This window comes from Oryctolagus cuniculus, chromosome 20 (assembly GCF_964237555.1).
Source record: "Oryctolagus cuniculus chromosome 20, mOryCun1.1, whole genome shotgun sequence".
Lineage (NCBI taxonomy): Eukaryota > Metazoa > Chordata > Mammalia > Lagomorpha > Leporidae > Oryctolagus > Oryctolagus cuniculus.
Genome location: NC_091451.1, coordinates 27,952,509 through 28,024,597, shown reverse-complemented (window position 1 = coordinate 28,024,597; position 72,089 = coordinate 27,952,509). Strand labels below are relative to the sequence as shown.

The following is a 72,089-nucleotide window of genomic DNA, read 5'->3' as shown; positions in this document are numbered from 1 at the left end:
AGGAGAGGAGAGAGGAAATGAACTATAAATACTCTAACTGTATTTTGCATATAGAACATTCTTTTTTAAGGAAATAATTAAGTTTATTATACAACTTTACTATTTTAAACTGGATACTACACACATTAACACATAGGAAAATGGAAAAAAATAAAACCCACAGGAAAACTCACACACAGAAGTATGAAGACAAAAAATATTTACAGAACTAATAACAAAGTATGTATCATTGCAATAATTTTTTTCAGAGATCTATTTATTTGTTTGAAACAGAGTGACAGAGAGAGAAGAAGAGAAAGAGAGAGATCTTCTGTTCACTGGTTCACTCCCCAAATGGCCACAATGGTCAGGGATGGGAAAGGATAAAGCCAGAAGCCAGAAAATCATCTTGGGTCATCCATGTGGGTGGCAGGGGCCCAAGTACATCAGCCATCCATGGCTGCTTTCCTAGGCACACTAGCAGGGAGCTGGATCAGAAATGGAACAGCCAAGTAAGGAACTGGTGCTCCAATATGAGATGTTGGTGTCACAAGCAGCAGCTTATCTCACTGCACAACAATACCAGCCCCCATTATCGTATTTATGTAAAAACTACTTGGATTATAGAACAAAGTCCAAAGCTTTGCAATGTATACACATTAATATTTATATTAATAAAAATAGGAATCTAGTCATGCTCCAGGCTGCCTGATGCTAATCTTCTTGAATTTATGCCACACTATGTGCTATCTACTCGATATTTTGGACAGGCTAGACTTGGTGCTATCTTGAGCATTCTGTATTAATGTTTCATTTGGTTTCCCTGGGACCCTCCCATAGTCAGTCACTTCATATTCTTTAGCACTTCATTCAAGATCTTGTTTTCAAAGAAGGATTTTTCTCACCGATATTTTCAAAGAAATAAGTGAGAGAAAATAAAAGAATATATAACTGTATGTACAGCTCTGTGTACATATCTGTCTATACATAGTCATGTACACAGGATTTTCTAGATTATGAAACAAGAACTTAAATAATTACTACCTTCAAAGGAAAGGAATCTGAACAGATGAAAGGCCATGATCAGAGCAGGATTTTCCATTTTCTACTTTTTAAGACTGAATATTTGAACCATATATGTATTTATGTGTTTTAAGACCATTATTTTAATATGATAAAGCACTGTAATAAGAAATAAAGAAAGGGCACAAAACAGAAAAGAAAGTGAGAAGACTCAATTTTAATGTCTCCTATGAATTAAAAGCAGTAGAAGTAATTCACCCTCAAGTGGAAGATAGAGATGCAGACAACCCTAAAATTAACAATCAACATTATCTCTGCACAAGGGCGCAATCAACTTTGTATAACTGAACCATATAGGGCAAGAAAGACGATGTGGGGAAAGATGAGACCAGATGAACACAGCAGCTGGATATATTGTGTTAGTATTCTTACATCTCACTCTGGAATCAACAAAAAAATCAATGTAAGGTTCTAAGTTAAGCATTCAAGTTATCATTAAGTATCAGAACTTGGCTCAATTTTACATGTCATTAATATCACCTATAACATCATATTATGAAATACTTAGATCAATTAAAAAAGTCTGTTAGGGGCAAGCATTGGCATGATAGCTAATACACCACTTGGGGCATCAACAACCCGTATCAGAGTACCTAGGTTCAAGATGCATCTCCACTTTTGATTCTAGCTCCCCTTCCCTGGGAGGCAGCAGGTGCCAGCTCAAATGCTCTCTTCCCTGCCACCCATCTTGGAGACATAGAATGTGTCCCAGTCTCCTGGCTTCATGCTGACCCAAACCTGAATATTGTAAGCATTTGAGAAGTGAATCATTAAATCAAAGACCTGTCTGTTTGTGTGTGTCATCATTCTCTATCTTTCAAACACATAAACATGTAAAAATAAAAAAACTGTGATAGTTTTGGCAAGAATGTGAAGAAATTTGGACTTGTAAACTACTGATAAAACTGTAAATTGGTTCAGTCTCTTAAGTTAGCAAAACGTCAGTACCTACTTGTGTTGAAAGCAGGCATTTCATACATATCAGTAACTCTTTGTCCAAGTTTATACCCAAAGGAAACCTCCAGCAAAAGCGCAAGGGGGTGTGTACAGAAAGTTACTGCAATGTGTCTGTAGTAACAGCCATTGGGAAGCACTGTCTCCTTCAACTAAGAGTGTGCTCTACTTGGATGTGGTTTGTATCCCAAGGGTTCATGTGTTGTAAGCTTTGTCCTTAGCAAGGTGATGCAATTTTAAGAGCTGGAACCAAATAGAAAGATAATTAAGCCAATGGATGGGATTAATGCTGGTCTTGCACAGAGTTAATTCTCCTAAATTGTTAAAGAGGAAGCCTGATCTCTGAATCTTTCACTGACTTCCTGTCTCATTAAGTGATATCTTCCAAATATTATCTTGCCATTGTGATTTCATTCACTCTGGGACCTCACAAGAGGCCAAACCAATGGGCCAATAACTCTTGGACTTTTTCAGCCTCCAAAACTATGAGCTAAATTAGCCTCTTTTCTCCACAAAGTAACCAGTGTTGGGTGTTCTGTTATAGCAACCGAAAAATGACCAATACAGGGACATAATTATATTTTCCAAAATGTTATTAACAGTAATAACGGATAAGTTAAAAATGACATCATAGCACAAATAATAAGAATTTTGTAACTAAATCAATCTAGGAAAGTAGACTCCAGATGTCCTAAATCACTTTCTATGTTGCTGTAACAAATCATCACAAATTCAATGGCTTAAAACAACAAAAATTTATCTTATAGTTCTAAGGTCAGAAAAAAGGGTCTCAGTTGCCTAAAAGATGCTGATGGGATTATGTTCCTTCTGGAGGTTCCAGGAGAAAACTGGTGTTTGTGTGTGTGTGTGTGTGTGCGTGTATGTGTATGTGTGTGTGATTTCTAGTTTGCAAATCACCAACATTCTTTGACTAACAGCCCCTTCTTCCTTTTTCAGTGCCATTACTATCTGGTCAAATCTTTCTTAAATCAGGGCAGGCATTTGGTTGAGTGGCTAAACCCTCAGTTAGGACAGATAATCCCATAGTGGAGTGAATAGGTTGGTTTCCAGTTTCAGCTCCTGACTCCAGCTTCCTGCTAAATGCAGACCCTGGGAGGAAGTGGTGATGACCCAGACAGCTGGTTCCTGTCACTCACACAGGAGATCTGATTTCAGTTCCCAAACTGGTTTCTTGCCTTCCCCCCAGCTGCTGTAGAAATTTGGAGAACTACCAGATGGGAGCTCTCTCTACCTCTCTCTCTCTCCCAACTCCATCTTTTCATTGTCTCTCTGCTTCTGAAATAAATATATTTGTCACTTCTCACATCACATGATTCTGGCACTAATTCTTTTGCCCTCATGTCTCATTTCTCAAGGACCTCTGTGATTACACTGCATGCATACGGATAAACCAGATAATATCCTTCTCTTAAGATCATGAATTCCAACTGCAACTTTTGTTCCTTCTTGCTGTGTCACATAGTATATCCACAAGTTATATATCCAGCATGTTGACATTTGGAGAGGGTTACATAATTACTCCTGGCAACTAATGCTCTATTTATATTGATTCATCATTGAGATAAGATCTGCTCAGCAGATGACAGTGAAATGCTCATTTATTTAGATATTACACAAAGTACCTCTGGAAAACGGGGAGCACAAAGTCTACAGCAGTCTCACCATCACCATCTATTAGTTATTTGGAAGTCAAGGTTCATAGCACTTAACTAGGCTCAGTGAAGATTCAAAATAACTTTTGTAGGAACTCACAACCTAACTGGACATGGGGTTAACCAATGTCAAAATAATATTCATAGACCAGTGTGCAATTCACATTGATTTGTGCAGATCAGATTGACCAAAATAGCACGAAAGGTCTTTCTTTCCTGAGTTTTCATGCAATTTAAGTCTAATTGCTAAAATCAAGTGTGTGAAGAAATCAATGGATACTGTTGATTTTCTAGGCTCCTGCCACCCTGAGATGGTTTTGAATGTTGCTGTTCTATTAAACTAAACAAGAATAGAATACTGGACACTCATTTCCATTTAGAATGTCTGTTTAAATACTGATATGACCTCTGAGTACGTAAAAATGTCTTTAAAATTGCACATGTAGCAGAGCTAACAGCTAATGTCTCTTTTTGCAAATTTTCTTCCCCAGAATCAGAGAAGAAGAAAAAAGCTGGAAATCAGACAACAATAAAGTGAGGCAAAACAAAGACATTTTAGCGTTCTAATTAGGAAAGTATCCAAGTCCCTGAATTCTGCTGAGAGAATTAGCACCACACACACACTCACGTCAAAGCGTTTCATGGTATTTCTAAAATAAGATAGACAATAGCCCTGTTAATACATGAGATCACTGAAAGTCATTCTCTTTTTGAGCAGGTAATTAAAGGTGCAGAAAGAATAATATAAATAACTTCAAAATTTCACCATAAACACACAATGGATATCCCTTTAAATGCATTTGGCGGTTTGCCTCCCACCACAAGGAGTTGAAAATCCAAAGCGCAGGAAGAAATTACTGATTTACTCATTGATACACGGCCTTTGTTTCAGTGACAGCTCATTTGACCCATTTCATTTCTCTAAATTGCGTTCTCATTTCCTGAAGACAGCAACATTGTCAATAGTGTGTTTACCACATTATGTTTTTCAAAACGCTGAACCTGTACATTTTACATTACATTTCTGCTGGAAAGAAAGTATTCCTTGAGAGGGATGGTGGATATGTTTGGACAACCTTAAGACCCAAGGTGAGTCCCGGTTCCACTATTTACTAGATGTATGACCCTGGAGAGTTCATTTACCTTCTAAGACTGAGCTTCCAGTATCTATTCAAACATGTATTTAAACTACATTTTCAAAGGATGCTTCCTGTTATAAAGTACTTGTATTCTTTTAAGTTATCATTGAGGTTGCTTAGATCTAATGATAGATAGACACACACACACACACACACACACAACAGAAAGGCAGCTTTGCTAATTGCAACAAGATTGATCCATCCATGCATAAACATTTTGAACATGTAACATTTTGTCATGCAATAGCAAATAGAAGTCATGTTAGCAACATGGTAGAATAAAAGAGCCCTAGCTCATGTCTTCCCACGGAAACAATAATTTCACAGCCATCCGCAGACAAAAGTATATTTATGAGAGTTTTGGAAACTACCTTGAGGTTCAAACTATGATAGAGCCCAAGAATCAGAAGGGCTGCTTTGAGAAGGCCAGCACATGCCTGGGTGAAAGTCTCATTGGACACAGCCTGAGGGGCAAAATGGAAAAAATCCGGCTTAGCTGTGGGTTTGTCTCTGAACCCACCTGGTTGTGGTCCTGTCAACAGTTTCATCTGTCAAGGGACCCAGGAAAAAACTAGGTCAATTCATGCCCATGGTAAATTGCCAATTGTAGGCCTAACAGATCCTGAGGCAGCCCCAGCCCCACTCTACCACAACCCCAAGGCACTACTGCATTCCACCAGCAGCCCTACTGCAGGAACCTAGAAGAATACGTTCCATCTGTGACTCTGATGGCAACTACACACGCTGAAGTGTCTCATGATCCAGCTCCAGCCCCATACTATCATGGTCAGAGAGGAGTCCAGCCTATTCAGGTAAAAAGTGGAACATACACACACCTACTCTCCCAGTAAAATGACCACCAACATCACCCTTGTCCGAAGACAGTGAAGCAGGCCATAGTCCCACTCTGCCAGGGTCCAGGGCATGTCCAGTCTGCCCAGAGACCAGGTAGGGAATATGCCTATCATGGGCCCAGCTACAAGCACGTTCATACCAGATCCAACTGTAGCTGCTGAAGCAGCCTAGTGGTGTTGCTCCTGGCCTATCCCATCAGAGTCCAGAGGAGGCTACTGATTTTTCCCCAGGGATTCAGTCAGAGTCACACTAACTCAAACCCTTGCTAACAGGTCCACAATCTGTGAACTTGACTAGAGACCCAGAAGTGGCTTCATGACCCAGCTTCAGCTCTGATGTACTGAATCCCAGAGGTAGGTCCATTACCTAGGAACATGGAAGTAACCATACCAACCTGTATCCCTGTAAATGACAGGCTCACCAAACAAAGACCCAAGTGCAGAACTTGAAGGAAAAGCATGACTCCACTCCAACTGTGTTCTGCTAATCCTGGAGGCAGTATCATGTATCCAAGAACCCATCAGAAGAAGGTAAATACATTCATATTCATAAATATTCCTCAAGGGTTTGAGTTAGGTAAACATGTGCAAAAATTAGGCTTCAATGGTGGCAGGAGGTGATAGTTCTTTCAAATGTGCAGACAGGATGCTAGGTTACATGGATCACAAGAAATCAGGCAAAAATGACACAACAAAATGAAATCAACAATACTCAATAACCAACCCTAAATAACTGGATATGTAATTTTTTTTTGGTGGTAGTGGGGCTTTATTTTTTTTTTAACTTTTATTTAGCAAATATAAATTTCCAAAGTACAGCTTATGGATCATGGGGGCTTTTTCCCCCCATAACTTCCCTCCTGCCTACAACCCTTCCAACTCCCGCTCCCTCTCCCATTCCATTCACATCAAGATTCATTTTCAATTCTTTTTAAATACAGAAGATCAATTTAATATATATTAAGATTTCAATAGTTTGCACCCACACAGAACATAAAGTGTAAAATACTGTTTCAGTACTAGTTATAGCATTAATTCACATTGAACAACACATTAAGGACAGAGATCCTACATGAGGAGTAAGTGCACAGTGACTCCTGTTGTTGACTTAACAATTTGACACTCTCGTTTATGTTGTCAGTAATCTTCCTAGGCTCTTGTCATGAGCTGCCAAGGCTAAGGAAGCCTTTTGAGTTCGCCAACTCTGATCTTACTTAGACAAGGTCATAGTCAAAGTGGAGTTTCACTCCTCCCTTCAGAGAAAGGTACCTCCTTCTTTGATGGCCTGTTCTTTCTACTGGGATCTCACTCGCAGAGACCTTACATTTAGTGGTTTTTTTTGTTTTTTGGTTTTTTTTTGTTTTGTTTTGTTTTTTAACTTTTATTTAATGCATATAAATTTCCAAAGCATGACTTATGGATTACAATGGCTTCCCCCCCATACCGTCCCTCCCACCCACAACCCTCCCCTTTCCCACTCCCTCTCCCCTTCCATTCACATCAAGATTCATTTTTGATTATCTTAATATACAGAAGATCAGCTTAGTATACATCAAGTATGGATTTCAACAGTTTGCTCCCACACAGAAACATAAAGTGAAAAATAATAGATGATTTTTTTTAAATGATGATGAAATCAGAGCAGACCTATTGTCATGTTTAATCCCAGTGAGAGTCAAGTTGGGAATTGATAATTACTTTTCTTTTTTTTTTTTTTACAGAGGATCAGTTTAGTATGCATTAAGTAAGGATTTTAACAGTTTGCACCCCCATAGAAACACAAAGTGAAATATATTGTTTGAGTACTCGTTATAGCATTAAATCTCAATGCACAGAACATTAAGGATAGAGATCCTACATGAGGAGTAAGTGCACAGTGACTCCTGTTGTTGACTTTACCAATTGACACTCCTGTCTATGGCATCAGTAATCTCCCTATGCTCCAGTCATGAGTTTCCAAGGCTATGGAAGCCCTCTGAGTTCTCCGACTCTTATCTTGTTTAGACAAGGTCATAGTCAAAGTGGAGGTTCTCTCCTCCCTTCAGAGAAAGGTACCTCCTTCTTTGATGACCTGTTCTTTCCACTGGGATCTCACTCGCAGAGATCTTTTGCCAGAGTGTCTTGGCTTTCCATGCCTGAAATACTCTCATGAGCTTTTCAGCCAGCTCCGAATGCCTTTAGGGCTGATTCTGAGGCCAGAGTGCTATTTAGGACATCTGCCATTCTATGAGTCTGCTGAGTATCTCACTTCCCATGTTGGATCACTCTCCCCTTTATTTACTCCATCGGTTAGCATTAGCAGGTACTAGACTTGTCTATGTGCTCCCTTTGACTCCCAGTCCCTCCACCATGACCAACTGTAAACTGAAACTGATCACCTGGAACAGTGAGATGGCATTGGTACATGCCACCTCGACGGGATTGAATTGGAATCCCCTGGTATGCTTCCAACTCCACCACTTGGGGCAAGTCAGCCTGAGCATGTCCCAAATTATACATCTCTTCCCTCTCCCATTCCCACCACCATGTTCAACAGGGATCACATTTCAGTTAATTTTCAACACTTAAGAATAACTGTGCATCAATTACAGATCTAAACCAGTCCTATTAAGTAGAACAGATAAAAAAACTACTAAGAGGGATAATGTATTAAGTTGTTCATTAACAGTCAGGGCTATGCTGATCAAGAGAAATTATGGGATATGTACTCTTTAGAATACTATACCGCAGTAAGAAACAACGAAATCCAGTCATTTGCAACAAAATGGAGGAATCTGGAACACATCATGCTGAGTGAAATAAGCCAGTCCCAAAGGGACAAATACCATATGTTCTCCCTGATCAGTGACGACTGACTGAACACCAAGAGGGAAACCTGTTGGAGTGAGGTGGACACTATGGGAAATGGTGGCTTGTTTTTTGTTTTTTGCCAGAGTGTCTTGGCTTTCCATGCCTGAAATACTCTCATGGGCTCTTCAGGCAGATCCGAATGCCTTAAGGGCTGATTATGAGGCCAGAGTGCTGTTTAGGACATCTCCCATTCTATGAGTCTTCTGTGTATGCTGCTTCCCATGTTGGATCGTTCTCTCCCTTTTTTATTTTATCAGTTAGTATTAGCAGACACTAGTCTTGTTTATGTGATCCCTTTGACTCTTAGACCTATCAGTATTATCAATTGTGAACTGAAATTGATATTTAAAATTTCTTGATAAAGATTTCGCAATAATCAAATACAAAAGGACACAGATAAACGATTCAGTGAAATCAAGAAAGCAAGACATGAGCAAAAAGAGAAGCTTAATAAAGAAACAGAAATTATTTTAAAAATAAAGCATGTATTTAAAAAATACAATAACTAACTGAAAAAAACAAGAGACCTTCAACAGCTGACTTGTTCATACAGAAGAAGGAATCAGTAAATATGAATGCAGTTAGAAGAACAAAATTAGCCAGAAGAACAAAATGAAACAAAATGAAAAATGGATAAAGGCACACAATTTATAATATACATATAAACCAATAGATGCATTAGAAGGAGAAGAAAATGAATAAATTATTTAAAGAAATAATGGCTGAAAAGTTCCCAGATCTAGGGAGTACATGAGATTTCTTGATTCATGAAGCACTCAAATTTCCAAATTTATTGAATACAAAGAAATATATGCTAAGATACATCATGATTAAGTTGTCAAAAGTCACAGAGAATTTAGAAAGCAGCAAAAGAGGAGCAACTTGTCACATACATTATATGTCCCCATAAGTTTATCATTGGATTTCTCAGCAGAAACATTGCAAGCCAGGAGAAAGTGGGATAACACATTCAAAGTATTGAAAGAAAGAAAAAAACTATCCACCAAGAATACCTTATCCAGAAACTCTATTTTTTAAGAATGAAGGAGAGATAAAAACTCTCAGATGAACAAAAACTGAAGTATTCCATCACTTCAAGGCTTACCTTACAACACATGGTAAAAGGAATTCTTCGAGTTGAAATGAAAATATACTAAATAGCAACAAAAGACCATGTGAAAATACAAATCTGATTTCCATAGGTAAACACAAAGATAAACAAAAATCATTATAACTCTGTAAAGGTGAAATATCAACCATTATTAATGAATGCATACAGTCTGAGATAAAATGAGTACAAATAAACTATAACCACAAAAGTTTGTTAATGGAAAAATAATATAAAAAGTAATAATTAACATCAATTATACAAAGTATAGAAAGTTGACAAGTAAATTGTGGAGAATATTAATTTAATTAATTTTTATCAGTTTAAGTCAGATTGCAATAAATATAAAATATTAAATGAGAAGCTAGGGTAATCACAAAGAAAAAATGAGCACTAGATACACAAAAGACAAAGAGAAAAGAATCAAAGCACACCTTAAAAAGTAAATAAACTACAAGGACAGCAAGAGAATTAGAGAAGAATAAGAGCATGATAAAGAAGACAGGAAACAATAAAGTGGCAAGCCTAAGTCATTTCCTATTAAAAATTACCTTAAATGTAAAATGAGTTAACCTCACAAATCAAGGCTCTGAGTTGTTGAATATATAAAAAACAAGACCGAAGTCTGTATACGTTGTATATAGGTATTCCATTTAGATTTTTTTCGACAGAGTTAGACAGTGAGAGAGAGAGAGAGAGAGGCAGAGAGAAAGGTCTTCCTTCCATTGGTTCACCCCCCAAAATGGCCGCTACCACCGGCGTGTTGTGCCGATCCGAAGCCAGGAGCCAGGTGCTTCCTCCTGGTCTCCCATGTGAGTGCAGGGCCCAAGCACTTGGGCTATCCTCCACTGCCTTCCCGGGCCACAGCAGAGAGCTATACTGGAAGAGGAGCAACTGGGACAGAATCCGGAGCCCCAACCGGGACTAGAACCTGGGGTACCAGCACAGCAGGTGGAGGATTAGCCTAGTGAGCTGCGGCACCGGCCTTCCATTTAGATTTAAGGACATCAATAGGCTGAAATTTAGTGATTGTTTGGAAAAGGATACTGCATATAAATGAAAACCAAAATAAATGAGTGGTGGATATACTGACATTAGAAAAATAGACTTTAAGGCAAAACTGTCATAAAAGACAAAAACCAATAATTACATAATGATACAAGGAACAATTCTACCAGAATATATAACTATAAATATATATGTGACCAACATTAAGATACCTAGGCAAACATTGACATATCTGAAGGAAAAAATAATAGCACAATAACTGTTGAACAATTCTCTATAATTGATAATCATCTGTACAAAAGTTACTAATGCCAAGGAAACAGCCAAATTTACCAACACTACTGACTAAATGGACCTGAAAGACAGAATTTCTCACATAACAGCACAAGAAAATGCATTCTTCTTAAGAAAACAAATGGCATTTCTAGGATAGATCAGATGGTAGGTCACAAAACAACTCAAATTTTAAAAAAAGTTCAGTTTTAAAACTAAAATTTATTAAAACTAGTAATCGACAGGCATAGGAAAATGAAGAAAATGTCAAAGTTATAGGGACTGAACAATGAACCACTAGGTCAAGGATTAAATCAAAGAGAATTTGTAAATGAAACAAATGAAAATGAAAAAAAAAAAAAGACACAGCAAAATTTATGGTATACAACCAAAACAATGATAAGATAATTTCATAGCAATAAATAAAATCATTAACAAAGAAAAAAATTCTCAAATAAACAATCCAAATTTATATCTAAACGAAGTAGGAAAAGAAGACCAAACTAAATCCTAGAATAGCAAGAGTTAGTAAATAATCAAGATTATAGCAGAAACAAATAAAAGAGAATAGAAAAAAAAAACTGAGAAAAGCAAAATTCACATACTCTTGATCAAAATTTAAAAATGAAGAACATTTTAATAAATAAAAGAGGAAAAATTATAATGGATGCCTGAGACCCAAAAAGAATCATAAAGGGATATTATGAATAATTATACAGCAATAAATTAGGTAATCTAGAAGTAATTAGTAAATTCTTAAATTTAGGATATCCACTTAAATTATATCAAGAAGAAATGTAAAACCCAAGTACACACACAAAAAATGAGTTGACTGAAGTAATAAATCAAAAACGTTACAACAAAGAAAAGCCCAAAACATGATGACTTCATGAAAGGGAGGATATCCTCCCAAACTCCTGTGGGACCAGCATTACCTTAATTCTAAAACCCCAAAAAAAAGATAGAACAAAGAAAAGTGAAAGAAAGAGAACTATAGGCCAATATACCTTATGAACATATACGCAGAAATCCTCAACAGAACACTAGCTAATCAAATCCAACAGTATATCAAAATGATCATTCATCCAGACCAAGTGGAATTTATCTCTGGTTTGCAGGGATGACTCAACGTACTCAAATAGATAAACGTGATACATCGCATTAACAAATTCAAGAATAAAAAATACGTGATTATTTCAAGATGTAGGGAAAGCATTTGATAAAATATAAACACCTCTTAAATATTTCCAAAAAATGGTGGGCAGCATTGTAGCCTAATGGGAAAAGCCACCACTTGTGATGCTGTCATCCCAAATGGGCACTGGTTCATATCCTGGCTGCTCAATTTCCAATCCGAATCCCTACTAATGGCCTGGGAAAGGCAGCAGATGATGGTCCAAGTGTTTGGGTCCTTGCCATCCACATGGGAGACCTGGATGAGATTCCTGAATGCTAGCTTCAGCATGGCCCAGCATTGGCTGTTGGGGCCATTTTGGGAGTGAACCAGGGGATCTCTCTCTCTAACTCCCACCTTCAACCAAATAAATAAATCTTTACAAAAAAATTTCCAAAAAGATATAAGAAAAATTTGAAGCTCTTTTTATGAACCAGGATATCCTTGACAACAAAAGCAGACAAATAAGATCAAAACACCTGGTAAATATAGGTGTAAATCCTCTCAAAACACTAGATCACCACATTTAATAGCACATTAAATGGATTACATACCACAGTTAAGTGGAATTTATTATTAGGATACAAGAATGGTGTGATGTATGTAAATAAATAAATGTGATAGATCACATTGGAAGAATGAAAGATAAAATAGGTAATAGATCTCAAAGGCAAAATCCATCTCAGTACAAAAAACAATAAACAAGATTGAATTCCATTTTGACTAAACAAAAAACTCCAAAGATTTATTTATTTATTTATTTGAAAGGTAGAGTTACAGGAAGAGAGACTGAGATAGAGGTAGAGACACACCCAGAGAGGGAGAGAGAAAGAGAAATCTTCCATCTACTGGTTCATCCACCAAATGGCCAGAGTGGCTGAAGCTGTGCCAGTCTGAAGCCAGGAGCCAGGAGCTTCTTCCGGGTTTCACATGGGGTTCAGAGGTCCAAAGTCTCGGGCCATCTTCTGCTGCTTTCCCAGGCACTTCAGTAGAGACTGGGTCAGAAGAGGAGAAGCTGGGACTAGAAAAACCAGAGCCCACATGGGTTGCTAGTGTTGTAGGCAGTGGCTTTGCCTGATATGCCACAACACTGGTCACCAAGAAAGATATCTTGATGAAATAAACATTAAAAAATACTTTAATGCAACAAAGATATTTCAAAAATCCCACAGTTGGGGCCAGCATTGTGATACAGAGGGTTAAGCCACAACTTGCAACACTGGCATCTAGTATGAGTGCTGGTTCTAGTTCCAGCTACTCTGCTTCCAATCTAGCCACCTGCTAATGTGCTTGGGAAAGCAGCAGAGGATAGCCCTGGCTTGGACCCCTACACCCATGTGGGAAACCTGAATGGAGCTCCAGGTTCCTATCTTTGGCCTGGCCCATTTCCCGCCATTGTGGCCATTTGAGGAGTTAACCAGTGGATGGAAAATCAATCAATCTCTCTCTCTCTCTCACTCTCTCTCTATCTCTCTGTAAATCTGCTTTTCAAATAAATAAAAATAAATAAATAAATCTTTTTTAAAAAGTCCCACAGATAACTTTATACTCAATGGTAAAAAACTGAAAGCTTTTTCTCTAAGGTATGGAATAAGACCAGATGGCCCACTATTACCTCGACTATTTAACATAGTACTGGAAGTCCTATGTAGAACAATTAGACCAAAAAAGTGACATCTAAACTAAGATAAAACTATTTCTATTGCAGGTAACAATTTCTATTATGTTGAAAACTCTAGATTCAACAAAAAAAAGTTATAGAAAATCAAAAAATTCAGTAAAATTAAAATACAAATTTTAATACTTTCCACCTTAAAAAAGAACAATACACATTTGTTTTTTGTTTTTGGTTTTTTGTTTTTTGTTTTTTGTTTTGTTTTTTTTTATAGAGTGGATAGTGAGAGACAGAGACAGAGAGAAAGGTCTTCCTTTTGCCGTTGGTTCACTCTCCAATGGCCACTGCGGCTGGCGCATCGTGCTGATCCGAAGCCAGGAGCCAGGTGCTTCTCCTGGTTTCCCATGCGGGTGCAGGGCCCAAGGACTTGGGCCATGCTCCACTGCACTCCCTGGCCACAGCAGAGGGCTGGACTGGAAGAGGGGCAACCTGGACAGAATCCGGTGCCCCGACCAGGACTAGAACCCAGTGTACCAGTGCCACAAGGCAGAGGATTAGCCTATTGAGCCGTGGCGCCGGCCAACAATACACATTTGTAACAACCTGGATGAGGAAATTTAATACACAGCATTGTGACTAGAGTTAGCTACACTGTATTATGTACTTGAAATTTTCCAAGAGAATAGATCTTAAGTGTTCAGAAAATGGCTACCCTAATGATGGTGATTTCACAATGTATAAATGTCTACATGTTTCAAAACATCTGTTTGCATTCTTTTTTTTAAAGATTTATTTATTTGAAAGTCAGAGTTACACAGAGAGAGGGAAGGTGGAGATAGAGAGAGAGAGAGGGAGGGAGGAAGGGAGGGAGGGAGAGGGGGAAGGAGGGAAAGAGGGAGAGAGAGAAGTCCTCTATCTGCTAGTTCACTCCTCAATTGGTTGCAATGGCCGGAGTTGCTCCAATCCAAAGCCAGGTGCCAGGAGCTTCTTCCAGGTTTCCCACACAGGTGCAGGGCCATCTCCTGCTTTTCCATGTTGTAGCAGAGAGCTGTATTGGAAATGGAACAGCCGGGTCTCCAACTGGCACCCATATAGGATGCCGGCATTTCAGGCCAGGGCGGTAACCCACTGCACCACAGCACCGGCCCCCAGTTTACATTCTTAAACAATTTCTATTTGTCTAATATACTGCAATGAAGCTGAAAAGTGAAATGAACTGCAAATATTTAATAGTTAATCCTATAATTACATGATGCTTGCTTGCTTTTAATCTGCATGTTGTACAGCCTTTTATTCTCAACAGAAGAGTCCATCATGCTAAAGACTCTGAGATAGTCAGACATTGGTTATAAAACACAAAACCTGAGATTATTGACTTTTTCCAGCCCCCAAAATTTATTCAGGCTGTCACATGTCATGGGTTTTTCTTCTCTTTCTGGTTATCCTTTTAAACCTTGAACATCCTGAAGGCTTTTGTGGAGTCCCATCTAATCAATAAGGCTCAGCATCAATGGTCCAAAGTCATTATTTCAAGGATTATCATAAAATTTTATCACAGAAATGCCGATCAAAATCACAAACAATTGTCAATATGTATCCCTGTGTACAAATTAAAAGCTGTAAAGGAAATCTAAGAATGTAAAACGCATCACTGTTTTCAAAGACTAACAATTAGTGTAAGATCTTAAGTGAATATGCAAGGCCTAAAATTTATTGAATCACTGTAATGTTGTCCATTGTAAATTATACAGTGAATCATAAGCAATCCTTTTAACACTTTTCCCCTTGAACTATATTTTTTTTAATTTATTTATTTGAGAGGTAGAGTTACAGACAGAAAGAGGGAGAGACAGAGAGAAAGGTCTTCCATTTGCTAGTCCACTCCCCAAATGGCCACAATGTCCAGAGCTTAGATGATCCAAAACCAGGAGCCAGGAGCTTCTTCCTAGTCTCCCACATATATGCAGGGCCCCAAACACTTGGGCCATCCTCTGCTGCTTTCCCAGGCCATAGTAGAGAGCTGAATCTGAAGAGGAGCAGCCAAGACATGAACCAGAGCCCATATAGGATGCCAGCACCGCATGTGGAGGCTCAGCCTACTATGCCACAGTGCTGGCCCTCTAAACTATTTTTAAAGCTCCTGGCACCTGGCTTTGGATTGGTGCAACTCTGGCCATTGCAGCCAATTGAGGAGTGAACCAGCAGATGGAAGACTTTTCTCTCTCTCTCTCTCTCTCTCTCTGCCTTCTCTCTCTCTGTGTAACTGTGACTTTCAAATAAATAAATAAATAAATCTTTAAAAAAACAAAGTTTTGAAACATGTAGATATTTATACATTGTGAAATGATCACCATAATTAGGGTAGCCATTTTCTGAACACTTAAGATCTATTCTCTTGGAAAATTTCAAGTACATAATACAGTGTAGCTAACTCTAGTCACCATGCTGTGTATTTAATTTCTAGAATTTTTTTTGTTTTTCATAACTGAGGCTTTGTACACTTTGACAAATATTTGACAAATATCTTGAAATTTCTCCAGCTTCTAACTCCTGGTAACTTTCAATTTTGTCTGTGTTTCTATGGGTTTGTATTAACTTCCACATAAAAGTGAGATCATGCAGTATTATCTTTCTATGTCTTATTACACTTATCAATGCATCCAAATTTTGGAAGATGCATGAACCCTGGATGGAAAAAGAGAATCATATGAAGATGTCAGACTGGTGGAAAGAGAAGGAAACAAGCATCAAGGGATGCAATGACGAGGAGATGTAGAAAGAGGAAGCAACTACAATGACAGCAATGGTTTTGTGAAATAGATTTCTTCCTTCTTGCTTTTAGTGAACAAAACTGTCTCTCATCATTCAGGACTTCTCTGCCTTGAGTGGTTGAACAGGAATGGTGGGACCTAGAGATGGAGAATGAAAAATTTTAGGAAAGAAATGCAAAGGGAATGAGTTCTTCAGATTTTCATACACAAATATAAACTATGAAATACGACAACAGTATTCAAAGCCAAACTTTATGGAGGAAAAAGAAATTTTAAAAACATTTTAATGATCATTAACATATGAAAACCACACTTAGACAAGCTTTGTTTTGTCCTGTGCTTTTTTGCTCCTTATCTTTAAGAAGCTGGATCTTTTCCCATGTAGTGTAGTCATGAGGACTTCTCCAAAAAGAAAGCAAAGTGTCCAGATGAGTTTTGATGGATCAAAAATGATCAAGGATGATAGATTTGCCCAGAAAATGACACAGGAGAAGCTGAGCACCTAACTTCCCCTGAGGACAGGACAAGATGGATGAGATAAACACAGTCACTAGGTAAATGAGAGTTGATTTCTGGCACCTCACGGTCTGAGTATAGGAGCTCAACAACCTAGAAGAGCCTGGCTGGATATAGAGTGTTCAATAGAGGTCCTTCACTCCATAGGGGCTTAGTGACTGATCACTAATCGCCACACGAGAGATTTAAGTCTTTTATGCCAGCATGATATGCACAAGAAGACAGACAGGACCTGTTCAACTTAATGATTGGCTGTCTAGAGAGAAAACAAACTACCCATTAGATGTCAGAGAATATCAAAATCTAGCACTGTAGAGTTGCCACTTTGTGGATACATTAAACCTCTTGCCAGACAAGAATTAATAAACTTCTCCTAAACCAAGATGGTACTAAACACAGGGGAAAGAAAAGAAAAAGCACTTTCCCAAAGCTTTTGAGTCACCAAAAGAGATATTTGTAATTATTGAACCAGGTAGGATTAAACTTGGTCTCTACTAATAAAGGGCTTATATATGTGATCACATAGGCAGTTGATGACATGAGACCTCTGAGACAAACAACAACAAGGACTTTATTACTCACAGCAAGTACAGTAGCTAGAGAAACGGCACTTTTGCTGGTTTTCCAGGCCCACATTGCAACAGGGCAATGCAAAGAAGGTGAGGTGACACCCATTCTCATAGTGGGTTCCATTACAGGATAGAAACCCCAAATTTATGCAATTTCTTATGCTGCCACAGTAAATCTGCCTTCCCTTTGACCTAAAGGAAGTCATTCTCTTCATCATATTATATAGTAAAAAATTCTTCCAATGGCTTTGAAGGAGGACACCATCTCTATCTTCAAGTCTATCCAAGAGAGATTTTCCCTCTCCTTTCCTCCCTCCCTCCCTCTCTCTCTTTCCCTCTTTATCTCTCTCTCTCTCCCTCTCACTGTGCCTTTCAAATAAACAAAAATAAATCTTCAAAGAAAGAAGAGTAGATAGTGTGATTTTAGTGACAGCCTGTGAGAGCATAGTGTGAGAGAAACGAAATGTTCCTATTTCATTACTCAACTTCATTCCCCCAGCAGAGTAATCTCTTACAACTACTTCCTTTACAGGAATTCTTCCCCATACAAGCTCTACGATGTTTACAAAGAATGGTATCTACTATGTTGGCACACAACTCCAAACCCTAGTCTATAAGAGGGGGAAGCTTCAACTGTGTGACGATGCTGTCATTTTTTTTCAGGGACTTGAAAGTTTCACCGTGTTTTTATGACTTGTGTTTTCACATCAAGGATAGATCACCTGTGCAGTTGTTTTATAACTGCACAGGATCCTTGCTAGAAATTGAATTTCTAATAATATTGATGCTTCCCATTCTTAATGTTGCAGCCATGTTTCCTTATAATTAATTAGAAAAATAATGTTTGTTATTAAAAAATGCCTAAAGCAAAATCTGATTCCAGATACCAATCAAAGGGAGAAAGCAAACATTTAGTTCTCATTGTGTGAACAATCTCTTTGAAGGTCATTGCCACAGATGAAATTGAAGTGTTTTTGTTGTTTCTCTTACTAGAGTCAGCATTTTAATTTGGAAGCAACTGACAATATATCTTATTTAAGTTTGAAAGTTAACCTTTGGCAAATGTCTATAGAAATAATTAACAATATTATCGTAGTCAATTTACCTAATTAAGCTTATGCTGCATCTCTGTGATCTCCTTTGATTCCTTCAAAGATTTTGGAACCTAAGAAAAAGGAAAAAGAACTTTCCTGAAAAGAAATTGGATAGCAGAATTGAGGTGAAAGGTTGGATAACTCTAGTGAAATAAGTTCTATAAATTTCACTGTGATATATTACTTTGATATTTTGTCATACCTCAGTACTTCTTTTTTTAATTCAAAAAGGCAGAGAGTTAGAGAGTGAACAGAGAGAGAGAGAAAGAGAGAGAGACTAACAGACAGGCAGAGCTCCCATCTCCTGGCTCATTCTGAAAAGTCCACAAGGGCCAAAGTTGAAGCCAGAAGCCAGGGATGCAATCCAGGTCTTCCGTGCAGGTGCCAGGAACCCCATCACTTGAGCCATCACAACTGCCTCTCAGGGTCTGCAATAGCGGGAAGCTGGAGTCAGAAACCAGAGTCTGGAATCCAAACCAGGCACTTTGGTTTGGGTTGCAGAATGCTTAACTGCTTGGTCATATGCCACCCCCATCTCAGAATTTTTAGGTTGCAATAGACTCAACTGCTAAACTCATGGAAGGACAGGTGTGGTGTTATATTCTCTGATACTGTCCACTTTAGAATTAATTGTTTATTGTATTTCTCTTCATATCTTTTGCATTAAATCGTTAAATAAGTCACTGTTAAAAAGTTTTGCCTCCTTAAAACATAGAAAATCAGTCAATCATGATTTTTCTGAATCTCATTATCACCATACACTGATTTCCCCATGGTAATTCTGTAGCATCATTAAGACTGACTTTGTCAACAGACAAAATATTTAACTCTTCCACTGCCACAAGATGAGTAGAAAAACCACAAAGTTACATTACTATGTAGATAAAGAATGTGCTTCCTTACTTGCATTTGTACCTGAGCAAAACTAATGGTTATAGCATGTCATTGACCTTTCAGTCCACGGTAGAAAAGTAGAAACTTAGAGGGTTAAATCCTCAATGACACAAGCCTAGAGAATTCACTGTAAGTTCAGAGTAATAATACTGGCTAATCTAAGCATAAGATTATAGTTGAAGCACACAATAATTTTCAAAGAAAATCACATTCTATTTTCAAGTAGAGAAGATATGTTTGTTCTGTTTCAAAAACTGTATTCCATATTATATAGGCAAAGGGAGAAGTGTGTTTTGTCAATGTTTTTTCTTATTAAAAATAAACTTTTTTCTTTTACACAATAAAAAAGACTGAATTACAATCTAGGCTGTCATCTCAAATTCCTTGTCAATGTATCTTATTGGAAAATAAAACTAAGGACCAGTGCTTTGGTATAGTGGGCAAATTTGCTGCCTACAATGCCAGCATTCCATATGCATGCCATTTCAATTCCTGGTTGCTCCACTTCTGATCCAAGCGCACCTGGAAAAGCAGCAGAACATGGCCCAAGTACTAGGGCCCCTGAACCCACCTGGGAGACTGCAAAGAAACTCCTGGCTCCTGGCTTTAAATCAACCCAGCTCTGGCAGTTGCAGCCATTTGGAGAATGAGCCAATGGATGATTCTCTCTCTCTCTCTCTCTCTCTCTCTCTCTGTCTCTCTCTGTCTCTCTCCCTCTCTCTCTTGTTAACTCTGACTTCCAAGTAAATAAATATTCAAAAAAACATATAAAAATATTTCAAAACATCACTCTTGAAAAATTAAAAACTATCCCTTTCATGTTCTGATAAAAGTGGGTAAATTTTCCCACGTCGTTAGGATACTATACAAATGTATAAATGTAATAATAAATGTGTGTGGATAATTTCTATAATGCTACCAATGGGAAATGATAAAATCTTGTGCAAATTTATGATGAGACCTTCTATAGTGTGGCTTTATAGTATTGATTTTTCCTTACATAAATTTGATTATTGTTAATTCTTGAGCCCTCTGCTTCATTCTGAAAATATTATTGTTTTTCCCTGCTGAGAGAGCCTAAGGAGAATTGGAAGGAGTGTTCTCTATAGCTCTTGTTTTCAATGCATGAAATGCTTGCCATTGTCAACACAATCCTGTGCCACAGCCATTGTCACATTTGCTGACAACACTGTGTACAATTTATGGGGTTTACATAAAGGTTATGTGGAATAAATCACTGGCCTATATCTTTGCTTGGTATCGTCTTTGCATTATTTATGAGCAAAGAACAATGCATCATGCTGGACTTCATGTTAGGCTGCTGTAATTCACCTGATAAAACATTATTTTCTCGGAGAGCCTGATGCGAGGGTAAAGAGCCAACTCCCCCTTTTTGAGAAGAGCCAGGCAGCATGTTTCAGATAATACATCAGAAGGATGCTGACTGCACCTACGATTAATGATCAATTCTAAGCTGTAGCTTAACCCCCCAGAGGCACAGACTTTCTTAAGACTGCATTCTGCATGGCATGCCACTTATCTTGTCCACCCCTCGGACAGCACATGGTTGCAATTCAGTAATTCATTCAACACTGTGTTAAGTGCTTGAAGTCCTTCCATTGACAAAGAAGAAAAAATTATGGCCTTAGCTGAAGTTTCTCCAAAAACAACAATCTGTGATAGAAGTTTAGATATGTGAGATTTAATTTAAAAAATTAACCCAATAATCGAGTAGGGAACTAGAAGGGTGACTCAGAGAAGTAGGGGAAGTTAATTTAATGTTGCATAGAGCTGATTATCACTGACTTGGAGAACAACCAGAGCACAGCTGTACTAAGAGTGATGTATGAGTACCTCAGAATGTCCACCTAAGACAGAAGAAAGGCAATTTTCATTCCCCAATGGCTAAGGTTCATCTCTTCTCCATGTTTTAGAATGAGCAGCATCTTACAGACAGCCCACTTGGTAGTGGCAGGTAAAGAAGTCAAAAGTAAGAGATTTACCAAAAAAAAAAGTAAGACAAGGTGAAATCAAGTGCTACCTGAATGAAACTCGGTGCCATGGCAATGACTAGAGTGAAAACAATCCTATGAAAAAAGATATGAGGTAGGACACAGGAGATGTCCAACACAACTCCTACTCTAAGGAGAACGCATTCTCGTCAGCTGACTTGGATAAAATCCAGATATTTTACTTGGATATCTCCTAAAGAAAAAACAAACAGAAGTAAATAAGAATGGCTACACACATACAACAGAATCAGATCAGTATATAGCCCACAAGCCTATTATTTTAAGCACTGTTATACAAGAAAAACTTAAGTAATAAAATAAAATTATAAATACATAAATGTTTAAAACAATAAAATGTAAATGCAAACATTTATTTGTAATTCCTTTCAATGAGAAATGAATAACAATTTTTGGCTAGAATCATCTAAGAGGAACAAGCATCATGTGTTTTATTTTTTATCTCTTTTTTTTTTTTTTTTTTTTTTTGACAGGCAGAGTTAGACAGTGAGAGAGAGAGAGACAGAGAGAAAGGTCTTCCTTTTTCCGTTGGTTCACCCCCCAAGCGGCTGCTATGGCTGGCGTGCTGCGCCGATCCGAAGCCAGGAGCCAGGTACTTCCTCCTGGTCTCCCATGCGGGTGCAGGGCCCAAGTACTTGGGCCATCCTCCACTGCACTCCCAGGCCACAGAAGAGAGCTGGACTGGAAGAGGAGCAATCAGGACAGAATCCAGTGCCCCTTCTGGGACTAGAACCCGGGGTGCCGGCGCCACAGGCGGAGGATTAGCCTAGTGAACCGCAGCGCCAGCCGCACAATGTGTTTTAAATAGCTGTATGATGACTCTAAATACATCTTAGTTTCTAGGGGCTCTAGGTTGGGCTTATGTTAGAATCACAGCTGAGATTCTAATGTCAAAGGTGCCAACTACTGTCAAGTTCGAAAATCAAGACCTTCGAACCAAAGTGGTAGTAAAGAGCCAATTTTTCAACTGTTTTCATACCAGTCTTTTAAAAAGGCTAGAGAGACCAGAGGAAATAGACTTAAAAGGGGAATTTGGAAGGGAGCTGTCAGAGTGTGAGTTCTCTCCCCTGCCATGAAAGTAGGCTGGTAGGGATTTGACTTCTTCTCAATGTCAGGGAAGAAGGCTTCACAGATATCTCAGAGAGCATGTCTGATCTATAGCACTGGGAGGACACAGTAGGCTATTAACATGCTTAAGAAGCCTAAAGAAAGAGTGACCATGGCCCAGCTGCTCTGACAGTAGAGAAAATAAGTTACAGATTTGGGGACCCCCTCCATTCTCAGCATTTTTAGGGTATAGTCATGAAGTACTGGAGAAAGGTTGGCTTCAGTTCTGATCAAGAAATCTATCTCAAATGGAAAGATGTCCTCCTTCAGGGGAATGTCTTAAATCTGAAGGAGAGGCAGTATCATCAGTCTGAAGACATGCATTCATCCACATCAGGGAAATACACATGAGAGATCCCCAGCAATCGGGGGAAGAGGATAAATGTCTTGGAATACCACACAATCAGAGAAAAGTGATTCCATTTTAAATATCTGCCAAACACGTACCTTCTCCACTCTGAACAATCTAAAAGACCCAAAGTACTATTATGTATTACTACAATCATTCTAAAACGGAAACAGGGAGGGTTATCTTCCATACTTGGATCATGTGCATATCTGACCCTAATGAGAGGGCACAGGAAGAAAAATAAATGAGAAGAGAGAAATAGATGAAAGAAAAACTAAGTTCCTAAAGGCACACTCAAAGATTGATAGCGCTTGGAATTAAGTGACAGCAATGGATAAATTCCTCTTGTGTTCACAGTAAGATAAGCAGTAAGATTTTCTTGGTAATGAATGTCTAATAATGAGCTATATGGATACATCTTCCACATCGCAAGGGACACAGTATCAGAGATACGCATAATTGAAAGTAAAGAACAGAAGATGAAGATTAAAAACTCTTAGCAGTGCACACAGCAAGCTTATAGGTCTGCTGGCTTTGTCACTGTTAGGTCCAACATCCAATAAGGAACCTGACTACACAGAGAGCTCACTTTGGGATTGATGGACAATTCACCTTCATTACTCAAATATAACCAAGTCAGGGAATGCATATTCTTTAACAGTTTATTTCACATCAGTCTTTTCTCAGAGTCTATGAATTCTTAATGAATGAAATATAGTAAGACTGACTTTTCTTATAGAATATGGAAATTGTGCAAGGAAGCAGAATCGTAACTGACTTCAACTGGTTCAAATGAGGATCTTTCATCATCTACCTCCAGTTTCTGTCTGGCTATAATTCTTTAAAATAAGGAGAAGTTTGGGGCTGGTGCTGTGGTATAGTGAGTAAAGCTGCTGCCTGCAGTGCTGGCATTCTGTATGGGCACCAGTTCGAGTACCAGCTGCTCCACTTCTGATCCAGCTCTCTGCTATGGCCTCAGAAAGGAGTAGAAGATGGTCTAAGTGCTTGACCCCCTGTACCCATGTGGGAGACCCAGAGGAAGCTCCTGGCCCCTGGCTTCAGATAAGCATAGCTCTAGCCATTGTGGCTATTCAGGGAATAAACAAGTGATGGAAGACCTCTCTCTCTCTCTCTGCCTCTCTGCCTTTCAAATAAATAAATAAGTAAATCTGAGGGAGAGGGAGGGGGATAGGGAGAGGGAGGGGGAGGGGGAGAGGGAGAGGAGCAGGAGACTTGAGTGGGTGATATACTATGGCCAACAACAAATGAAATCAACGGGTCTAGCTGAAAACTGAGTAAATAAGCAATCAACAATTTCTTTTTCTTTGTGACATCAAAGAACTAAATGAATCCTTTCTTCCTCAAGTTGCAGGGTGTCATGGGTAGCAGTGATGTCAGCCCAAGTGCAACACTGAAAATACTCTCTGCTAAAGGGATCAGTTGCAACCAGTCGCATCATAACGACATGAGCAGGCAAATTAAGTCTTTGGAAAGAAAATTGTATCTTGTTTATCCAAAAAAAATTACCCAGATTTTTCAGATATGTTAAAAACCTTATAGACATACACAGTGCCAGAGCTGGCATGACCAGAGATTCCACTGAAGCCAACATTCCCTGAAAGCAAACTTGGCACAGTTTAGCAAGCAAAGAATTTCCATTTGTTCTGGGTTTCCAACCATGATGGATGATTACCAGGCCTGCAAGTGAGCAGAGCCTCATAAACCTTCAGATTTGTCTCTTTTTTTTTGTTTTTTTTTTTTTTTGAAAGGGGATTTAGCAAAGAGAAAGTGATATAAGTGTGTCTTTACCTGCATACAGAAAAAGAAAACTGACAGAATTTTTTCTTCTATGAGCTAAAAACACCCCAAAAACCAAAAAACTAGAAATCACAAATCTTGACACTATTTTAAATCTTTTTTCTTTATTTTAACTCAAATCTATTACTAAGTACCTTTCCTTTAAAATTAGATTCCCATTGCAGTTTAATACTCTACACAGTGATAATGAATAGGAGGGTTAACTGATTAGTGTGATATCAATCTACTCTAATATACTAAATCTCGGGTGCGAAATATTCACAGTTAATGACCACCACAGACTAAACTGAGATCACTGTAATATTAATTCCCAAATTTAATTTTCCAGATGAGAAAGAGGTTGTTAAAGTGTGTGTCTCTCTTAAATATTCTATTATGTAGGCTTTTACACTCTTTATTTTTGTTCTCCTTATTTTCCAGACTGTTAAAAGCTATGTAGCCAATATCATGAACTTTTGTTCATAGCATCTGGACTTCTGCTCCCTTTTTAAGTAAAAATGGAGTTTTTACTTAATTCCATGCTGTTCGAAGTAGAGAGTCATTGTCCAGAAGTCACATCCTTCACAAAGCGACTGAGGACAAAGAGAAAAATCACCTGCAATATCTAAGAAGAAGAGCACAGCCCCGCTGAGGGAGTATCCTTCCTCCTGCTCCAGCCAGTGTCTCCTGAAGAGCTACCAACAATCATTATCACCAAAACAAAACAAAACAAAAATACCTATTCAGCATTACTGTGCTTTGGGCACCATGTGAAGTCTACTATATACCTTATTTTATCCTCAGAATGAGCTCACAGATATAACTATTACCTTATGGTTAAGGAAATTGAGGATGTACAGATGGGAAAACAAGCAAGATTGGCTAATTGTGTGGTAGGTGTTCAAGACTGAATGTGTCCTCTCAAAATATGTATGTTGAAATCCTAATGCCAGTGTGATAGCATTTAGAGGTGAAACCTTTGGGAGGTCTTTAAAATAAGTCATAAATGTAGAAGCCCCATGAATGTAATTGTGTCTATTTTTTTTTTTTTTTTTTTTTGACAGGCAGAGTGGATAGTGAGAGAGAGAGACAGAGAGAAAGGTCTTCCTTTGCTGTTGGTTCACCCTCCAATGGCTGCTGCGGCCCGCGCGCTGAGGCCGGCGCACCGCGCTGATCCGATGGCAGGAGCCAGGTACTTCTCCTGGTCTCTCATGGGGTGCAGGGCCCAAGCACTTGGGCCATCCTCCACTGCACTCCCTGGCCACAGCAGAGAGCTGGCCTGGAAGAGGGGCAACCAGGACAGAATCCGGTGCCCCGACTGGGACTAGAACCCGGTGTGCCAGCGCCGCAAGGCGGAGGATTAGCCTAGTGAGCCGCGGTGCTGGCGTAATTGTGTATTTACATGAAGAGACCACAGATCGGGCTGTCTCTCTTCCTGCCATGTGAGGATTCAAGAAGTCAGCAGTCTACAGCTGGAAGAGAGACCTTAACAGAATCCAACCATGCCAGAATCCTGATCACTGACTTCCAGCTTTTTTAACTATAATAAGTAAATCGATTTGTAAGGCAAAAAAATGCAATGTCCTTTGTTACAGTAGAAGTTTACTGAGACAGTGAGTATAAAACAAAACTAAACCCACGACTAACAGGCTTCAAATATCATGTCGCAAAAATGCCCTACCCTACATGGAGCTCCTGTCTTCCTTGTCTGTTTCTAGGACCTTTGGTCACTTATCGCACTACAACCAACTCTGCTGCAGTCTGCTTTATATGCAAACTGACCAAGGCTTCCTCTCATGTGCTCCTGTACCCCTTCCTCTCCTGTCTCTGGGATTTTCTGTTGATGTTGAAGCAGATGGTTGGATGGAAGTAGTTAATGCTCTCTTTTAGGAAATCACTGGGAAATTGGAGCCTCTTAGAAATTCTTTACTCTTCAATCAGAAAATGCCTGCCTTTGGAACTATTGTACAGCCTCTCAGAGGATGGTTATGAAAACTGTTTACAGTGAAACACATTTGAAAACACAATTTAATATAGGGGATGAGCGCATTCTGCTAACATTGGGGAAACTGGAATTAAAGTGAATGGCAAGTAGTTTAGATGGCATTTCTTATGCCCACATCCTGTATCGGAGTGCATGGGTCTGAGTCCTGGTTTCCCTCACAACTTTCTGCCAATGGCCACGCTGGAAGACAGCAGTGATGACTCAAGTACTAGGGTTCCTGCCATTCATGTATAAGACCAGATTGAATTCAGAGCTCTTGGCATTGGTGTGGCTCAAGCACAGATGCTGTAACCATTTGGGAAGTGAAACAGCAGATGGACCATCTCTCTGCCTGCCTGTCTCTGTCTATCTCTTTGCGTTACAAATAAATAAATGTGTGTTAAAGAGTCACAAATGATGTCGTCCCATGCAGGTGGTTCTTAAGAGGATGCACAGGAACTGCTATAAATGTTAAGAAGCTCCGTTAAGTTCCAGGCAATTCTTAGCAGGCAACAGTAAGACAGGTGCTTCTTACTGGCTTGGAATTTATCTCTTACCTCCTACCTACCCACCTCGCCACTCATCCAATCTTGGAGAATACTGATTTTTGCCTCTTGCTTGCCGTTTAAGATTCTCATGTGTAGAATTTAATTAAATTAAGATTTTAGGGGTTTTATTGAATTAAAATTGGTCGCCAAGGTTCACAAGTTTGACCCATTTAGGATTTACATTTACTAGTTGAAATAAATTTAATAACAACACACTATTAAAATAATATATATACATAATACATTTTAAAATAATACTATGTATTAATATATATGTTAATAATATGAACACTCTTATCAGTGTTAACCATGACTGTATGTCATTACATGTTTGTCCAAGCTCATAGAATGTACCACAAGAATGAACACTATGTAAGCTATGAAATTGGGGTGATTATGATGTGTCAATATTGGCTCCTCAGTTGTAACAAATGCACCACTCTGAAGGGGATGTTAATAATGGGGAGATACATGCATGCATGGAGTTATGTGGTATAAATTTTTATACAAATAAAACTGCTCTTATTTTATTTCAGATACACAAAATTCATGTATTTCATAGATACAGATTTAGGGACACAGTGATGATACTTCCTCACTCTACTACACCTCTAGCCCAAGCTCCCATCCTTCCTTGTCCTTCTTTTATTACCTCTCTTATTTTTTAAAATGGTCTACACTCAGTTTACTTTATACTCATAAGACTAACCCTACACTAAGTAAAATGTTCAATAAATAGGAAGAAGAAAAAACACTGTTCAACAGTAGAGACAAGAGCTGTAAAAAGCATTGAAGCTCAGGTGAGATTAGGCGAGTTCAGGGTGGTATGGCTGGAAACTGGAATCAACCCAAATGTCCATCAACTGAAGATGTATTAAAAAAATTATGGGATATGTACACTGTGGAATAGAACACAGTGGTAAAAAAAATAAAATCAATAAAATGGATGAATCTGGAAAACATCATACTTAGTAAAATAAGCCAGTCCCAAAGGGACAAATACCATATGTTCTCCCTGACCTGTGATAACTAATAGAGTACTTAAAATGCAATATGTAAATTGTCCCTTTCCTATTCACACTCTTAATTTTTACAGAGATCAATTTTCAGTTAACTTTTTACTCCTAAGATTAACCCTACACTAATAGTTCAACAAATAGTATGAAGAAGAAGAAAAAAAGACCATTGTTCCTCAACAGTAGACACAAGAGCTGTAAACAATCATCAAATCTCAGGATGTCAGTTTCATTCCAGTACATTACATTGTAGGTACTCTATTAGAAACCACAGATCAGGGAAAACATTTGATATCTGTGTTTTTGGGATTGGCTTATTTCACTAAGTATAACGGTTTTCAGTTGCCTCCATTTTGTTGCAAAAGACAGGATTTTATTTTTTTTTAATCATTGAGTAGTATTCCATAGGGTATATATACCATAATTTCTTTATCCAGTCATCAGCTGATAGACATTTGATTGATTCCTATGTTAGTTATTGTGAAATGAACTGCAATGAACATAGAGGTACAGACAACTCTTTCATATGCTGATTTCCTTTCCTTTGGGTAAATTCCCACAAGTGGGATTGCTAGGTCCCATAAGGAAAAACAGAGTGAAAAGAATATGAAAAACATGAGAGCTTAACAAAAATTGAGAATAGAAAGAAATTTAAAATATGCCTAATGAGATTTCTAAAGGAGAGAATGAAGGTGAGACTATAATTGAATAGATCCAGGCTGAGAATTATATACAGGTATTGAAAAGAAGGAAACTAGAAACAAAAACAATACAATGTGCAGCAAGTAGATTAAATAAAAAGAAATCCATAAACATTTTTAAAGAAAACTAAAAACATTAAAGAAAAGGATATGGGGCCAGTGCTGTGGTATAGCAGGTAAAGCCATGCCTGCAGTGCCAGCATTCCATATGGGTGCCAGTTCGAGTCTCAGCTGCTCCAATTCCAATCCAGCTCTCTGCTATGGCCTGGGAAAGCAGAAGATGGACAAGTCTTTGGGCCCCTGCGCCTTCGTGGGACACCTGGAAGAAGCTCCTGGCTTCAACTCAGCACAGCTCTAACCGTTGTGGCCATCTGGGGAGTGAACCAGCAGATAGAAGACCTCTCTCTCTCTCTCTCTCTCTGCCCCTCTGTAACTCTGCCTTTCAATAAATAAATAAATCTTTAAAAAAAGGAAAAGGATAAATTCTTAAAGCAGCTCAAAAGTAAAAATAATTTATAAAAGATAGCTAACTTTTATTTTGTAATATTTGTATTTTGTTTTTAACACATAGCAGTATACATATTTATGTAATATAGCATGTTTCAATACATCATGTTTTCAATAGCAATTACAACAATTAGAAAACAGTGTAAAATAAAATAAAAGTAATGAAAGAAAAGTGTCCTGTACTCTAAGATGTGCAAGGAAAGAAGGAAAGCAAATAAACTTGTAAAATCCTTAAAATCAAAACGGAACTTTCTTTAAAAGTAATATTAGCGCCAATTGTTTGCTGTTTGAAAGGGAAAGAAATAAAATACTATAAAACAATAGCCTGTTAACCTGGGAGAGGGCATGATCACAATTACAGTTTTAAAGCATTCATTGCGTTTGAGAGGGGGATTAAATATATAATAATTGTATACCTTTCAAAGTATATATAGTGAAACTTCAAGGGCGGTCCCTATAAGAATACTGCCAATTTAGAGAAGAAAAAAAATATCAAGAAAATAATACTTAGTAAACCAATAGAAAAAGTGAAGTCAATATACAAAAGGAAAAAAAAAAAAACAAACAAGCAAATGAAGTGGAAATGAGAAATCAACAGAAAACCCAAATTAAAGTAATATTAGGAAGTCTGCAGTCATGAGCATCTGACATAGTAGTTAAGACACTACTTCAGACACCAGCATCCCATCTCAAAATGTTTGGGTTCAAGTCTTCTCTCCTCTCCTGATTCCAGTTTCCTGCTATTGTGGACCTTGTGAGCCAACAGGTGTACTTGAGTACCTGAGTCCCTGCCAGCCAGTTTGGAGATCTGGATTGAGTTCCCAGCTATTAACTTTGACCTGGCCAAGATCTCTCTCTTCTCTCTACTCTCTTCTCTCTTCTCTCTTCTCTCTTCTCTCTTCTCTCTTCTCTCTTCTCTCTTCTCTCTTCTCTCTCTTCTGTTTGTGTGTGTGTCTGCCTTTCAAATACATTAAATAAGTCATCAATGTTAAAAGAAGTAGGGTGGGAGTTATAGTGCATCACATTAAGCTACCACTTGGGATGCCTACATTCTATGTCAGAGTGCAGCCCTAGCTCCTCATTCCACTTTCCATTCAGCTCTCTGCTAACACACCTGGGAGTCAGTGGATGACAGCACAAGTCCCTGCCACCCATTCAGGAGATCTAGATGGAGTTCCTGGATCCTGGCTTTGGCACAAGCTGTATTGGCCATTTTGGGAAAGAACAACTAGGGAAGATTTCTCTCTCTCTCTCTCTCTTTCTTTCTCTCTCTCTCTCCCTCTCTCTCCCATTTTTTACAAATAAATGTTTTAAAGTAAAGAAGTCCCAGAACAGAAATGACATTCAATCTTAATGTTATATAATGTTATATAAGACAAAGATTATCAGTTTTGTTGGGGGGGGAGAGAACATTCAAAAAATGTAATAAAATGAGATGTTTAGAAGCAAAATGATAGGCTTATGTATATAGCTTTGGTATTTATATTAATTTTGAACCAAAAGGAATTTAAGGCAAAAATATACAGAGAACCATTATATAATGATAAAAGTTTCAGCATAACATGAAGATACAAAGTTTTAACATGTATGCATTTAATTAAGAGTCCTTAAAATATATTAAGCAGAAAAAATACTTAATGTCATGAGTAAAAACGATCAAAGTACAGTGAGAAAGTTTTAAGTTTGTCTCTCAAATAGCAGTAGGTCAAACCAACAGTAAATAACTAAGTCTAAGATATAGACCTGAATAACACAATTTAAAAGCTTGATCAAAATTAATATATACAGAACCATGTACACAAAAATTACAGAATACATTTTCTCTTCAAGTATACATGCAATATTTGCAAAACATACCATAAAAATCTTTACTATGCCATAAACATAAAAGCATTTACTATACCATAAAACAAGTCTCAACCAATCTCAAAAAATAGATATCAGACAAACTATGTTATATTTCTGTCTTAGGGCAGGCTGTTAGAGCCGAATTCTACAAATTGAGTGGCTTACAATTCACAGCAATTTATTTTTCATAGTTCTGGGGGCTGGAAAATCCAAGATCAAGGTACAACAGATGCGCTGTCTATTTAAAGGTCTGCTTCTGGTTGTCTGCTTTTTGCTGTGCCCTCAAATTGCAGAAAGGGTTCAGCAAGCTCTGAGGACTCTTTTTTTAAAAAAAAAAAACCTTTTATTTAATGAATATAAATTTCCGAAGTACAGTTTATGGATTACAGTGGCTTCCCCCCGCCATAACTTCCCTCCAACCCGCAACCCTCCCCTTTCCCGCTCCCTCTCCCCTTCGTTTCACATCAAGATTCATTTTCGATTCTCTTTATATACAGAAGATCAGTTTAGCATACATTAAGTAAAGATTTCAGCAGTTTGCACCTACATAGAAACACAGAGTGAAAAATACTGTTTGAGTACTAGTTATAGCATTAAATCACAATGTATAGCACATTAAGGACAGAGATCCTACATGAGGAGTAAGTACACAGTGACTTCTGTTGTTGACTTAACAAATTGACACTCTTGTTTATGGCATCAGTAATTAATAATCTGAGGACTCTTACAGGACACAAATGAGATGCAAATCTCATTCATGAGGGCTCAATCCTCGTTACTTAATTACTTTCCAAAGGCATCACGGTCTATTGTCTCTTCACTAGGGTTAGGATTTCAATATATGAATCTGGGCAGGAAACTACAAAGCAGTTCTCCAAGTCGCCTTGGTCTACTCAGCACCTCCCATTTTCTTGCTTGCAGTTCTGAAGGCTAACTGCGTAAGCACAATATCCTAGGAATGCAGCGTCTTCTAAAGAGCAGAATGTGCCCTGTTCTAGACCCCAGATGACAGGATTTCATTCAATACATTAGCCCGAAACAGACAAAATGCTGAGATGAACAGCCCAGGGCACAGGCTGTTTGAGGTCCCTCGGTTGCAGGACAGGTGGAGAGCGCACAGAAAGCCCCCCTCCGCCCCTGCAGCCCTCCTTAACCTTGGGGAACTAACCAGACCTGAACCTGACTTCTACCCTGCCTTTCTGCCTATTTGTAAGTAATAACCTCACTTCACTCACTCACCTTATGGTGGGGAAGGGAGTTCTGTCTACCAGATGCAGACAAGTTAGTAACCAGTGCCTCCCAGAAACAATCAGTTGACAGCACTTGCCATGGTTTAAGTCAGTACTGATAACAAGGTTTTTGAAATGTAAAATAAAGCATTAACATAAGCATGGACACTAGAAATCATACTTTTAATGATCCAAGGATCAAAGAACAAATCCTATTAGGAAAATTTTTAAATATTCAGAGCTAAGTCTCAAAGCCTATACTCCATAAAAAGCTTTGGGGAATACACAAAAAACTGCACTTAAAGGAATGTTTTGATTAGATAAGTTAATAAGTAACAAAATGTAAAATTTAGAGAAGATAAGAGAAATCAAAGAAAGCAAAAGGAAGCAAAGAAACTAAGAAGTGAAAATCAGACCACCACAGAACAAGATAAAAACCAGATTTGTGGCATACTGGGTAAAACCTCCACCTGTGATGCTGGTACCCCATATGTGCACCTGCTTGCGTCCTGGATTTCCACATGCAGAAGCATGAAGTAAGACCCCTACCTTACTCCTAACACAAAAATCCAGTCAACATGGATTAACGATCTAAATCTATGACCCGACACCATCAAATTATTAAAGAACATTGGAGAAACCCTGCAAGATATAGGCACAGGCAAAGACTTTTTGGAAAAGAACCTGGAGGTGCAGGCAGTCAAAGCAAAAATTAACAATTGGGATTTCTTCAAATTGAGAAGTTTCTGTACTGCAAAAGAAACAGTCAGGAAAGTGAAGAGGCAACCAACAGGATGGGAAAAAATATTTGCGAATTATGCAACCGATAAAGGATTAATAGCCAGAATCTACAAAGAGATCAACAAACTCCACAACAACAAAACAAACAACCTACTTAAGAGATGGGCCAAGGACCTCAATAGACATTTTTCAAAAGAGGAAATCCAAATGGCAAACAGGCACATGAAAAAATGTTCAGCATCACTAGCCATCAGGGAAATGCAAATCAAAACCACAATGAGGTTTCACCTCACTCCGGTTAGAATGGCTCTCATACAGAAATCAACTAACAACAGATGCTGGCGAGGATGTGGGGAAAAAGGGACACTAACCCACTGTTGGTGGGAATGTAAACTGGTTAAGCCACTATGGAAGACAGCTTGGAGAGTCCTCAAAAACGTGAATGTAGCACTACCACAGGACCCAGCCATCCCACTCCTTGGAATTTACCCAAATGGAATTAAAGGGGAGAAAAAAAGAGACATTTGCACCTCAATATTTGTTGCAGCTCAATTCACAATAGCTAAGACATGGAATCAACCTAAATGTCCATCAACTGATGACTGGATAAAGAAACTATGGGATATGTACTCTATGGAACACTATACAGCAGTAAAAAACAATGAAATCCGGGCATTTACAACAAAATGGAGGAAGCTGGAAAACATGCTGAGTGAAATAAGACAGTCCTAAAGGAACAAATATCATATGTTCTCCCTGATCGATGGCAACTAAATGAGCATCTAAAATGCTACCCACTGAAGTGAAATGGACACCATGAGAGACAATGACATGATCAGCCCTTGTCTAGACTGTTGAGGAACAACTTACTATTTTATTCCTTTTAGTATTTTTGTTGTTGTTGTTGTTGCTGCTCTGTTTGTTCTAGTTAATACCACTGGTTGAACTCTGCAATCAATACACCATCATTCTTAGGCATTTAAAATTAACAGAAAAGTGATCTCTGTTAAACATAGGAGTGGGAATAAGACAGGGAGGAAATATATAGGTCGGCACATGCTCACTCAGACTTACCTCCAATGGTGGAACTAGAAATGTGCCAGGGGATTTCAACTCAATCTTATCAAGGAGGCATGTACCAATGCCAGCACACATGGTAAAGTGATAAGTATAAGTACACAACCGATCAAAAAGTTAGGGTAAGTGTCGAAGAGATTTTACAAATAAGACCAGTGTAAGCAAGTAATGAAGCATAGAATTAAAAGGGAGAGAATGATCTTGCAGGGGAAGCAGGACACACAGCAGACTCATAGACTGGCAAACACCCAAAACAGCACTCCGGCCTCAGAATCAACCCTTAGGGCATTCGGATCTGGCTAAAAGGCCCATGAGAGTCTCACAGGCATGGAAAGCCATGACACGGTGGCAAAACAATCTAAATGAAAGATCCTGGTGAACAAGACCCCAGCAGAAGGAACAGGCCATCAAGGAGGGAGGCGCCTTTCTCCGAATGGAGGGAGGAACCTCCACTGTGATATGGCCTTGACTAAACAAGTTCAGAGTTGGTGAACTCAAGGGGCTTCCATAGCTTAGACAGCTCATGGCAAGAGCCTTGGGTGATTGCTGATGTCATAAATAAGAGTGCCAATTGTTAAATCAACAATGGGAGTCACTGGGTACAGGCTCCCCACGTAGGATGATCTCTGTCCTTAATGTGTTTTACTATGAAACTTAAAAACAACACTCCTAGTCGAACAATACCCTATACCTTGTGTGGTTGTGTGAGGGCAGCCTGTTGAAATCCTTGCTTAGTGTATACTAAGTTGATCTTCTGTATATGAAGGTGATTGAAAATGAAACTCGATGAAGGGCGGGATGGGAGAGGGAGTGGGAGAGGGGAGGGCTGCAGGATGGGGGGAGGTTGGGGGGAGAGCCACAACAATACAAAAGTTGCACTTTATAAATTCACATTTATTAAATTAAAAAAAGATTCAATACAAGTCAAAGATAATTCATCTACTTATTAATAAAATTTCCAGAAAAATTGTTTAAGTATGGAGATTACCGAAAGGAGTGAAACTAACTCCAAAAACAAAAAAATTAGAGAACTTTAGTAGATTTAATGCACTCAATCAATTGATATGTAGTTTAAAGTCTTCCCTCAAAGAACACATCAGGACCAGAAGATTTTCCTGGCAAGCTAGCCTAGCTTTTAAAGAAATATTTCCCATGGGGCTGGTGCTATGGCACAGCGGGTTAAAGCCTTGGCCTGAAGTGCGGGCATCCCATATGGGCACCAGTTCTAGTCCTGGCTGCTCTTCTTCCAATCCAGCTCTCTGCTGTGGCCTGGGAAAGCAGCAGAAGACGGCCCAAGTCCTTGGGCTCCTGCACCCACATGGGAGATCTGGAAGAAGCTCCTAGGTCCTGGCTTCAGATCAGCGCAGCTCCAGCTGTTGTGGCCATCTGGGGAGTGAATCAGCAGATGGAAGACCTTTCTCTCTATCTCTACCTCTCTCTGTAACTCTGTCTTTCAAATAAATAAAATAAATAAATTTTATGCAAATTTTATGAGATAAAAATAAATATTGTGAGCAATCCACAAGTTATGTATTGAGGCTTGTGTAACCATGATCCCAAAAGCTGAGAAGGATAAAAAGGAAATTTAGAAGCTACTCCCACTCTAAATATAAAAACAAAAAAAAATCAAACAAAATCTTAGCAAATTGAGAATATTTCTTCATCATCCTACAATCTTTGGTTGGCTGATCCGTAAACTACAAGTCAGCAATACCTAGAAATATACTCGAAATCAGTACTACTTAGCCCAGTGGGCTGATTAGATTTGTGTGTAGGACTCTAGCAAATCAGAGACAACAACAATGGAGTTGTTGAATTAAATATTTAAAGAACTGGAGAAGTACTCATAACATATTGATACCCGTTCTATCAGTTGAGCTCCTTGAAGCTAACTCTGTCACTGACAGTTTAATAATGATGAACTCTCTCCTTGCCTTTCTGATGGGAAATCACATCTATATTAACTTCAGGATACTTCCCAATTAACTCAAAGAGACGTTAAGCCTTCAAACAGTGCAGGCCACTGTCTTTCTGTACAACACCATTATTGTATGCAATAATATTGTGATTGTCCAACTTTGATATTTGCCTCTCAAACTTCCTTTGTAAAGGCTGAACACAGGAGTCATCATTACAAAAGTTCCTAGTGTGTCAGTTTCCCAGCACCCCTATCCCTGCCTCTCAGCAGTTTGAATCATTTAAAGGTTTAAAGTTACTTAATTTTATTTAAGGGTATTCTTGTTATCCACCCCCTGGAACAGCACAGTTTTTCTGCCTTTCGAACAACCACTAGAGCACAACAGTTCTGAAGATTATGATTCTTTGGAAATTGCACTACAGAGCAAAAAGACCCATACAAACTCCTGGGTCCTGTAGAACATCTTAGACACTGATTAAGAGTAACAAGATTTGGGGCCAGCACCGTGGCGCACTTGGTCAATCCTCCGCCTGCGGTGCCGGCATCCCATATGAACACCAGGTTTCAGTCCCGGTTGCCCCTCTTCCAGGCCAGCTCTCTGCTGTGGCCCAGGACAGTGGAGGATGGCCCAAGTGCTTGGACCCCTGCACCCACATGGGAGACAAGGAGGAAGCACGTGGCTCCTGGCTTCAGATCGGCGTATCTCCGGCCATAGCAGCCATTTGGGGGGTGAACCAATGGAAGGAAGACCTTTCTGTATGTCTCTCTCTCTCTCACTGTCTATGTAAAAAACAAAAAAGAGTAACAAGATGAAGGCAGCATTTGGAATAAATCTATATCTAGCAGTTAAGATGCCTGAATCCCACACCAGAGTATCTTGGTTCAATTCCTGGGTCTAGGTCCTGCTGATACATTCCCTGGGAGGCAGCTTTGATGGCTCAAGTAATTGGGTTCCTGCCACCCATGTGGAAGACTTGAATTGCATTCCTATCTGCTGGCTTTGGCCCCAGATGAGATCTACCTGTCCTGGGTGGGCATTTGGGGAATCAACCGGCAGATGAAGGCTCTTTGTGTGTCTACCTCTTTCTCTTTGATAATATGCTTTTTAAATAAAAAAAATGTTTTAAATAAGGTAACATTCGCATTATTGTTGAGCCAAATATTCTATTAATTTTATAATTGTAAGGATCATTTCAATAAAACAAAATGCCTTGAGTACTGAACTGGCATTTCTCAGGCAGAAAAGTGAAAGCTAAGTCCCTTCTCAGCCTGCTCTCTGTACTAAAAACTCACCCACTTGTCCCCTTCCCAGTTTTGGCTGAAATCAGTAAATGCAGAGCAGTAGAAAAAGCTCCAAAAGGGAAGAAAATGAGATTGGGATGTGGTTTTCCTGGGCCCCTCCCTAGGGGCTCACAATGGGTTGTGTATGTTCCTATTGGGGGTCTTCTCTACACAGTAACTGCTGCTACCTTCCCCCCCGCCCCTTTAGGTGTAGGAAGGTTACCATTTGTGTAGTTTTCAGGTTCTGCCTTGAGTACACCATCCCTATAAGTTACTTATATGCAGACCATAGTTTTGGGAATATTCTTGATACTAAACTCCACAAATTAAACAACTGAAGATATCCTCTGTTACCCATGGCATTCTGGTGCTCTTTATATGTCTGAAGGATTATTAACCCAAGGCCACACGAACCTAGCCTTGAACAAGGTTTATTCATAAAGTTCACAGAAAATGTGTATTATGGAAAAACTAAATATGGATTTCAAAAATGTATGATACCATGATAAAATTATCTGTTAATCCATAAACTTTTAAAGTACTCTCATATTACCTAAAGCAAAAAGATTTGTAATATCTTTCTCTAAAATGAATTAAGCCACCAGGGAAGAATGTATTGAGCCTTTTGTTTCATTAAGACAGTTGTTTTCCAGTGATTTGAGGACCATATGCAAACCCAGAATCCTGATGCACCATCAATGCAGCTCTCCCACCTGGCTTCCTAGTATTGGTTCTTTTGACATAAGTCCAATACGCTGACTTTCTGAAATGCAGCATTGCTATTCCCTTTAAAGACTCTTCTCAAAGACTGTGCACATTTTCTCACCCACATAAACAAAGTATGTAATTGAAAAGTGTAAAAAAGGTCAGTTAAGAGGCCAGTGCTGTGGAATAGTGGGTAAAGCTGCCGCCTGCAGTGCTGGCATCCCATATGAGCACGGGTTTGAATACCGGCTGCTCCACTTCCAATCCAGCTCTCTGCTAGGGCCTGGGAAAGCAGTAGAAGATGGCCCAAGTCCTTGACCCCTGTACCCTTGTGGGAGACTCGGGAAAAGCTCCTGGCTCCTGGCTTCAGATCACTGCAGCTCCAGCCATTGCAGCCATCTGGGGAGTGAACCAGTGGATGGAAGACTTCTCTCTCTCTTTCTCTCTCTCTGCCTCCCCCTCTCTCTGTGAGTAACTCTGACTTTCAAGTAAAATAAAAAATAAATCTTTAAAAAATATTAGTTAATAATTCCTGTCTTATTAAACTTGTACTTAACACTGGGATGTGAGAAAATATATTTCTAAAATGAATATAAAGATTATCATTTCACTTTACATTGCTATGTGCTGCCATTATTATTAGTGCAAATTATTGCATCTTGTTTTATTAAACAAGAAGCTATTAAAATGAACAGATTTTCTCTAAGATAAATGAACATAATTACTCTTTCATCAGTTTTATATTGTTGCTTTCATTTTGTGGTGAATATTGTGGCTTTTCTTGCCAACATTTATCTGAAACCTCTTTGGATTGGGAGTCATATGATTTGACCTTTCAATTCCAGGGCTAATCAAGGTACTTCCATTCCTTTTGCCACAGTTATTGTTTCAAACAAGACACTTACAGGGCTTGACATTATCATGATCAAAGACATTGATTGGTTCAGATATGGCAAAATCTTGAACAAAATCCTCAACAGCATCAAATGTGAACACAGAAGCATACAACTGGCACCAAATATCAACACCATGAAAAACCAGAATAAGAATAAAGCCCACACAGCATTATGAAGTTAATTGAAGTATAGAACCAATATTCCATTTAAATAATTCTGGGGGCTGGTGCTGTGGCGCAGCAGGTTAAAACCCTGGCCTGAAGCATCGTCATCCCATATGGGCACCGGTTCTAGTCCCAGCTGCTTCTCTTCTGATCCAGCTCTCTGCTGTGGCCTGGGATAGCAGAAGATGGCCCAAATCCTTGGGCCCCTGCACTCATGTGGGAGACCCAGATGAAGCTCCTGGCTCCTGGCTTTGGATCGGCACAGGTCCGGCCGTTGTGGCCATCTGGGGAGTGAACCAGTAGATGGAAGACCTCTCTCTCTGTCTCTACCTCTCTCTGTAAATCTTTCTAATAAATAAAATAAATATTTAAAAATAAATAAATAGATAAATAAATAATTCTGTAAGCCACACTACCAACTTGTCATGATTCAATAATGTGTTGATCTTGATCTGAATTTTTTGTGTTTACTTTGGATCTCACTGATTGACTTTCTGACAATTAGATGTCACTGCCACGTTTGTCACTGTGGTCATTTGGCATCCACCATCTCTTCTGTCTTGTGGCTACACCATTGCTTGGATATATAACCTCATAGACCTTCATTCTTTATTCTGGATTTATCTTTTATGCAAATTGAAGAAACACAGTCAAACTTGAAAATTGTAGTTGACTTTATATCAAACGTCTATGATTATGGAAGAAAATCTATGAGTTACTCTATAATTCATCCATGAAATGGTATGCGAGTCCAATAATGGTTAGTTTTATCAACAGATGCAGCTCCTTTCTCCTCACTCTCTCATTCTCTCTATCTCCCTCTCAATATGTGTATGTGTACAGAGTGTATATGTGTGTGTGTGTGTGTATCCTGTGTATATATACATATATTATGTGTGTACTTGTGTGTGGGGAGCACTGAAGGAGGCTGAACTGCTGGAAATTTAACTCCCAGGGAAATGGGAAATGATTGCACCTATTGATCTCTGCAAATGTACAAGGATCTATGTGTTCTTGGAAAGCTTTCTTCCTGCCAGAATGAGGAATGGTGAATAAATATAACTGATTATCCCTTAAAGAGCGGGCATTATTCTTTCTTGGCACTTATTTGTTATGCACTGGGCTCATTAAGGAGGCTGACTCTAAAACATTTGGAATTGGAAAAATCACAAATTCACAGCAAAATGCTGAATTTTGATGCAGTGATACTTCTTTAGGCATGAAGTATTACATCAGAACACTATTTCAATGCATTAACAACACAGGAAAAAAAAAAAAAAAACAAGAACAAAAGAAGTTCACAGTAGAGCATTGCGACTCATGACTCCCCCAAAGCCTGACATCCTAAGTACAAAATAGGAAAAACTTGAATGTGAACATCACCAATTTCAAAGATGGCCCTAGAAAAGAAATTTTATGAGTGAAAATGTCAAGGCCCATCAGTATCCGTCTTGTTCCTTAACCCAACTACCTGCTACACTGACAGAGTATGATTTTCCTAATCAATGTTGCAAGTAACTTCCTTCTACAACTTCTCCTCCAACATACTTTCTCTGTGATACTTGACAACCCTAAACTGTATTATGTTGGTAATATCCTTTCAGGTGAACTTGTCCTAATGGGTAGATCCTTTCGGAGTAGAAAAAATGCTGCTTGTGCTTCTCGCAGCACTACTAGCGACTTCCATGGAATCTGGTTATCCTCTCCTGTGCTCACTGGAGGATTAAACTACCCTGACCCCATATGGTTATTGTGCTCATAGGAATATTTACAGCTAACAGAATGTGAGACAGTGAAAAACATATATGCAGTTCTCCAAATTTAACTGAGACAGTGAATAACAATGTGCAATTCTCCAGTTTTACTTTGTTGTTGTGGCCCATGAGGTCATATAACCAAGGATGGTGTAGCCACAAGACAATGGGAGGGCCATGCTTCCAGACCCCTGTGTAAAGCCTCATTACCCTGTGCACCATGAATGGGAAGTAAATTACTGTAGTGTTAGAATTTGGAGTTTTAGAAGGGGAGAGGGAGCGGGAAAGGGGAGGGTTGCGGGTGGGAAGGAAGTTATTGGGGGAAAGCCATTGTAATCCATAAGCTGTACTTTGGAAATTTATATTCATTAAATAAAAGTTTAAAAAAAGAATTTAGAGTTTTATTGACTCAGATAAGAACAGAGAATCCCCAATACTACATACATATAAAACATGAGAAATTATTAAATTTGCTTTGCTTTATTAACTTTTAATTAAATCAGTCCTAGTCTCTTAGTATCTGCCATTTTGTACTCTTCCCTTAAAGGACAATGTAAATCAGACCAGTGTTTTTGTTTTTGTATTTCCCTCAGTTCAGGTTAACTATTTAACTGTCCCAGGTGAGAGAGTTCTTTGAAAAGCTCTATCAGAGTTTATAAAAATAAAATAATATTCGGGCTGGTGCTGTGGTGTAGTAAGCTAAGCTTCCACCTGTGGTGCCAGAATCCAATATGTGTGCCAGTTGGCATCCTGGCTGCTCCTCTTCTAATCTCTCTGCTTATGGCCTGGGAAAGCAGTGGAAAATAGCCCAGGTGCTTGGGCCCCTGCACCCATGTGGGAAACCCAGAAGAAGCTCCTGGTTCCTGGCTTCAGATTAGCCCAGCTCGGGCCACTGGAGCCGTTTGGGGAATGAACTAGCAGATGAAAGATCTTTCTATCTCTCCATCTCTCTGTCAGTAACTCTACTTCCTAAATAAATAAATAATAAAATTACATCTCACAGGCCTTGAGACATAAATCTGCTGTTTTCTGTATTGTATCCATTCATTCTGTGGGATAGCAGAGCCTTGATTTTTTTTTATCCAATTTTTAATACTCTGGAACCACAGATAGATTAGAATTTCTAGGTCAGGTAAAACCTTGAATTTCTATAAAACAGGATCATAAAAATCTTAATATACATGGCATAACTGACAAAACTAAAAGAAAGCAGTGTTACTAGTCTAATACTATATCAAAAAATTTAACAAAGCCTGAGGAACAGGCTGTGGGTTTCTCTTTGCCATGTGGGTTAAGAGTAGCATATGAAATTTGAGAGCAGTGGGAGTCACGGCAGAAAAAATTCTGAATGTTTTTTCTCTTCTTTGATCATGTATTGGTTGAAAGGAGAGCAGCTCAAACTGTAACAAAAGGAGGCATAAGGCATCCAGAAAAATTTAAGGAAATGTAATGCAAGCAACAGTTTGTTCCAAGTCATTGTTAGTTGGGGATCTAAAGGAAGGGTAAAGAGACTCAGCATGAATGTAGAAGATAAAGTTCTCCCAAAATATTATTGTACATTGTCGCTCCCCGTCTTCGTGGAGGAACGACACTAAACCCTGCCTAGGCTTCATATCCGAGTCACGGCACCATTATGTCGCTCCCCATCTCCGTGGAGGAACGACACAGGACCCTGAGCTGTTCTTTTGTCTGCTCAGCCCTCCCCGGGTTTACTGCTGGTTCTTCCCGGGTTGGCTACCGTCCCTTCCACCTCCGTGGAAGGGCGGTTCCCCCTGCCACTTTCCCCACTTCCGCGGGGGAGCGGCACACCGCCGGCCGGCTCTCTCGGGGGCTGCACAGGTGTTCCTTCAGATAGATGTTCCCTCAGATGTTCCTGGTGCATGTTGTCTCTCTCCTCCTTTATAGTCCTCTTCCACCAATCCCAACTCTGCTACCCACATGCCGAGTACGCTGCTCTCCTCCAATCAGGAGCAGGTCCTACAGTTTATTGGTTGAACTGGAGGCAGCTGTGTAGAAGCTGTTTTCTCCTCTCCCAGCGCCATATTGTGGGAGAGCAGATGCATAGAATAAGTCTTAATTCCAGTAACTTAGTCTAGTCCGAGTTGCTCCCCACAGTACATGACAAGGATAATTGCTTATTTAGACACAGGGGTATTCATGGAAAGTAGGAGGACTGAAATAAATCACTATAAAAATGGCACCCTAGGATGCCACCCCTTGCACTCAAGTCCTGAAATCTTCATGAGGGTACATCAAAAAGTTGGTGAAAAGAGAATTAAATAAGTTTATTTCACATGAAAAAAAATGCATTTTTTATAAGCATTTTCCATGAACTTTTTAAAGACTTCTAGTACCGACCTGAACGATGGCCTCATTTCTTCCTCTTTCAGCCACACTCTTCTGGATTTCGGTTTCTCTCATGTTCATGATGATCAGTTGGAGATAAGGCCCTTTTCCATTCAAGCTCTTAGACTAAAAACATCTCCTTTTAGGGCCTCTGCTGTGTGCCTCTAGCCCAGGAACCTCTAAGTCTCCCTTTAACTTCCCCTTTCTCTTGTCCTTCATGGACAAGATGAATAATTATTTAATCATGAAAGTTGTGCTATGCAAAGTAAGCACTTTAGTTTAATATCATACGCATGAATTTGCTTATTAGTCAACACAGTGAATTAACATGTTAATACCTGCAATACAGTTACATGTATGAATGTGAAAAACAAAAACATAAAAGGTGATTGCCAGGTTGTTAAGAACAAAGACCACATTATATTTATCTGTAGCTGACAGAAGCTCCTAATATATATAATATGCACCTAGCACATCCTTGATATACATGTCCTAATTATAGTCACAGATTGAATGAATGGAAGAAGGGGTGTAGTATTAGTGGCAACATAACAAGTATTGTGTTACAATGGAAATGATACTGCATCTACAAGGCTGAACCGAAATTTCCAATAATCATTCAAGAAATCTTAGAAAAGTTAGTTACCATCTCTGTACTCCCAAGTCATCCTTGATTGTCGCTCCCCCTCTTCGTGGAGGAGCAACACAGGACCCTGCGCTGTTCTTTCGTCTGCTCGGCCCTCCCCGGGTTTGCTGCTGGTTCTTCCCGGGTTGGCTACTATCCCTTCCACCTCCGTGGAAGGGCAGTTCCCCCTGGCCACATTCCCCACTTCCGCAGGGGAGCGGCACACCGCCGGCCGGCTCTCTGGGGGCTGCACAGGTGTTCCTTCAACTAGATGTTCCCCTTAGATGTTCCCCATAGGTGTTCCTGGTGCATGCCGTCTCTCTCCTCCTTTATAGTCCTCCTCCGCCAATCCTAACTCGGCTGCCCACACGCCGAGTACGCTGCTCTCCTCCAATCAGGAGCAAGTCCTACAGTTCCTTGGTTGAACTGGAGGCAGCTGTGTAGAAGCCTCTTTCTTCTCTCCCAGCGCCATATTGTGGGAGAGCAGATGCATAGAATAAGTCTTAATTCCAGTAACAGTATAGTCCGAGTTGCTCCCCACACTTGATGAAATAATACACTAAGATTATGTACTTTTTGCCACTTCTTTAGTATTAAAATTCTGTGATGGAATAATTACTCACTAAGTTTAATTGCATAATATTTCAAAACATTCTTCCTCTTTGTTTACATCAGTCACCTCAAATATCTTTAAGCAACAGTAGATGTCTTCTTCCAAAACTCTTACACAGGCTGAACAGAAACCTGACCGAGGAAGAGCAAGGAACATTTCTAGCTTTGATCTTTAGTCTCGAGGCATAAAAGAGCCTAAGGATAAGAAGCAAAGAAAGGCAATGTCAGACTGGGCAGCCTTAAGAAAATGGATACTCTGCGGGGAAAAGCCTGGAGTAAACTATTCTGCAGAGAGCTTCTGAACCAGAAGTTGGGGCTTTGATGTGAAGGACGTTGTAGGGAAGAGGAAGATGATTCACCAAATGACAGAGACAAAAATCTGGTGATAAAGTGAGTAGATGTGTCTGGATGACGGGAGAGTGTGTAACTGGAGTAAGACATTCTGAAATGTCATGAGTAGAATGTATTAAAATTTTCATTTTCATATGGAATGGAAGAATTCATTTCATGTTGTGATGTCAGTGTTGGAAGTGATCAGGAGCAGAAGTTAACAACTTTAGGTTGGTGTTCAGAAATTGGAATCTTTTTATAAAAATATTTGTTTGAAAGGCAGAGACACAGATAAAGACAGACAATTTCCATCCACTGGCCTACTCCCTAAATGCCCATAATATCCAAGACTAGTTCAAGTTGAAGCCAGGCACCATGAACTCAATCTGGATCTCCCACATGGGTGGCAGGGACTCCATGTACTTGAATCCTCACCCGTTGCCTCCAAGGGTACATATTAGTAGGAAGCTAGAATCAGATAGAGAACCAAGATTCATACCCAGGCACTCTGATTGGGTAGATACAGATATCCACATCAAAATCTTAACCACTGTGCCAAACACATATACCTAAATTTGGGTCTTGACTTTGTCACTGCCATCTGATTTTCTAGAGAATACCCCAGCCCTCATTTTCTTCATCTGTAGCAACTAAGATGCTTCATGGGGAAGTTATGAAGATTAAACGAGGTAGAGCTTACAGAGTCTTTAGCTCAGTGCTTGACCCAAGTAAGTACTCAATCAGTAAGTATTACCACACATGGGAAAGAAATTAAGATATCCCTATTGTTTCAGAGTTTTCTGTCCCTAGATGAGTATGGCTAAGCCAGGTGAAGTTAGAAAGAAACATCAAAACAAGCCCAGGAAATCTATGTGTTTGTTAGCACGGCTGGTAAGGAGCTAAAGCCTTGTGAGGACCAGGGAATACGAAAGACAATAAATTCTCAGGGGTAGAATTTGCTTCCAACTAGTAATTAAAGGCAGTTTAAAAGTAAATGAAATCATCAGATTTGTAACTAGGAACTTTAAAAAAGAAATCTCTCTTTTGTGTTTGGTCATTACTCTGTCAAATATTAAAACATGGTTCAATTCAATCTAGTTTTCAATATCACAGACAAAATCATCAATAGTCTTGGTTTGTTTTTATAGGTTAAACATTTAGAACATTTTATCATATCTCCCAAATCTATTTCTCTTTTTTAGCTTTTGCAGAAAACAGAGTGCAAAAGGCTGCTTTTAAAAGTTCCTCCCTAGGCAATGGAAAACCAAAACTTAAATCTAATAGATAATTTTAATTATCCCCAAAACACTTAGGAATATGCATTGAAAAATGTTTCATTAGGTTATATTCTAATTAAGGCAGTGATTTACATGTTAATAACCAGGTGGGTCCCAGAAATTGTAATATCCTTCTGGGGTATTGTAAATGTTTCAAACTTACATATATTTAAAATTCCAACCTTACCCATACAACTTCAAATCCTTTTAAGATATGATGAGAGACAAGACAAGGCAAATATGTAAGTCTTAACATCTAAATAAACCATCTTTTATACCCTAAAGGAAACTCAACACGGATATGATACCAGGTTTATAGATATTCCTTAATGTGTACTTAGGAGGAAAATTATACCTTCTCAAGATTAATATACGGCCGGCGCCACAGCTCACTAGGCTAATCCTCCGCCTTCCGGCGCCGGCACACCGGGTTCTAGTCCCAGTCGGGGCGCCAGATTCTGTCCAGGTTGCCCCTCTTCCAGGCCAGCCCTCTGCTGTGGCCAGGGAGTGCAGTGGAGGATGGCCCAGGTGCTTGGGCCCTGCACCCCGTGGGAGACCAGGAGAAGTACCTGGCTCCTGCCATCGGATCAGCATGGTGCGCCGGCCGCAGCGCGCTGGCCGCGGCGGCCATTGGAGGGTGAACCAACGGCAAAGGAAGACCTTTCTCTCTGTCTCTCTCTCACTGTCCACTCTGCCTGTCAAAAAACAAAAAAGATTTATATACGAGCACCTTGAGTGATCTGGTTTCTAAACCACATTTTTATCTCATTTACTAATTGTCCTTTGTTGCCTTATGACTACAAATGCATGTTTCCTAACTGTACATCTCATCAAGTTCCAGATTCAAGAGGGAACAATGAGTCATTCAATATAAGAGTTAAAAAAAGAGGTTCATTTTCATAACATTTGAAACATAGAGAAAAATATTCAGTGTTATTTTCAAGTTTCTAAAGCCCAATTTCACTGGAGAAAATGAGCTGAAATAAAAACCTCCTCATTTTCTTAAATCTGCCTTTCCTTTGGCTTTATCAAATACTACCTTTATGAAAAGTGCAACTAAATTGAAAATAGATATTCCTGTTTATGGTTCAGGTTGATGCAGAAATCTGTTTTCCTAAAAATAGTTTCATGATTACTTTCAAATATTAACCTCAACAAACAGCCTAAATGACAGAATGCAAATCCATTTATTTTGCTTTCAGAATTAATTATTTGCTTCTTGAGTGAAGCAAACAAAAAGTTCAGCCAAGTTGAATTTATTTTGATTAATTACTACATGTAGATAAATTATGTTTCTCAAATTTCCAGCCTTAAGTTCCACCAGTAGAATCAACATATTTACAATGTTATAACAACAACAACAACAAAAAAAAAAAAACCATTAACTTTGGAAGTGGGAAAACAAAAAAGATGAAAATCAGTATAATAAACCTCAAATTTCACAAAATCATAAAAATCTTTATCAATAAATCTTTCACTTAGACAACATTTATTAGAGACCATTATAGGTACAGTATAGCCAATGTACAAAATTATGCTAGGGGCTGGTGTTTTAGAGTAGCGAGCAAAGTCATCACCCGTGATACTGGCATCCCATATGGGCACCAGTTTGAGTCCTGGTTGCTCCATTTTCAACTCAGTTACCTGCTAATGGCCTGGGAAAACCAGCAGAGGATGGCCCAAGTGTTTGGACTCCTACTACCTACCTGAAGTTCCTGGCTCCTGGCTGTTGTGGCCACCTTGGGAATGAACCAGCGATTGAAAGATCAATCTCTCTCTTTCTCTTTCTCTCTGTAACTCTGACTTTCAAAATAAATAAATGAATTTTGAGAAAATTATGCTGAAAAGTCTGTTGTAGGAATATCATGCAGAAAGCAAGTACAGAAATGGAAAAATAATAGAAGTTGATAGAAAATGAACCAATTCTAAAAATTTTTAATTATATTCAGATGAACAAGGCAAAACTCGACTTTGCATTATTTTTTCAGAATTCTCTTCTCTTCTTCTTATTTTATATGGTTGAGTTAATATAAAAATAGAATTCTGCAAAAGAAGAAATACCATCCTTTGGAAAGTATTACTTTTAACAGACTTTTCATAAGGATAAAGAAACTTTTATTATGCTATACTTACAAGACACAAATTTCAAAGAAAAATACCTCTTTTCATATATCCCTCATTTTCTTCCTCTCTACACAGTGGTCATTCCCCCTCTCCCACTCTCTCTCCTGCTTACTTTTGCTCTCCTACCCTCCCCCATTTTTCTCATTGTACTTTGTGCTTGATTTCAAAATCAATTTATTTATTTATTTAATTTGGCAGGTAGAGTTATATACAGTGAGAGAGAGAGACGGAGAGGAAGGTCTTCCTTCCATTGGTTCACTCCCCTAATGGCCGCAACGGCTGGCGCTGCACCAATCCGAAGCCAGGAGCCAGGTGCCTTCTCTTGGTCTCCCATGAGGGTACAGGGGCCCAAGCACTTGGGCCATCCTCCACTGCCCTCCTGGGCCACAGCAGAGAGCTGGACTGGAAGAGGAGCAACCGGGACTAGAACCCAGTGCCCATATGAGATGCTGGCACCACAGGCAGAGGATTAACCAAGTGAGCCACGGCGCCAGCCCATATTTAGAGTTTTCTAATAAATGGAATAAATATTTGCCATAACCAACTATTTTTTCAAAAGTTTTTAGTGATTAACAACTCTTTATTAAGAGTGATATAAGTTATGTTCATTTTGAAAATAGAAGTTTTCTTAGTAGTTACTTCAGGCAATAATAGGAGCTTCCTTCTTCAATTGCTTTAAATCTGTAAAGACTTTTGTTCATTCACAAATCCAAATTATACTTCTTTGATTAGCATGTCTGACTTAAATATTCTAAATTCACTTGTATAACTAAATTGTCCTTAAGGACTCCTCAACCATAATATGCTTGGTATCCCATCAAATTATCAGCATTTTATTACTAAATAGATGTTTGAGAAACTCAGCAGCTTCTGAAACTAAGTCTTACTAAGCGTTGCTTATACTAGTGAAGGTGTATTGAAACTTAGCACAATTTCTTTCTCAAACAAAACATAATAGTAAACATAATATGACTAAGTTCTACACCACAAATTTACAGAATTTGTCAGGGAAAATCATGTATAAAATGATAGGAAATAAATCTAGGATTTTTGCTACTGAACCTCTTAAAATAACTTTGAAGTTAAGTCAATATGACTTTTAAATTTATATGGCAGTAACCTTAATTTTTCTTCCTTCTCATTCAAAAATTCAAGGGGTTAAAACAGTATTTTGTTTATTTGAAAGGCAGAGAAAAAGAGATAAATATAGACAAAGAACTCTTCACTCTCCAAAAGACTAGAACAGCCAGGACTGGGCTAGGCTGAAAGCAGGAGACAGAAACTCCATCCTCCTCTTCCACATGAGTAGTAGGGGCCCAGGTACTTGGGCCATCTTCCATCACCTTCCCAGGTGCATTAGCAAGAAGCTGGGTCAGTAGCAGAGCAACCAGGATTGAAACCAGCACTCTGATTTGGGATTCTGGCATCCTAAGTGGCATTTCAATGCACTGAGCCACAAGGCTGGCCTTCCAATGGTTTTCAGATAACAACTTACCATTATTATATTAAAAGTGGCAATGTTATCATGCATCCATTGCTTTCTGAAAGCTATCCTTTTTAACTATATTCATATTAAATAAATATTTCATATTAGGATTAAGGGAATTCATATTACTGTCTCTATTATTCACCTGACATAAATAATTGCTAGAGGTTCTAAATTAGATATGTTAAAGCTCATATAAAAAATTAAACCCCCAAAACAAGAACTCTACTTCTGGCAATAGTATCATGAAGATGCCAGGTGATTCCCTAAAACAGAAAACAAGCATAAAGTTTAATGAATGTATTCAAAATGATTATATCAAGAATTGAAAATAACAAAAGCAATAGGCAACTTGGGAATGTTTATTCATGAAAAGCTTCTACTAAAATTTAAAGTGAATTCATAGCTTTTCCACACTGAATTGTTCCCATGCTCTCCACATCAAGGATTGAACCCTAGAGCTTCTTTGGCCAGAAGCAATAGTTTGGTTCAAGGACCACAGCACAGAAATGATAAATTGAAGAACAGGAGTTCAGAAGTGAGTAAAAGAAAGCCTGAGATAAAACTCCTAAACTATGTATCTATATAGTTACTCAAAAAACCCAGTGAAAAATGAAGCCTTGGAAAAACTTGAAAATTTCCTGTATTTTTCAACTCATTCCTCAATCCACAGTTCAGTAGGCAGAGGGTAAAGGATTTACTGGATTTTCATGTCAGAGCATAGCTTTATGTCTAAATCATTGGGTGATTGTTCAACTATACAGGTATGTAGTAGACCCAAGGGATCAAAGTTAAAAGGAAAAAAATGGAGACAGAGATATAAGTGAATATGCATCACAGAAGAGACAGATTTCATATTTTGTGACCAGAATATTTAATTATCTACTAAAACAAACAATACAGCAACACTGAGAAAAGCAAAACAGTTAATTCTACAGTGAACTATCTAGTATTTGACTTTCACCAAAAATTACTAGATTTTTTTTTAAACTTTTATTTAATGCATATAAATTTCCAAAGTACGACTTATGGATTACAATGGCTTCCCCCCCATACCGTCCCTCCCACCCATAACCCTCCCCTTTCCCACTCCCTCTCCCCTTCCATTCACATCAAGATTCATTTTCGATTATCTTAATATACAGAAGATCAGCTTAGTATCCATTAAGTATCCAGTAAATGTGACTTGCAATCAGAAAAAGGAGTCCTCAGATGTCCATCTGAAAAATCACAAAGTGATATTGTTTATAAACATAGATGAAAAAAATCCTTAACAAAACATTACTAAACAATATCCAACAATATAAAGAAAGCATGATGCACAATGATCAAGAGGAAGGGTTTATCTCAGGATTTAAAGTTTGTTTCAAATTTGTAAGTTTATCAGTATAATTATATTAAAAAGTACTCACATATTAATGATTTTCTTCCTTGACATAAACTTCAGCTCATTTAATTTTTGACCATCTGTGTAATTTACATATGTTTCTTTTATAGGTATGGAACTAGAGATTAAGAGGGATTCAATAACTGATCAAATGTCACCTATCATATAAAGGGGAATAAGGACTTCAGGTCTACTTGATCCTAAATTGTTCTTTCCACTGTGAGCTCTATCCCCCCACCCCCCACTCCCTGAGAAACCCAGCAAGGGAAAAAATCTTATGGACAGATGATAGAAACTTGAGATTTCCTTTACTAAATTGCTTGTATTCCCTCCAATAATACCATTCCCAACAGCTTTTATCTTCTGAGAATACTTCATCCAAAACACAATGGTCCATGCTGCTGCACCCTTAATAACTACTTTATTTCTTTTGTATGGCACCAACTTCTCACACTCCAGCCTCAGTAATAGCTTTGAAACGTATGAATATGAAATATTACATACACAAAATCTCCCTTATTCCATGTAGTTGAGAAAACCCTGTCACCCTATCTGAAGACCAAGAAAAAATGTCACTGCAAAGGGCTTGATCTCTACTTGGGAAGATGCTTGCTTTCTTCTACAAATAAAAACAGTGAGTTATCTCCAGTGAGTTAGTACACATAATTAAATCCTGTAACATGAAAAAATAAAATGTCCTTCTATATATAAATATCAATATGGGCGTTTGCATTGTATTCATAGGATCTAAATAAAAATACCATGGAGCAAAAACATGACCCACATGCATCCAAGTAGCTGTTATATAAATTTCTACTACTTATATATGCATACATATATTAGACTCCTGAGTTCTAAATATAGACTAACAGTGCTACGGCTTGCTTCATTTTTAACTTCTATTGCTGAATTTTCATGGTCCTGAGTTGCATGTAGACATTCTAGAAATTTCCTTCCCTCCTAGACAATAACCTATACTTATATCTAAGAAAAAAAGAGAGGATGCCTGTGTATAGATTTAACAGTGAGAAAGATAATCACATCGGAATAAGATGTAAAAGGAAAATGGTACAAGCAAAAAGTTCTCCAGGATGAGAACTGCAAAATGTGGTTGAAAATATAGCTAGAAGATTAAGAATTATCTGTATTGCTTGTTAAAATAATGAGTTCTCTATCTTCACCCACGGGTGGATTCTAAGAGGGACCTACATTTTAAACAAGTCTTTCTGATTATTTGGATACATCCAGTATAAGAATTTTGTTCTATATCGTATCTTAGAGAAAGTTTCAGGGGTCTATAAAGGTTAGATATTTTCCTAGATGATATTAAAGGAATTATAATTGTTAGCAACCAAGAAGTGACTTGCTAAAATAGATGACCCTGTGAAGGGTACTTACTGGGAGATAAGAACTTCTAGGAATAAATTTTGGACAGTTTAGTACTACGTGGGCTATAAATTGACAAAGGAACCACAACCACTACATCTCCAACCAAGGCCTCTAGGAAAAATCTACCCTTACTGCCATAGATTTCCCTCAAATTATAAAAGTATAGCCTGCAGTCTTCTTACTTTAAGAAACCTCTTCCAAATCCAATATACTCACATATATTTATTTAAAAGCCCTTTTCTTGGGTTTGGTGTCATGGCATAGCAAGTAAAGCTACTGCTTGCATCATTGGCCTTCCATATGGGTGCTGGTTCATGTCTCCCAGGTGCTCCACTTCTCATCCAGTTCCCTGCTAATGGCCTGGGAAAAGCAGTGGAAGATGGCCCACGTGTTTGGGCCCCTGCACCCATGCAAGAGACTTCGATGAAGCTTCTGGTCCTTGGTTGCTGCCATCTGGGGACTGAACCACTAGATGGAAGATCTACTGTCTCCATCTCACTAACTCTGACTTTCAAAATAAATAAAGAAACATTTAAAAAAAAAACTCAAGAATTACTTCTTATAATAAATCTTCTCTAATCAAAATGTAATGGTTGATTCTTATATCATTTAGGATGTCCTGAGGTTATAGAAATCCAAAGTCAATTAACTCAGACAATACAAGTAATTAACCAAAATAATGGGCAATGTATAAAAAGATATTCATCTAAAACCCTTGATTATGAGCTTTCTATGTCAAAACAGAGAAGGGGAGACAATTATTGGGTTAAATTTGATTATTTTCTTTGTGTTTATAATAAGTTCACAAAGATAGAGAATGTAATATTTACACCAGCCTCTATCATTTTTTCTTTCAGTCATAATAATCTCTGTGGCACTACTATTACCTCTCATCAATGATTCCCTCACTCATTTTTTTCTAGCTTATGTTAGCACATGGTTTGAGATAACAAGAAAGCTCTCTGTAAACCACATAGCCTGAAACCTGTCATGAATGAAGAAAGCAAGATAGTACATGGGGTCAGATCAGCTCATCTCAAGAGTGCAATGGTTTCCCCTTCAGTTAATGGGCATATTGAGTCTAGCAATTATCAGCTCCTCAGAAGTCATATCATATCATCTCAGAAAGCCTCCATCTGGTCCAAACCATGCTGTCATATTTCATGTAAGCCATTCCTTTCTATTTTGCAAGTATTCCAATAAAGGTGTCAGACCCAGTTAGGGAAATCAAGTACAAGCCTATATCATGAATGCAAACATAAAATCAAATCAATGTTAGGTCTTCAATACATTAAACTCCTGTCAAGTCTAATTACTGCTCCCTCAAACATCTTTTCATTGGAGAAAATATTTGTGTTGCTGTAAAGGCAGCAGGGGTCCTGCTGTAGACATTCACATTCCCAAGGACAGAGAGTTAAGGATTTTGTCAGTGTTATATGAAACGACACCACCTTCTTTGTAAGCAAGTTGTGGTTTTGTGTTATGTGTAAGAGGGAAAGTAGATCTGTGTGTATATGTGTGTACATGTATGTGTGTATGTGCATTCTGAAGCTCTTAAACTTCTGGTCAGTTTGGGTAACTCACCTTGGTATGAATGATGTGTATTTTGTTTAAATGAATTTATTAATTAAGTATAGATTCTGTTACAGGTGATGTACAGATGCTGAAAGCTTATAGATCACAAAAGCCAACTGATAAATATTTAGGAATTTTTTAAGTAGAAGATCCAACATGGCTGAATAGAGAAAAGCCGTGCTGATTTTGACCATGTGAAGACAATAGAAGAAAAGTGGAGGAAGTGCATTCCCAGGGGAATTTGAAGTGGAAATTATGGAGAAAGAAGATAGATGGCAAGGGTAAGCATGGACAGTACAAACACGCAGCAGAGAGCGGGGACACTATTGGCAACATCTGTAGCTAGGAACTAGGAGGGATGCCATATTGGAGTGAACGGAAAGAAGTCTGCAGAAGCCCATGTCATTGGCGATATTACCTGAGGGAGAACTTTACAGACCACAATGACTTTGAGTCCAGCCTGAAGCACTGGCAGGGGACAGGGTGCTCACCTAACACTCTGAAGGGAGAGAACATTTCTTTCTCCCCATTCCCCCACTAGGGCACATTTTGACTAGCTGGGAGAAAGTGCCATCTTAATAACCTGTGCAGAGGCTGTGTCGGCACACAGGCATGCTCAACTGGGGGTTTTATTGGGGGGGGTAGATCCATAGTTTGCATTGAATTTAAGGGTTGGCAGGGGACAGGGATCTCGATTAGGATTCTGACTCTCTCCACCCCTTGCGCTCTATCACAGACACCAAGACTCAAACTGACAAAATGGAGCACCAACAGGCAGATGGCTATGGGAATGCCTCTGCTCTCTCCCTAGACAGGACAAAGAGAGGGTCCCCTGAACCCTGTAACTGGAGGATCCTTGTATGCTGTAACTGTGAGAATTCTGTGCATGATAGGGCATAGGGTGTAGCTGGGTCTCTGGGCAATCATTGTGTCTGGCTTCAGAGGCTCAGAGTTCCCCGAGTGAATGTGGTTGGACATTGCAGTGAGATCCATGCTCACACTGAGGATTACACAGACCTTTTGTGAGGTTCATGCACCCGCATGGGTGTATAACCACTGTGAGCTTACCCCAGTCACTGAGCACAATGGCAGAGAGGAATTAAGGCAGTATTCACACCAGCTGATGTGATCATACCATTACCTCTGCTCACAACAGAGGAGATCTACCATGTCCAACTTGGATATCACCCTGGACTCTTGACCCACCCTTGAGAACTGACAGAAGCTCCCTAGTCGCACCCAGCACCCACCTCTAGATATCCACTGAAGGAGCAGACGCTCCACTGATCCACAAAGGCATACTTCAAAGATAAAAGCCATCAGAGGAGAAAACAATATAACTCTCCAAAAGTAACAGAAAACATGTCAATATTAGAATATGAAGATAAAGAGATTAATGGAATGCCTGAAAAGGAATCCAAAAGCATGATCATAAGATTACTCAAAGGCTAAGAAGTAAATACATGAGATAAAGAAATCTACACACAATGTTCATGGAAAATTTTGCTGGGAGATAGAGATATTGAAGAGAAGTCAAATGGAAATATTAGAAATGAAGAATTTGGGGCCGGTGCTGTGGCGCAGCAGGTTGATGCCTTAGTCTGCAATTCCGGCATCCTATATCCTATATGGGCGCTGGTTTGAGACCCGGCTGCTCCACTTCCAATCCAGCTCTCTGCCATGGCCTGGGAAAGCAGTAGAACATGGCCCAAGTCCTTGAGCCCCTGCACCCACATGGGAGACCTGGCAAAAGCTCCTGGCTCCTGGCTTCAGATCTGTGCAGTTCTAGCCGTTGCAGTCAATTGGGGAGTGAACCATCAGATGGAAGACCTCTCTCTCTCTCTCTCTCTCTCTCTCTGTGTGTGTGCTTGTGTGTGTGTGTAACTCTGACTTTCAAATAAATAAACAATTTTTTTAACTTTTAATTAATGAATATAAATTTCCAAAGTACAGAATATGGATTATAATGGCTTCCCCCCCATAACGTCCCTCCAACCCGCAACCCTCCCCTTATCCACTCCCTGTCCCCTTCCATTCACATCAAGATTCATTTTCAATTCTCTTTATATACAGAAGATCAGTTTAGCATACATTAAGTAAAGATTTCAACAGTTTGCTCCCACACAGAAACATAAAGTGAAAAATACTGTTTGAGTACTAGTTATAGCATTAAATCTCAATGTACAGCACACTAAGGACAGAGATCCTACATGAGGAGTAAGTGCACAGTGACTCCTGTTGTTGACTTAACAAATTGACACTCTAGTTTATGGCCTCAGTAATCACCCTAGGCTCTTGTCATGAGCTGCCAAGGCTATGGAAGCCCCCTGAGTTCACCGACTCTGATCATATTTAGACAAGGCCATGGTCAAAGTGGAAGTTCTCTCCTCCCTTCAGAGAAAGGTACCTCCTTCTTTGATGACCCGTTCTTTCCACTGGGATCTCACCCGTGGAGATCTTTCATTTAGGTTTTTTTTTTTTTCCCCCAGAGTGTCTTGGCTTTCCATGCCTGAAATACTCTCATGGGCATTTCAGCCGGATCCGCATGCCTTAAGGGCTGATTATGAGGCCAGAGTGCTTGTTCTCCTTGATAGGTGACAACTAACTGAGCACCAAAAAGGAAACCTGTTAAAGTGAAATGAACACTAGGATAAACGGTGACTTGATCAGCCCTCACCCTGACTGTTGATGAGCAACTTAATATGTTATCCCTCTTAGTATTTTTTTTGTTTGTTCTAATTAATACTTTTGGATGAATACTGTAATCAATACACAATTCTTCTTAAGTGCTGAAACTTAACTGAAAAGTGATCACTGTAAAATATAAGAGTGGGAATAAGAGAGGGAAGAGATGTGCAATTCGGGACATGCTCAAGCTGACTTGCCTCAAACGGTGGAGTTAGAAACATACCAGGGGATTCCAATTCAATCCCATCGAGGTGGCATGTACCAATGCCATCTCACTAGTCCCAGTGATCAATTTCTGTTCACAATTGATGGTAATGATAGGACTAAGAACCAAAGGGATCACAAAACAAGAATAGTGTCTGCAAATACTAGCTGATAGAATAAAAAAGGGAGAGAAAGGTCCAACATGGGAAGTGAGATACACAGCAGACCCATAGAATGGCAGATGTCCTAAACAGCACTCTGGCCTCATAAATAAATAAATCTTAAAAAAAGAATTCAATAAATTCAATATGCAAAATAGAAAATTCAGTGGAATGCCCTCACAACAGATCTGGTGAGGCATAAGAAAGACTATCCAAAATAGAAGATAAATCCTGGGAAATATCTCAGTAAGACCAAAAAAAAAAAAAAAAAAAAAAAAGACGAAAAAGAAAAAATTAAGAAAACTGAAAATAGTGCTCAAGAGATATGGGATACTATCAGCTGAAAAATATACGTGTGTTAGGAGCTTTGGACAATGTTGAAAGAGAGAATGGATTATTTGTAGATTCAGTGAAATAAGAGCAGAAAAAAATACCCTAATTTGGAGAAATACAAGGACATGTAAGCACAGGAAGCACATAGAACTTCTAATAAAAATGAACAGAAAAGATATTAACCATGACATATTACAGTCAAACTTTCAATAGTAAAACATAAAGAAAATTCTAGAATGTGCACAAAAGAAATGTCAGATTATCTTCAGAGGATTCCAATTAGCTGATTTCACATCACAAATCCTAGAGACTACAAGAGAATGGACATAGTCCAAGTCCTAAAAGAAAAAAAAAAAAAACTGTCAACCTAGAACACTATATCTTGCAAACCTCTGATTTATAAATGAAGGTGAAATAAAAACCTTCTGAAATAAACAGAAATTGAAAGAATATGTCACCACTCTTTTAGCCTTACAAATGACACTTAAGGATATGCTCCACACAGAAGCGTAGAAAGATAACCATCACTATGAATGAATGTGAAGGCAGAAAACATCCTATAGGAATATTTATGGGAAAATGACAGGACCAAGTCATTATTTATCAATAATAATCTTGGATGTAAATGTCCTAAATTAAAAAAAAAAAACAGACTGGTAGAACAGATTTAAAAAACAAGACATACCTATTTACTGCCTACAAGACACACACCTCACCAACAAAGATATACACAGACTGAAAATGAAAGGATGGAAGAAGATATTGCATGCTAACAGAAACCAAAAATGAGCAAGTGTACCCATCCTAATATCAGGAAAATAAACTTTAATACAAAAGCTACTAATTGTTGGCCGGCGCCATGGCTCACTAGGCTATTCCTCCACCTTGTGGCGCCGGCACAGCGGGTTCTAGTACCGGTCGGGGCGCCGGATTCTGTCCCGGTTGCCCCTCTTCCAGGCCAGCTCTCTGCTATGGCCAGGGAGTGCAGTGGAGGATGGCCCAAGTGCTTGGGCCCTGCACCCACATGGGAGACCAGGATAAGTACCTGGCTCCTGCCATCGGATCAGCGCGGTGTGCTGGCCGCAGCGCGCCGGCTGCGGTGGCCATTGAAGGGTGGACCAATGGCAAAAGGAAGACCTTCTCTCTGTCTCTCTCTCTCACTGTCCACTCTGCCTGTCAAAAAAAAAAAGTTGTCAATTGTTAAAAGAGTCAAAGAAAGGCATTATGTAATGATTAAGGGATAAATTCAATAAGAAGATGTGACTATAATAAGTGTGTATGCACTCAATTCCAGGGTGCATGGCTACTGAAAACAAATGCTAACAGATCTAAATGTACACATAGACTCCAAAACAGTAATAATGGGGCTTCAGCATCCTACTTATATCAATAGACAAATCAGCTGGAAAGAAAATCAACACAATAGAACTAATCAACATTATGTACCAAGGGACCTAGTTGATATCAACAGAAAATTTACTCCCACAGCAACAGAATATACATTCTTTTCATCAGTGAAGGAACTTTCTCTAGGACAGACCATATGCTAGGCAATAAAGGAAGTATAAGCAAATTCAAAAACTTGGAATCGCATCACATATGTTTTCTGATGACAATGGAAGGAAGCTGGAAATTAATTTAATAAACTCTAGAAAATATGCAAACTCATGCAGACTGAACAACATGCTCCTGAATGAACAGTGTGTGACAGAAGAAATCAAAAGAGAAATCAAAAATTCCTAGAAACAAATGAAGATGACAGCATAACATATCAAAAAAAAGCAGTGTTAAGAAGAAGGTGTATAGCAATTAGTGCCTATATTAAGTTAATAAAAACTGCACATCAGTAAGATCATTCATCCAGACCAGGAGAGATTTATCCCTAGTTCAGGGATGAGTCAACAAAGGCAAATCCAGAAACATGATATATCACATTGACAAATTAAAGAATAAAAACCATATGATTATCTCAATGGATGCAGAAAAAGCATTTGATAATATACAACATCCTTTCATGATTAAAAAAAACTTTAAGCAAACTGTGTGAAGACTTTAAGCAAACTGTGTGAAGACTCAACATACCTCAACAAAATCAAGGCAATATAGGACAAATCTAAAGCCAGCATCATATTGAATAGGGTGAGGAAGTCAAATTATCCCTGTGCGAAGATGACATGATCATATATGTATGGGAACCAAAAGATTCTACTAAGAGACTATTGAAATTCATAAGAGAGCTTAGTAAAGTTGCAAGATATAAAATCAACACACAAAAATCAATAACCTTTGTATACTCAAAACTTGCCATTGCTTAGAAAGAATCTGAAAGATCAATGCCATTCATTACAGCTACAAAAAGTTTAGATACCTTGTGATAAATTTAACCATGATGTGAAAAATATGTACAACGAAATTTAGAAAACACTGAAGAAATAAATAGAAGAAACAAAAAAATGAAAGAATCTTTCATGTTCATGGTTTGGAAGAATTAATATCATCAAAATGTCCTTACTACCCAAAGCAATTTATAGATGTAATGCAATTCCAATCAAAATACCAATGACATTCTTCTCAGAATTAGAAAAAATGATGCTAAAATTCATATGGAAACTCAAGAGACCCAGAATAGCTAAAGCAATCTTAAACAATGAAAACAAAGTCAGAAATATCACAATACCAGACTTAAAGACATATGACAGGGCAGTTATAATCAAAGCAGCATAGTACTGGCACAAAAATAGATATGTAGACCAATGGAACAAAATAGAACCCCTAGATATTAATCCATACATCTACATCAATTTTTCACAAAGGAGCTAAAATCACTCCCTGCAGAAAGGACAATCTTTTCAATAAATGGTACTGGAAAAAATGTATCTCTGTATGCAATATAAAACAAGACACCGATCTCATACCTCATATAAAAATCAATTCAAAATGGACCAACAATCTAAATCTATGACCTGATACCATCAAATTACTAGAGGAGAATATTGGGAAAACTCCGTAAGAAACTGCCACAGCAAAGACTTCTTGTTAAGAACTCCAGAAACACAGGCAATCAAAGCTACAATTGACAATGGGATTACATCAAATTGAGAAGCTTCTGCACCACAAAGGAAACACAGCAAAGTGAAGAGGCAACTGACAGAATGGGAGAAAATATTTGCAAACTATGCAACCGGTAAAGGATTAATATCCCAAATCTGTAAAGAGCTCAAGAAACTCAACAGCAACAAAACAAACAATCCAGTTAAAAAATGGGCAAAGGACATAAATGGGCATTTTTCAAAGGATGAAATACAAAAGGCCAATGGACACATGAAAAATGCTCGGGATCACTAGCCATCAGGCAAATGCAAATAAAAAACACAAAGAGGTTTTACCTCACCTTGACTAGAGTGGCTATCATCTAAAAATCAAAAACAAATAAGTAAATAAATAAATATTGGTGAGGATTGAGTTCCTGGCCCCTGACTTCAGCTTGGCCCATCCTAGGCTAACGTGGGCATCTGGGGAGAAAACCAGCAGATGAAAGATATTCTCTCTCTCCCTCTCTTTCCCCACCCTGTCCCTCTCTCTCTCCCCCTCTCTCTCCCTCTTCCCCTCCACCTCTCCCTCTCCCCCTCCATGCCATTTTTCCTTACAAATAAATACAATTGAATAAATAAAATTTTTTACATAGTGTCAACTAATGGTCCATATAATAATGTAGTAGAAATGAACAAGTGGTCAGGTTAATCTTCTTCTATACTATCAATTCAAAAATACATACTGGTGGAAACTTTGCCATATTCAACATGTCTTCCATAGATTCCACTTAAATTATCTATATTCTAGTTAGTAATAATGAGAATAAGCAAAGAGCAGTACACATGGGAATTTAAAAAACAGGTCTGCAGAGTAGGCATGCAGCCTAATGATTAAGCTACCTGTATCCCACATCAGAATGCCTGAGTCAATTCCTGGCTTTGGTTATTGAACCCACATTCACATCAGTGCAGACCTTGGAAGGCAGCAGATGATAGTTTAAGTGGTTGAATCTACGCCATCCACATGGGAAATTTGGATTGAGTTCCCAGCTCCTGGTTCCAGCTCCAGCCCAGCCCCAATCCCATTACCGGCATTGGAAGTATGTATTGAAACACTCTATCTGCCTGCCTTGCGAAATAAATAAATAAACAAAAAAAAAAACACCTCTGCTGATGATGTATATACTTTTCTACCACGTGGCATGGTCTAGAACTGTCGCATAGCCACGTGATGAATACTTAACAGCTAATCTGACTTAACTGTATTAATTGTACTTAGCTCCTCTAAACTTTCATATTTGTAAGGCTTACTTAGCTTAATATTAACTTTTAAGGAATAATTTGCAATACTTTATGCAATAAACAGGCATTTTTTTAGACTTTGTCACTCTATTTGTCTCTACTTCGATTCTTAATCCAGACACTCCTAGTCTCACTTTCTCACAGTCTCATGAGACTTTTAGAAAAGATATTTTAGTACCTAATTTTAGACAACTAGTTGTATTTAAAACTTGGTTAATATTGTTTTTAGTAATCCATAATACTATTTGCCACTCCACTAAATTTGAATTTTAAATGATTACAAATAAGGTTTCAATTGCTCGATAGTTATATCATTCAATGAACCATGACCCAGATATGTATCCTCTCACATGTGATTCACTGACATTTTACAACAAAGATGGCAACCATAGCTCAATTCTCCCCCAGATTATATTATCCAAGAAACTGTGCAACAGTCCTTTGACCTCCATACTGACCTATTAGATGGCATTAAATAATGTCCCATGAGTTAATTGAATGAGCTCAAGAGAAGAATAGAATGGCTTCTTATTAACAGCAGGCAGGGCATCCAGATGATGCCATACCTAGGAAATGGATATCTACAGCTACACAGAGAATGCTGTGCTTTTTGTTTGTTTGTTTGTTTTTTGTTTTGTTTTGTTTTTTGACAGGCAGAGTGAATAGTGAGAGGGAGAGACAGAGAGAAAGGTTTTCCTTTTGCCGTTGGTTCACCCTCCAATGGCCACCACGGCTGGCACGCTGCAGCAGGCGCACCGAGCTGATCCGAAGCCAGGAGCCAGGTGCTTCTCCTGGTCTCCCATGCGGGTGCAGGGCCCAAGCACTTGGGCCTTCCTCCACTGCCTTCCCGGGCCACAGCAGAGAGCTGGCCTGGAAGAGGGGCAACCGGGACAGAATCCGGCTCCCCGTCCAGGACTAGAACCCTGTGTGCCGGCACCGCTAGGTGGAGGATTAGCCTAATGAGCCACGGCACCGGCCGAGAATGCTGTTTTAAAAAAAATTGTAGTCATTGGCCGGTGCCGTGGCTCACTAGGCTAATCCTCTGCCTTGTGGCGCCGGCACCCCCGGTTCTAGTCCCGGTTGGGGCACCGGATTCTGTCCCGGTTGCTCCTCTTCCAGTCCAGCTCTCTGCTGTGGCCTGGGAAAGCAGTGGAGGATGGCACAAATGCTTGGGCCCTGCACCTCATAGGAGACCACGAGAAGCACCTGGCTCCTGGCTTCGGATCAGCGCGGTGTGCCAGCCACAGCGTGCTGGCTGCGGTGACCATTGGGGGGTGAACCAATGGAAAAGGAAGACCTTTCTCTCTGTCTCTCTCTCTCTCTCACTGTCCATTCTGCCTGTCAAAAAAAAATTGTAGTCATATATATATATTTGAGGGGCACCCGTTTGCCTGTAAAGTATTAATATATGTATCACATATTAGCCAGATACACTAAAATGAAAACCAGACTGATAGTAAACTGTTTGGTAAAATACTCTGACCTGACCATGATTTGAATCTACTATATATCTCTGCAAGAAACATAGCAATAGTAACGTTGCATTTCTCTCAAAGAGCATCATGTCTCAGACCTTTCACAAATTCACAAATATTAACTTCCTTCAAGCCTAGTTACACAAAACAGATTAATTTAAAATGTTTCTCTACAAAATGTCTGATGTCAGACTGACATAGTTTTATGAGATCCATTAGTAAATTTCACCATTAACCATGTCACTCACTATTTCTAAAGATTAGTTCCACCTTCAGGTGGCTGCTCTGATTGTCAAAACCAGAGTGTTGAAACAAAAATCGCATAATCTAACCATCTAAAAGGAAGATGAAGATAAAGGCTATAGGTCAAGGAGTAATTATCAGGGAGTCAGAGTTGTAATCTAGTGCTCTTTCCAATTTGAGCCCTTATTTGACAAGTCATACACTTGTATGCAATTATCACAGAGTATGTATCAGTTTACTATAAAGTGTGCATTACTCTGTACACTAAGGTAATTCAAGCCAGAAGGATGGTTTGGCAGAAAAGAATCAATATTTGAATAATTATCAAAAAACTGGGACCTGCATTGTGGTACAGTGGGCTAAGCCACTGCTTGTGATACCAGTATGCCATAACCAAGCACCAGTTCAAATTCCAGCTACTCTGCTTCCAATCCAGGTCCATGCTAATGTGCCTAGGAAAACAGTGGAAGATGGCCCGGGTACACTGTAACCCACAAGAGAGACCCAGATGGAGTTCTTGGCTCCTGGTTTAAGCCTGTATTAGCTGTTGTGGACATTTGGGGAGTAAACTAGCATACAGAAGATCTCTTTCTGTGTGTTTCCTTCTCTCTACCACTCTGTCTTTCAAATAAATACATAAATGTTCTACATAAGCCATAAGGGCAGCTGTTTTAGCCTGCAAATACTTTTGTAATCATATTTTTAAATCTCCAAAAAGGAGAAAATAGAATACTGTCCTTATTCTCATTTTCTTTTCCTTTTAGGGGAACAAGAGAAAAAAGGTACACAAAAGGCTTATTTTTCTGAGCCCTAGTTTCCCTTTTGAATTCAACAGGATTAAAGTGGCATTGTTTACCAAAAGTTTCCCTGAGGCTCAACACTGGCATTGCTTCCAAATCTAGCCTTGTAGAGCTGCAAGAATTAGCACAAACAACATCCATATTCATTAACTGTCCGGAGAATGAGAACATGGAGGACTTTAAGGCAATCTCACCACAGAAGCCAGAAAATGGAAAGAAAGGGAGAAAAATGAGTGTGGGATCCAAAAGGTTCTCTTTAATGTGTATCAAGCAGTTTTGTATAATGCAAGTAACTACAGGAATTTGCTATTTAGCAATGATAGGTCATATATAAACTCTATTTCTGCTGATCCCCTATTGGGTTGGCAGCATGTGGCTGGTCCCAGTCATCTGCCAACATGTGAGGGATGCTAACAAATTTCCCTGTAATGAGCTCACTGGACTGGAGCACTAGTTAAAGGAGAAGGTCAAAGGTTTGTGTTTGTTTAGTTCCCTCTCACATGTCCATGTCTTCCTCAAATGTTAAGAATATTCTCTTGCTTGCTATGGTTTCATGCTAAATTAGCCAACCTGTCAAACACATCAAGGTAAAAAGGTCATAGCAACCACAGAAATACAAAATAGAGTAACATACAGAAAACTCTATCATTTACATCCATTAACACAAGGCCCCATTGTTCAGTCTTTAAGGAAGTGAGGATGGGCCTTATGTGGGGATATTATGCTCTGAAAAAGTGAACATCATATTAAAAATAAAATATTCCCCAAAGGCATAACTCTGATGTTCCGCCTACAAGCACATCATGCCCTTAAGCACATCATTATTCTTCAGCAGTAAATAATGTGAGATGAGCTCGTGGTAACAAAGTGGTAACATTTTCCAAAAGTGGTAACGTTTTGTTGAACTAAAAGATAGCTCAGCCAGATGAAAAAGGAAGAAACAGAATGGTAAAAATCCGAATGAATACAACACGTCTGGCTAAAATCAGTTGAGTCTTCATGGAACACTCTTTTATTCCCATGCTAAATTATTAAAATCCTATCTCAGAACTTCCACTAACAATCCTCCCCCCCACATCTGCTAATATAAAAAAAAAAAAAAACCTTCTACAAAAGATCAGCACAGAATATCTTTCCCACAATACTATTTCTTTCTGTTCTCATATTATGTATGGTTGCTTGTATAACACAGTCTCAACAGACACAGAAGAAAACTCAAGTAAAACTCAAAAATGTATTCACATGGATGTGGGAGGTGTTAATGAATTCAACAAGTGATATTAATAACCCAGACATTAGTAGCAGTGACATTGTCACTAGCACCCTAAGGCATGAAATAGCGAGGGTGACAAAGGATGCTGCTGTACCACTGAGAGATACAGCAATGGAGAAGGGGCTATGTCACAAGACCAGTCATCCCCAGAAAAACACAGCCTGGAACAGAAGGAAGAAATAAAGTCCTACTCCTCTCTCCTCCCACCTTTCAATCACCTACTCGTGACCCTCCCCTTTGGCTTAAACCCTACTAGAAATAAAAAGGCAAAGTGATACAGAGCCTATGACCAACATCCAATTGCGTAAGGCAGACTGGGGCAGGGAGTGGAGAGGTTTGAGAAAGAGAAATTGAATTATCATCTGGTATACCACTACTGAAGCCAGTGACTAGGTTTTCTTATCTTACTATGTTCAGTATATAGTAGAATAAAGTGCACAGGAGCATATAGTGCATAATATTTTTCAACAGCTATTTATTAGCAAATAAACAACTGAGCTTGACAGGATAAAGATTTTGATTTCAATACCAGTTTTCTTCTGCTGCACTCACTGTGACCTGTGGTAATTTGTTCAACCTTTGAACTATTTCTATTTCTTTCTGAAAAGGGGAGCCATTTATGAGATCTTGGGTTTTTGTTTGATCTCATCCTACAGCTCAGCCTAAAATGATCCACTTTACCTTCAAGGAAACATTGCAAATTTTTAGTGTTGAAGTATCCAATCGCTGTTACATGCAAAGTAAGGCTATCTTCATCTGGTTCTCAACATTCTGTAGTGATACCTGAGATAGAATAGCATTGACTCATTGCCCACTGAACACTATTCTCTAGACAGCAGATAACATCGTTTATAAAATGCCAATGGAATTGTTGACTTATAATCATGTGAAAGAAATATACATGCAGTAGAAAACAGACTTGAAATCTAGAATGTCAACTTTTCCTGGGCTAGCTATATGCTATACTTTCCTCTCACACACTGCTGGGCATTTCCCGGTCCGCTGAATGACTGAAAGGGTAAACAACAAATACTCTTCAGTGTTCTGTGCTGTTGTGCCCTGGTGTTCCAGAGGTCAGGTGTACTAAATGTATTTTCTCAGCTCACTGTGATATAAACCCACTGTGATTCAAGGAGCATCTGCATAACAGAGAATCGGCCATCATTTCTTTCATCCAAATACATTAAGCTCCATTGTATTGTAAGGTTACTCTATAACTACATGATCTATGAGGTGCACTAAAACACCTTCCCATCTATTTCCTCTTTGTATACAGTGTCATGATTCCTATCATGGACCAACTGGATTTTTTTTTTGCAAGTTTGTAAACCGGTTTGCCACACACACACATATGTATTTTAATTGTTACTTTTTTAAGAGCAGGAAAAGACCTTCTATCAGATAGTTCATTCCCCAAATGTCTGCAATGCCCAGAGCTGGGCAAAGGTCAAAGCTGGGAGTTGGGAACTCAATCCAGGTCTCCCAGGTGGTAGTAAGAACCCAATCATGTGAGCCACCACTACTGCCTCACCGCTTGCATTAGCAGCGAGCTGGAGTTGAGCGGTAAAGGTGCGCCTTAAAATCCGGTAATCTGATATAGGATGCAGGCACCTTAACTGGCATGCTAATCTCTAGGCCAAATACCTGCCCCACATACATTCTGTATGTGACAGGATAGGATAGGACAGGACAGGACAGTACTGAACAGGACAGGACAGAGTAGGGGAGGTCATCATTACTTACATGTGTGCTCGGTTGTGTACATGTGTGTTCTACCATGCCAAATATATTTCTTACTCTACTTTTTGGTAAAAGAAAGAAAGACCCTATACTACACGGTTATTCTTTTTAAAAGTGTATATAACACCAACGATTGCTCCTGCCATCCTTAAGTCTCAATACATTCTATCTTTATCTCTTTTCTTTCTTAGTATATCTACATTGATACACAGCTCTTCTGATTAATTACTTTGAAAAGAAGCTTTTCCTTACAATGAAAACAAATCTTCTTTTTTTTAAAGAATTATTTTATTTATTTGAAAAACAGAGTTACAGAGAGAGGTAGAGCCAGAGAGAGAGAGGTCTTCCATTCCATTGGTTCATTCCCCAAATGACCGCAATGGCCAGAGCTGAGCTGATCCAAAGCCAGGAGTTAGGAGTCTCCTCTGGGTCTCCCACATGGGTGCTGGGGGCCCAAGGACTTGGGCCATCTTCTACTGCTCTCCCAGGCCAAAGTAGAGAGCTGGATCAGAAGAGGAGCAGCAGAGACTTGAACCGGCATCCATATGGGGTGCTGGTGCTGCAGGCTGGGGCTTTAATCTGTTGCAACACAGTGCCAGCCCCACAAATCATCTTCTAACAAATAAAATGTCTCCATACTGTACTACTGTCATTATTGTATTGACATAGATGCCCCTTAATGTACGTGGAAGGAGATTTTTAAGTCTTCAGTTTTGTTGCCTCAATTTTTTAAAACAGGGGCCTGCCTTGTGGCACTTACGAAGTTGTTATCCCATATGAGAGCAATGCTTGGAGATCAAGTTGCTCCACTTCCTATTTCATGCCAATGTTCCTGGTAGGGCAGAGAAGGATAGTCCAAGCACCTGGACTCCTGTGAGAGACCCAAACTGAGTTCTAGATTCTGGGCTTCGAACTAGATGAGCCCTGGCTGTTTTGATCATTTGGGGAGTAAACCAACATACAGAAGATCTCTTTCAAAAAAAAAAAATCTCTTTCTTTGTCTCTCCCTCTCATTCTGTAACACTTCCCTTCGAATAAACAGATAAATTTAAAAAAAAAAATGACTATGATAAGCTTTATTTCCTACTTCATTTCTATAATTTTCTCTCTACTCCCTCAAGGACACTAGCAGAAGAAAAGATGAACAAGGAAAGAAATGACCTCTCATAGACTAGAGCAGAGCTCTTTTTCATAAAGAGGAAGCTCACATTCCTGCCCAAAGTTCATTTTTTCTACTCAAAAAGTATCATGATCCCAAGATCATGGTTTGTAGATGCTAATCCTATACAGATCTGGATGTAGCAATACTTATTCTTAGTAGACATAAAAGTGGTAGAAGTTATATTTGTGTTTCTGGGGGCCCAAGATAAATAGAAAAGTTACTGAGTTATCTAAAATGAAGTATTACAGTGCCTCAGATATAAATAACTAATAGAAATTGTTCAGTCCATGTCTAGACTAGAGGACGATATACTCTTAAATAGTATCAACCATTGATAGACAGTACACTTGAATCTGATTACATTTCTGCACTGATATCTGGGAGCAGGTTAATTCTAAGCCATTACCTTTAGTTTAAGGCATATGCATAGATCGGATAATTATCTTGTGAAAGCCACCTGCCTATCATAATTGTTACATTTCTTTAAGCCAATGATCCCTGGGGTTCATAAGCATGAGAGCAATGGGAACACGCATCTCCCATCTCCAGCTGCAAGGTATATAACTGACTCATGGGCCCCGCAGGTGTATAACTGACTTATGGCCCTTCTGATATCAGTTAAAATGTCATGGAGTCCCTACACCCGACAGATTTTTCCCAGTCAGGCACTAACCATAGCGGAGACACCAAGGCTTGCCTGCTCCTGGGAGATAGAGGATTTCTATGATGAGCAACTTAGGCTTCAGGATTCCCCAGCAGCCTTGATGGAATTTCTTTAGATTAATGGTTCCACACAACTTCCCTGTATCCGCTGTGTTCATCTCCTTAAAGAGACCTGCACTGTTTCCTTCTCCCAGCTCCTTTCCTGTTGTTCTAAAACCTCACCTCTAATCCATCTCTTATGTTTTAGCCTCTGCTTCTGGAGGAGCCAGGTTAACCAGCAGAACAGAACTAATTTGTGTGCAGCGCTGTATGTGCAGGAACATGCGTGCTTCCCATGGTCGGATGTTTCGTATGTTTCACCTCTTTTGAAATGGATCTGTGAACAAAAATCTTAAAAAAATAAATAAATAAAAGATTCCTTCTTCAGGTCCTGCTCAAATCATTGCTAATCCTAAACCTCAAAGTCATAGAAGATGAATAAAGAATAGTGTGGGATGTACTTCAGTGCTCCCTAGATGTCATTTTGATATTCCAGTTACTTATTCTTATTGACCACATGAAAGTATGTGAAATCATATTATTTGTGCTCTTGATATCTGTTCCTGTTCTATTAACATATGATTCCCAAGCCCTTTCATGAGATGCCTTAGCCAATTCATTTATATCTTATATTCCTCTTCTTTTCCAAATTAATTGCTTACAACACATGTCACCTGCTATTTCTGGTATTTATACTCAATATTCTGAATCTATCAAAAGTGGCATTTAGAAAACATTTGCTTTTACTTAAAAAATGAAAATTATTTTTCAAAACTCATTTGTTCTTTGAAGACCACTGAAAAGGGATTCTTTAGTTTTCTTCTGTTAAAATCAATAATATTTGAAGACAATTTTTTTAAAGTAAAGAAAGCACAAAAGTCTCCAATACTTTAAGCTGTAAAACTGGAGGCGTATTTTTTTTTGTTTTGTTTTTAGTAATACTAGAATGCTACAGGAGTGGAATACACAAAATAGAGAATTATATTCAATTATATGGAATCTTTTATTTCATGCCTAATTCTAACAATCACCAATGACGAGGCAGAGCTGGTTTCAAATTATTACTCTTTCAGTCGGTGCTGCAGCTCACTTGGCCTGCGGCGCCGGCACCCCCGGTTCTAGTCCAGGTTGGGCACCGGGTTCTGTCCAAGTTGCCCCTCTTCCAGTCCAGCTCTCTGCTGTGGCCCAGGAGTGCAGTGGAGGATGGCCCAAGTGCTTGGGCCCTGCACCCGCGTGGAAGACCAGGAGAAGCACCTGGCTCCTGGTTTCAGATCAGCATGCAGGCCTCGACGTGCAGGCCTTAGCGGCCATTTGGGGGGTGAACCAACGGAAAAGGAAGACCTTTCTCTCCATCTCTCTCTCTCTCACTAACTCTGCCTGTCAAAAAAAAATTATTACTCTTTCTTCATTTCTTACTCCTGCAATGATGTTTGATGATTTATATTTTAAGGCATATACCTAAGCACATAGTCTTTTAACTTCCCTTTTGAGCCAAACAGGTAACATATTCATCTTTTCCCATCTGCTCTACTTAAACACAGTCTGTTCCCTTGTGATTTCTTGTAAACCAAATCAATATTTGGCTCATTAAGATTCTATGATCAAAGTCCTAAGACTCCACGTTGATTTCTTTTATCTATAAACACACCCTCATCATCTTGATTCTCTAGTTGCTAAAAGACCTTCACTACAACTCACCATTATACTTTCCAACAGGCTGGTTGGAGGTTCCCCATCTCCCAGATTTGATCACACTGCTGCCAATTGCATTAACCTGACAGATTCATTCCTTCTTTAAAACAAGTTCTGTCTCATTTGCAAGGGAGAGTGCATTTTAGAGGTTTAGTTTACAACTGCGCTCCTAGACTGGAGATGAAGGTCTAAACTCCAGACAAATGTTCAAAAAGCTATTTCAGTCCCTTAGGTCGAGTGAGTATTTAGACACAGCTTCCTGCAGTTGGTCTTCCTCTGAAAGCAGTCTCTGCAAACCCTTAAATCTAAGATACACAATTTTCAAGAAAAAAAAATGATAATGGAACTAATCTTTCAGCTCAAAAAAGTAGCTTAAGCCATAAGAATTAAATTCTCATCTTGGTAGCTGTATAAGCGTCCTTATTTCTCTCAGCCATTCCCATATTGGAATTTGGAGGGGAGCAAACAATTTTTATAGAGCCATAGGCATTAGTTTATCTCTTTAAAGTCATACACAACACAGTAATGAGTTATCACCAGAGAAGGCCCAAAGGATGAAAGTAACAGTAGGCAAAGATGTGCTATGCTTCTTCCAGGCAATGGTGAACTCAGACCTGATGGCAAAGGCAAATCCAGCTTTCACCTCTGCTCAAGGTAAAGGACTCCAGCAAGCAGAAGAAGCCCGTGACCAAGCTCCAGAAAGTCTAGTGACTTAGGTTTATTTTCATATTATCAAGGAACACAAATGTTAGCAAGTTTAATCTGCTTGTTATGGAGTATAGCTAAAAGATTAAAAGGAATAAACATATAATGGATAACACCATTTTACACACTATAGTTGCTCACATAATTTTAGTCCCTTTATTTTTCCCCTCCCTTCTTTCTACCTTCTCCAAAATAACTTGGAGATATACACAACTATTCA

The 72,089-nt window shown here is 38.9% G+C and overlaps 1 long non-coding RNA gene across 2 annotated transcripts; it reads right to left on the bottom strand.

The window, feature by feature from the left end:
- Positions 1-16,030: 16,030 nt before the first annotated feature.
- LOC103351676 (uncharacterized) lies at positions 16,031-34,998 on the bottom strand. Of its 2 annotated transcripts, XR_011384944.1 has the most exons (4): positions 34,486-34,998; positions 30,374-30,547; positions 18,672-18,731; positions 16,031-16,619 (listed from the first exon to the last, which is right to left on the bottom strand). It is a non-coding gene; the product is annotated as an uncharacterized lncRNA (long non-coding RNA). The 2 variants fall into 2 exon arrangements; XR_011384943.1 differs by lacking the exon at positions 30,374-30,547.
- Between the last annotated feature and the right edge of the window lie 37,091 nt (positions 34,999-72,089).